Source organism: Nicotiana tabacum, chromosome 18, assembly GCF_000715075.1.
Source record: "Nicotiana tabacum cultivar K326 chromosome 18, ASM71507v2, whole genome shotgun sequence".
Classification (NCBI taxonomy): domain Eukaryota; kingdom Viridiplantae; phylum Streptophyta; class Magnoliopsida; order Solanales; family Solanaceae; genus Nicotiana; species Nicotiana tabacum.
Genome location: NC_134097.1, coordinates 60,696,791 through 60,768,879, shown reverse-complemented (window position 1 = coordinate 60,768,879; position 72,089 = coordinate 60,696,791). Strand labels below are relative to the sequence as shown.

General features: G+C 38.8%; 1 protein-coding gene across 7 annotated transcripts; it reads left to right on the top strand.

Moving 5' to 3' along the window:
- The first annotated feature begins 17,204 nt into the window (after positions 1–17,204).
- Positions 17,205–45,161, top strand: LOC107792614 (kinesin-like protein KIN-4A). 7 transcript variants are annotated; one of them, XM_075236915.1, is made up of 27 exons: positions 17,209–17,632; positions 18,562–18,708; positions 18,816–18,965; positions 19,886–20,139; positions 20,467–20,654; positions 20,739–20,863; positions 22,080–22,116; positions 26,080–26,142; positions 26,426–26,517; positions 26,608–26,718; positions 26,842–26,955; positions 27,053–27,140; positions 27,228–27,340; positions 28,093–28,191; positions 28,279–28,392; positions 28,508–28,624; positions 28,707–28,787; positions 29,011–29,082; positions 35,429–35,522; positions 35,726–35,757; positions 35,848–35,945; positions 36,054–36,152; positions 36,263–36,484; positions 42,258–42,420; positions 43,606–43,752; positions 43,850–44,143; positions 44,626–45,161. In XM_075236915.1, the coding sequence occupies exons 1-26, from the start codon at positions 17,510–17,512 to the stop codon at positions 44,057–44,059; spliced, it is 3,153 nt and encodes a 1,050-aa protein (XP_075093016.1). In that variant the 5' UTR covers positions 17,209–17,509; the 3' UTR covers positions 44,060–44,143; positions 44,626–45,161. The 7 variants fall into 7 exon arrangements, with proteins under 7 accessions (XP_075093019.1, XP_075093018.1, XP_075093017.1 ...); XM_075236914.1 differs by having other exon boundaries at positions 44,610–45,161; XM_075236913.1 differs by having other exon boundaries at positions 43,603–43,752; positions 44,626–45,038.
- Positions 45,162–72,089: the final 26,928 nt, after the last annotated feature.

The following is a 72,089-nucleotide window of genomic DNA, read 5'->3' as shown; positions in this document are numbered from 1 at the left end:
TTAAATGCATAACACTCTCATTTTAACATTGTTCTGCCTTGTTTCTTGTGCCAAAAGATCTCGAAACTCACTTTTGATACCTCCAATGGATTTCTTGTGAAATTCTAGTCAATATAGGCTTTTGAATCACTCTATTTGGCCATATATTGAAGGAGATATGTTGGTTTTAATATTTGGAAATAGTGCAGATTTTTAATACGCGGCAGTGGCAATTTCATAATTAATCTAAAAATCTGGCAACCCAATTCTTAGTAAAATGACCATAAAATCCTCATACGATATCCAAATTTGATGATTTTTTTGCTATGGCTCCGTAATTACGATGCAGATCTAATGCTTTAATAAAAACAGAAATCGGAGCTCATTTGTTCAATGTGGTACCATTTATACTTGAAGAAACGACGTCGAAACATAAGAAAAAATGAGCACAACACACCCCAAGCATATCTGAAACTCACCTGAGCCCCTCGGGACCCCGTCTAAACATACCAAAAAGTTTCATATCATAATACGGACCCACTCGAGGCCTCAAAAAACACATAACAATATCGAAATGAAGAAATGCACCTCAAATCAAACTTAATGAACTTTCGAACTTTCGACTTCCAAAAACTCACGCCAAAACATATCAAATCCACTCTAAATGAACTCAAATTTTGCACACAAGTCCTAATATATTACACAGAGCTACTTGTGCCCCTAAACTATCGAGCGAAGTGCAAATGCTCAAAATGACCGGTCGAGTCGTTACATTGTCTCCCCACTTAAACATATGTTCGTCCCCGAATGTGCCATGAGTTGTTCCAAAAGCCATCAAATCTCCGTGTAACCTCAATGCACATACATGGGGGTGATCCCACGTCACCATATCCCATATAGGTCTAATAACACAACATGACTGAAATTTCTTAATCCAACCTAGCCCATAAGCCTTAGAACCAAAATTTTCACATCCGAAATTTTTCTCAAAATCAGAATCTTGCATCTACACACTGTATAAGTCTGAACAAGCTGTATAAAGCCATATCCGTAACCCAAGTTGAAATCACATGATATGCTATATAACTCAAACACTTATAGCAATAACTTCTAATCACAGTAGCTGCTTGAGCAAAATAACCCAATATCGGTAATAAACCTCTTATCAAATAGAGTCGCGTTCTAACACCTTCATATACTGCCAACGATGAAAGAAACACGCATAAACTCATAACCATTTGTCAGACCAACAGGTTGTGGAACTCCCTCTCCTCTGATAGGAACTATAGCAAATTTCTAAGCCGATCAGCATCAATATCCTTCCAAATATACAGCAATCTGATCCGATAGCACCCATTCTAGGTACGATGACCTCATCCCATCAAACATAATCACTCTAGTGACATGAAACATTAATACAGTCTAAAGCCGCAACTCGTGCAATCCATGCACCAATAAGAAACATTCCAAATGTACTCAATCATGAAAAAATGACTCAGACGAGGGAATTATCTCACAAGCTCAACAGGTACCGCCACAAAGCAATGCTAAGAACCTATCACACACCGTATAACCAAAGCACACGAATCTAACACAAAGGATGATGTCTCAACATAACTCTGCTACAATACGTGACCCATCCAAATGCTGGTCCATATTATGTACCTCGAGCCACCCTACTCAAAATCAATAACCACGCAAAATTCGACATCACACCCAAAGTGAATTACCATAACCACGGAGAGCAATTAACACAATACCATAATCAGGAAAGAACATAGCCAACACGCAATCAATCATGCAATACCCAAATACTCATCTTGCTCAAATTCTGCTATAAAGCTCAAATAGAACCGCACCATATGTGCATATAACCAACGAATCACCACTCCTCGTGTCATAGAAGAGTAACTCATAGATCATTTCAGAACAAGAATAAGCTCAACAACAACCAAATAGCACATCCCTCAGCAATAGCAGTATGGAGCCAACCAATCCGACTCGGTGTGGAATACACATCCTAAAATGGCCTACCAATAGACCTCCAAATCAACTTTGGTCACCCACAAATAGATAAATAATCCTCCAAAAGTCCACAATGATTGAATCATAACCCATACTATCACCTGGCTAGCTTCGACCACACATCACAGTTCACAACCCTGCAACAATCTGCTCTTGAGAGTTCCTAGTCTCCAAATCCATAGAACACATGAATCACCATATCTGATCCCAACTCCACCGCCTAAATGTCTAACACATATCTCATACACGATCATTCCACGAGGAATACTTCTATAATTCTTCTGTGCCACAAAGCAAAATCTGAACACCAACAGACGATCAACTAGGAGAGTGCCATAATACCAATGAAGTATCAATAAATCAAAACACATCTCCCCCCCCCCTGAAATGTATACTCTCGTAAAGCCATTCCAAATAGTAATGTTATTTACCTAGTCATCTGAAACTGTCCATATTGCCTAAGGACTCATGACCTCCCCTTCAAAACTGAATCGTGATCTTACACATGCAAATCTCAATCCTACACAACACACCGCATATACTATGCCATCATATGAAAAATATGCGAACTTCGTAATCCACTCCGAGTCACAAACAACTAATCACTCAATTAGCCAAGAATTTTCCATTTGATTTCATCCAGAGAAAATCACTATACATCACATGCTCCTCTTGCCCGTAGAAAATATACATCTCAAACCGTGGTAGAAACTATCGAGAACTCTCTGAACCCCATTTGCACATAACCAAACCATCAGAACTGAATCTCTCTAACTCAACAAAGCCATGCAGGCCACCAAAACCCAAGAGTACCGCCAGAAAACACCTGTAGAAACTCACTACCTCATAAGGACCAAAAGAGCCAATCGCATCCATTACCATGCCGATCCAACCTACTACCAAGTTGTCTTATTTATCCTTGTTCCTTCTAAATTACCTTCAAATTGCTACTTGTCCTCGCCATAATACCACAATCCTCAACCAAGACTTATCACACGAGACCCTAGCATAAACCACACCACCCTAAGGCTCATAAGCCGTTGAATGCTCTCTTAATCACCCCAAAAGTACCACAACCGAGATACTCACTCTGAAGAGACCTTCTGCGAATATAAAGCCATTACTTTCGCCTTCCTGATACTGATATGTAGAATCCATAATGATATAGAAATGCCACAAGTCCTGACATCCTCTAATATGAATCTCAGTTTCTAGCCAAATACATATCTTGAAGATTCCCAATTGCCATGCTCAAATCTTGAATTCATTTGAACCATTATCGAGAGTCTTTCACTCTGCTCAAATCTCAATTAGACTGACCAAACGGACCGAATGATCGATGCCCCATTAGCATTCCAACACACAAAGAAGTAACTCCACTTTAAGGCAACCACATATAGTCCTGCTCCATACACATTGCATCCTTCACCAATAACAACTCAAATCGTTTTGTGATTCTCATATACTCATAAAGTTTACCCAAAATTTCCTTTATTCAAGTCATCCTCGATCTCACCATCAACAGAACATAACTCATTCACAAGTATACCTCAAACCGAAACCAATACAACATGTAACCGTGAAATCAACTTATCAATAGCGGACTCCCCCCACTTGGCTCAAATCCATAAATCAAAGAACACAAAAACGCACAATGCCCATACTCTATTACTGCCATAATACCATAGTGAGATTCAACTAAATCCTTCATAAGCTCATGCAACACAAACCATCTAGTATTTCAGATCATCTGCAAATCTTGCATTCACCCTTGTAACAGTCAAGCCCACTCTCATAAGCGATCATAACTCAAATTGCGACACATATATTTCATTGGTAAAAGAGAACTCCCAACAAACAACATAAGGGTCACACAAACCTCAGGACACACTGCAGAAGATAAACCCATCTGCTTTGCCTCAAACTAACATCTCCATATACCCTTCCACAGTCATAACCATTACACAATCACTTAATCTTCCTGAGTCTAAACTTATATCACGACATGAAATCTACTTCACTCCTCAACTAAATAACATGTAAAGACCCTTCAACATACCATAACTCGGGACTATATATTAAATCAAGATGGAAATCAAGCACCAAATAGTTATTTCTACACTCCAAGCAGACCCTTCTCATCACATTCAACAATATGAACACATCTCGCAGTCACATCATACTCATCACGTAGCCATCTAGCCATAAATTCTACGAATAGGGACACTGCCGAACATATAAATCCAAAAGCGCATGCTCACCCAATCAACACCTCTGTGCTCAAACCACAGTCAAAACCCGGCCTCAAGTCCTCCAAACTGGTCGATCATCAGCATACCAAATTACATCTCGCACCTCTTCCATAAAATCACAAGCCGTCGATGTACAGCTGATACCGAGCGCTCACATGTGCATACGAATGCGTGGAAGGAATTCAAAGAGTCACGCTTCAAGCTGAATTAATGTTGCACGATAAGGAAAGAAAGATAGGAAGTATATCCTAAATGTCATGTAGCCTCTCGAAGATACATATGGACGTCATTATACCGATCTGCATGACTCTACTAGACACTTGCTCATGACTTGTAGAACTTATGAACCTAGAGCTCTGATATCAACTTGTCACGACCCAAAATACACCAGTCGTGATGGCACCTAACCCAACCCGCTAGGTAAGCCAATTAACAATTATCCAGTTTCATTTAACTTAAAAAAATTTACAAAGCAACAATAGAACAATTACACAGTCTATTTGAAAACTACATAAACATAATTTTATAGTCTAAGGCTACCGTGAACAAGAGGTAGCTACAGCAGGAACGCGAGTACGCCTTCAAATCCAGCAAATCGAACGTAGCAACATCAGCATCCGGGATCTGCACGCACTGTGTAGGAAGTGCAGTATGAGTACAACAGACCTTATGTACTCAAAAAGTAACAAACCTAACCTCAGGTTGAAAGCAGTGACATGCTAACATAGGATCTGGTCCAAAGCCAATATTTCCACAACAGGTCATAACAATATAAATGCGAGTATAAAAGAGATATTTCAAAAGTAAAATACTCAGCTCGTTCACAGTTCCAGAAAATGGTCATGCTTTTCAAATATCTCAGTGAAAGAAAATCCCAGATCTCTTACTGAATGCCAAAAGTATAAGTAAGTTTGAAAACTGTAATTTTTCAAATATCCTTTCCACAATAAATAAAATATTTCATTTTCCTTCCAAATAAAAAGTATAAAGTGCCTCTCCATACCCAGATATCAAAGTATATAATAAGTCATGAATGACATGATACTATATAGCATGAGGAAGAATGCATCTATATGCCTTTATGTCATGTATGCATGTGAATGCCATGTATCTCAAAGATGAAACATGTACTCACATGAGAGTACTCAATCTCATTACCTTGCATCCACTCTTACTAAGCTCAATACTCATCACACTAAATCACTCAGCACTGTATAATAACTGTTGCAGCGTGCAGCCCGATCCATATATATATATATATATATATAGTCGACTGCGCTCATTGGGGGTGTACAGACTTCGGAGGGGCTCCTACAGCCCAAGTGCTTTATTGCTGCGGCGTGCAGCCCGACCCAATATCGTTGTGGCATGCAGCCCGATCCATATATCGCACGGCGTGCAGCCCGATCCATATATCTATTTATATCCTCACAATTAGGCCCTCGACCTCACTTAGTCATCACTCTCTCCAGTCTCGCTCACGGGCTCAAAATGCCATGAAACTAGCCCGCCAACAATGATATGATGCATCAACAACAACAACTGAGACTGAGATACGATATGAATGCATGAATATGACTGAGTACAAAATATCAATGGAAATCAGTTAGATGACAACAAGAAATAACCACTATAGGTACAAACAATATCATAAAGCCTAAACATGATATTTAGCATGATTGGCAGCTCAATTACTTTATCACATAATGAAAACACAACTATCAACAAAATAAGGCCTCCATACAAAGCCATGGGAACAACAGAGTCCCATTTCATAGGGTGCACGCCCACACGCCCGTCACCTAGCATGTGTGTCACATCAATACCAATCCTCAATACCAATCACATAACATATAGTTCGGGGTTTCCTACCCTCAGAATTAAGCTTAGAAGAGTTACTTATCTTAAACAAGCCAATTTCGATACCAAGCAAGCCAAGCGATGCTCCAAGAATCCCATCATGCACGTTCCGACCTCTGAATGGCTCGAAACTAATCAAAAATAACTCAAATACATCAAACAATGCTAAAGGAACCAATCTCAATCGAAAAAGGTCGAATCTTTAATCAAAACCCCAAAATCGGCCAAAAAAACCAACCCGGGCCCTCACCCCGGAACCCGACAAAACTCATAAAATTCGTCAACCCATTCAATTATGAGTTCAACCATATTAGTTTCACTCAAATTCGACTCCAAATCGGTATTCAGAACTCAAAAAAATCATATTATGAAATTTTAGGCCAAAACCCCCAATTTCTTTTTTAAAATTCATCAATCAAAAGCTAAAACCGAAGATAGATTCATAAAATATAACCAAAACCGAGTAGAGAACACTTACCCCAATTCATATGCTGAAAAGCGCCTCGAAAAATTACCCAATCCGAGCTCCCCAACTTAAAATATATTAAATGCATAAAACCCTCGTTTTAACATTGTTCTGCCTCGTTTCTTGTGCCAAAGGATCTCAAAACTTACTTTTGATACCTCTAATGATTTCCTTGTGAAATTATAGTCAAGATAGGCTCTTGAATCACTCCATTTGGCCTTATATTGAAGGAGATATGTTGGTTTCAATATTTGGAAATAGTGCAGATTTTTAAATACGTAGCAGTGGCAATTTCGTAATTAATCTGAAAAATCTGGCAACTCAATTCTTAGTAAAATGACCATAAAATGCTTATACTATGTCCAAATTTGACCATTCTTTTTGCTATGGCTACGTAATTACGATACGGATCTAATGCTTTAATAAAAATAGAAATCGAAGCTCATTTGTTCGATATGGTACCATTTATGCTTGAAGAAACGACGTCGAAACATAAGAAAAACGAGCGCAACACAACCCAAACTTATCCGAAGCTCACCTGAGCCCCTCGGGACCCTGTCTAAACATACCAAAAAGTTTCATATCATAATACGGACCCACTCATCAAAATCGAAACAACGAAATGCACCTCAAATCAAACTTAATGAACTTTCGAACTTTTGACTTCCAAAAACTCACACCGAAACATATCAAATCAACTCGAAATAAACTCAAATTTTATACAAAAGTCCTAATACATTATATGGAGCTACTAGTGCCCCCAAACTACCGAGCGAAGTGCAAATGCTCAAAACGACCGATCGGGGCGTTTCAACGCAATATGACAAAAGAAAATCTGATAATTAGTATTTCATTTCAATTGAAAAATACAGTTAGATGTTTGGCACAATATAAATAGGTTAGTAACTAATACTTATTATGGAAAGAAAACTTTGCGCGCGCGTTAAGGACAAGCTTCCCAAGAAGCCAGTCCTGGCTGAGCCAACACAACATGAAGTGAACGACCATAATTTTGTGTTGGCAAATCTGACTTTTGGCAGGAGTGCGATAATTTTTTGCTTGCATAGTCTAACCGTATATCAGACTTAATGGATAGTATATACATTGTTGGGAGATAGTAGTTATTAAATAGACGAGGTACACATAAATTGACCGAATACAATCAATATATTAGAGAGAAATAAAGGAGAGTGATTAAGTGCAATAAAACCTGTGACACAAAGGGGGGCCTACAGACCATTGAGGAGGAGCTTTTGCTTGCATGATGAGGTACACCGAGCATGCCATGTGAGTTAGGAGACTACCAGCCAGCTATGGCTAATTTTGTGGGTCTTTATTCTCAGCGCCCGCAAACCTTGAAATACAAACAAAATCCAAAACAAGTACTGTCCTTTTCCAAAGGCTGCATCGGCTTAATGTCTTCTTCACGGACTCTTGTACCAACCTCTAATCTTTTGGTAGACTCCAAAAACCTTAGAATTGATATGAAGATTTGACGCGCTTGAAAGACATGTGCCTATGTTGTTTTGATATTTAAGCAGATGCGAAACTAAATTTTAAGTTAATGAGTTATAAACTTAAAACAGATGACGAAAGCTAACTCTACGAAGTACTGCCGAACTACTAAGCATAATTGCGGGGGCGTATCTGAATTGGGGAAGCCAAGAATTTTTCCAACAGTGTTCAAACTTTAAAAAAATGAAAAAATATTCCTTCGACAAAGGATGTTCAATATATGTTATATACTTCTAAAATTTAATATTTTACCTATATATATATATATATAATGTAATGTTTCGACGAAGAGTGGTCAATTGACCACCCTTAAGTAAATGTAGCTTCGCCCCTGCGTATCTGTATTAGAAATTGTGGGATACATGCACCCATCCTTCTCTGGAGTAAAAGTAGGGAAAAAAAGAGAGTTGATTTTTGTATAAATATTTAATGGTTTAGCTATATAGTGTAAATGGCATCCATGCTCAAATTTTTGTATTAGTGCCTGCAGTCGTGACCCCATGGAGTCATGAATATACATTAATATAATACTACGTATTTACTTTGTACTTCGTAGCTCTTTTTTTTTTTATTTCAATTCTATTTCTTTTTTCTTTCGCCCTTCTTATCATTTTTTCTTTTTTATCTCTTCTAAAATTTCATGGTAACCAATAACCTAAGAAGTAAGAGATTGAACTATTGAGATTTATCGTTATTTTGAACCGTCATAAATTAGTTTATTATAAATAATTTATGTGACAATAACATCAAATTCATGATAAGACTTGCTTATTGATTTTATTCCAAATTATTGCTTAAATATATTTGAATTTCAATCAAATTATTAAATTTTTTTTCAAATTTTTAGGATAAAATATAGTTTTAAAAATTTATAAGCAAGTCACATATAAAGAACTAATCATATGCTCTTAAGGCTTTTTATATTTTCATGCTTTTTTTAGCCCCAGAAGTAATACAAATTTCATTTTTTACTACATTAAATTTTCATTAGCATTCTACTTTATCTTTATTTTGAATTTTATGTTAAATCCTAAATAAGTCTAACTGTCTAAGACAAATATTGTGTAATAATTGTTAGATTATAATTGATAATATTAATAACAAACACAAAATTAGATTAGCAAGATTATAGTTTATCTCTTTGGATAATGTAAAAAATTAATACTATGTCATAAAATACTAAAAAAATTCACATCACTTGATAATATAATATGTATCGTGGTATACCCATGATTTTAAAATTTTCGATAAGTCTGTAGCTCTGCCCCAGCTAATCTAAGACAGTTTTAATTCTTCTAAATCCATTTTGTAAAGTTATGTAAAAGTAAGGGGATTACTTTCATGGATGGCCATACAAATTAACTTAGGCAAAGTTAATTGAAGTTTTTGTAACAAAAAATAATTTAGTGATTTTTTGGATAAAAATAAATTATTGCAACAAAATAAAATTTGAGTTACCATCTTTGAAATTATTCCGATATGTATTAGTCCCCAAATAATATTGAAATTCGAGCTCTTAAACTGCAGTTTGATTTGTGATTTCTCAATGATTAATTGCATTATTCCCTTAGAATAAAGCGCTCAGATTTACACATGGCCCAACTTAGCCTCCTTGTTCCAAAATGAAAACAATTCCTCCGCGTAATGGCGTGTGGGATTCCAAATCACATGGTTTGCGCTGTGCTGCACCTTTCTTTTCGATCATTTTCTATGGAATTTCTAAGATACTATTTACTACACTTTAAGACGTGATGCATACTTGTCACACATGCCATAACAAAAACTATTAAATAAATATAATAAATAAAATAACAGCAAAGGAAGACAAAAAGAGGAAATTAAAACAGAAAGTGGGCAAAAGCGTAAATATGATAACAACCGAAAGCGTGATAGGCAACTGTTTTTTACGGGAAATCAAAAGAACCGTTGCGAAGTGGCGAGCCGCAAGGGGCGTTACTGGAAATTTATTAGTATCATATTGCCATATTGGCATTATAACAGAGTTTACCAAGTAATAAAGCTTTATTAATTTAAAACAATATAGTACAGTTATTATATATCTGAATTGAGGAGAGATAGCAAGTAGTCAATTAAATAGTTAAGGCGCACAATAAGTTGATTAAAATAATATATATTGTTATAAAATAAAGAATTATTTCACAATCAAATTACTTAAAACCAAAATTATTGCTGACCTTTCATAAAATAGTAGAGGCCATCTAAAAAACAAATATAATCCGTTAAAATACAATTACATTATATATATATTAAGTTAAACTTTGATAAAAGATCTTGCTTGAAAGTTATATGTGATAACCTTAGGAATTCATTTGCTACATGGAGTTAAACTGCACCATAATGCTGTCAGGGGTCGTTTGGTAGGAGGCAGGGGTGTACAAAGGAAACCGATAAATCGTACCAACCCGATAATCCGAGTTAAACCGGAAAAAAAAACCCCGATAATGGTTTGGTTTGATTTGGTTTGGTGTTGGAAAAAGAATCCGACCATAATTGGTTTGGTTTGGTTTTAATAAAAGAAAATTAAGCCGAAACCAAACCAACCCCACATTACATATATAGAAATTTTAGATATATTTAATATATAAATATACTTATTGTGATGTCATTTATAAATATTTCTTTAAAATTTTCATAATTTTATCTTTTAAGGTATTATTTCAAGGTTGGACTTAGAACTTTTGAATGCTCCAATAAGTTTTATAGCCATTAATATTAGTAAATTAAATAATGTTAACTGTGAGCACGTGATTTTTGCCCTATATGAATTACTCCCATAAATTCAAAACAAAATAATTTCTTTTCATTATTTGCAATTTTTGTGGCGTTTTCTGTTAATTGTTTGCATTTGTCTGTGCATTTCGTTTTCGTTTAACTAATGAAAAATACAAAAATATGTTGCATTTGCATTTAGGATTTAATTCTACATTTTGGGATTAATTAGCAAATTAATTGTTTTATAAAAATGGAAAAATCACAAAAATAACTTAATTTTGCATTTTTTTTTTAATTTTAGTCTCGAATTTTGGAGGTTTTCTTTAATTTGGTATTTAATTAGTTATGGTAATTATTATTTAGAGTTAGTTGACTTAATTTGATAGGATAATTTGATTAGGAATTAATTTAGGTTTTATGTTTAATTTTTAATCTCAGTTTAAAAAGAAATTAGAAGAAAAATGAAAAAATGGAAAATGAAAAGATAAGGGAAATAAGGGCAAATTCAGTTCTGGGCCAAATTTACCCCAGGCCCAAACATTTCCCCCTGAAACCCGTTTGGCATGGCCCATTCCCCCCAACCTGGTTCGTCCCACACCCCAACCAAACGGCGTCGTTTCGTTAAGCTTTGATCTGAGCCGTTGATCGTGCCTAGATCCAACGGACTAGAACTGACCCTTCCCCCCGTATAAAAGTGTCTGAATCCTCAAACCCCCCACCCCACATCTCCTGAGCCCAAAGCCTAATCCCCTCTCTGAAATCACCACCCCTTTCCACCGTGGCTCCGCCGTCCGAAAATCGCCTCACGGCGGCGGAGCACTTCCAAATCCATTCAAATTTCGACCAGACAACTCCCATCGTCCCCTCTTTCATGTCCTGCCATCATTTTTTCCAAAAGACCACTAGATTTTTTCGATTTTCAGATCAAAGATTAAAAATCCAAGTTTTCTTCTTTCGTCTAAAAATTCCGGATTGCATCCTCAGTTTGTGTTATAACCAGCATGAATTCCTCAGTTTTCATCAAAAATGGGCCCATTTCATGTCAAGAGCGCCCTTTCCCTTGTTTCTGACCCGATTTCAAACACTCAGCCTCAAACGACCCAATTTCTTCAAAATTCCGCCTCGTTCCTTTCTTGGCTCGTGATGAGAATTGCGACACGAATTATTAGCTATGAACAAGAGTTCAACTAATATTCGTGTTACAATTCTCGCCATTTGGTCAAGCTTTTGAATTCGCTAGAGTTTCGATGTCGGGTCAGCCTCGTCTTTGAGGATTCTGAAGTTTAAAATGGAGTGCATAGGTATCTTCTGTTCCCTTGGTATTTTTCTGTCTTGTTCTGTTTTTTTAGTTCAATCTTTAGTCATCAGTTGCTTCTCCTTTTCTGTAGGATTAAGTTAGATATGCTAGTTAATAACTTAGTGTTAATTTCAGGCTAAAGCGTTTTTAAAAGAAAAGAAGAAAAGGAATTGGATTAATTGTGTGTGTTGTCGCTGTTCTGAATTGGACTTTAATTTCCCTTAAGTTTGTTTGTTTGGGCTGGGTTTGGGGTCTGTTGTTTACTAGCCCGTTGCTTGAAGGAAACATGCCCGTTAGCCCAAGTTTAAAATTGGCTTTGGGTTGATCTGACCCTGCTTTGTCCTAAGAGTAAATAACAGGGTTTGGGGGGGGGGGGATAATTTGGGTAATCTAGGCTAGGGAATCTTTTATAACTGACTGAGGAAGCTGGGGTGGGGACTAATGTGAAAAATCTGATTTTTGGCTAGGGTTTTTTAAGTTAAAACGAAAATTAGCAAAGGGGCAAAGTGCAAGCCGAGGCTGCCCTGCTTTCTTGCCTATAAAGGCATCATTTCTTGCCTTTCAAGGGGGGAATATTTTTTGGGAAGTAAAACCAATACAGAAACATAGACGGCTAAAAAAAACAATGAAACTTTTACTGTTCCATTAAATTTTCTGAGATTCTAGAGGTTAAAAATGATCTGAATTTGCTGGTTTTCAAGTATTTGGTTCAAACTTGGCTGTATTTTGATTATTGGGTATCCTTGATCCCTCTGTTGGCCTGAATTTGGTTCAAAGTTGGTTGTCTGTAGTTATCTCTGGTTTGATTTTGTTGCTGTGGTTAATCCTGCTGCTGAATTATCCACCTCTGCTTTTGTTTTTGTAATCCAGGTATGCTTTGGATCTATTGTATATGAAGTGTAAATGTGAGCTCATGTAGTCCAAGATGATGAATGTTGATCAATATTAAGTTTCTATTATCTGCTCATCATCATATTTGATTTAGTTCTTGCCTAGTAGAATTTTGTTTTACATGACAGTCTGTTTGGTTAAGCTCGTATTCGAGCTTATGAAGGTACAACTGATTTGGAGGCATTTAGGCCTTTAGTATATGTTCAAAATGGACTGTAGCCTGTAGGTTAATCAGTTGGTACACTTGATGTTTAGCTCATAATCATGGATGTGGATACATGTTGTACACTTGATGTATAAAGTTACAGTGGCTCTTTTAAAATTATCTTTGGATATTACCTTAGTGAATTTAGTCTGAAGTTGTATAAAGTTGTCTGTTAAAACCAGTTCTCGCTCAGGTTTTCATTCTTATTTTCTGCATTTTGATTTCTTCTTTTTCTCCCTGTTTTTATGCGCTTACTGTTTTAGCCACGAAGTTCACGTGATTGATACATACTTCAATCGTTTCCTCTTTTCTTGCTCTAGTGTGTGAAGTATGTTAGGCATAATTTTTGGCTGCTAATTTTGTCACATGTTAGGCTTATTCTCGTGTCTCATGTGGTGTCACTGATAGGCACTTATGTGAGTTGGAGCAATCGTCGATTTGGGAAGTTGAACCAAAGTGCTTGGTTCGGATAGTGAGAGCTTAATGTCGGGTCTGAGAGAATGACACTATGTCTTTGGGTGTCCTCTCTTGTATTATACTCGGGCTCATTTTGGGCCCAAGTCTGAGTGTGTTCACAGCGAAGATTTAGATTTGTTTATCCTCGCCGACCCATTTTTCTGTTATTTATTGCGTTGGCCCAATCCATTTGTTTAAATAATTGATTTTCTTCATGAGCCTTTTGGTTAGTGTGAGCGAAACTCTCAGTTGCATTTAGCGTTCAGTAAATTAGGCTCGTTAATTGGTGGAAGCGAGCCATATTAGATAACATAACTAGCTTATGGCCCTCATCAGTTAGTTTAGAAATCCTTTGATTAGAATAAACCGAGGTAGGCCCTGCTGAACAAAATGACAATTGCATGGCCCTCGTAATAATTTAGATATAAAATTGATAAATGTACGGAGTTTGCTTATGCACGTTTAATATACTATCCTAATTATGGACACGTTCGCGTGACATGATTACGATTTCTAAAAACCAAACCGGAGTATGTGTTTGCGCAACTTTGGCCAAACTTTTCTTCATATTAATAAAGCGTTATTGATTGTGGACACGTTTGCGTGACATGATTTTTGATGCGCCAAACATGGGTACACGTACGCGTGACCCATTTCAAGATAATCTTTTAATTAAAAAGCGGTAAAAGTTAAATGCACATAGGTTCTAAAACGAGTAGTTAAACAATTTTAATAAGCCAAGTATGATCAAAGCGACTGTGCTAGAACCACGGAACTCGGGAATGCCTAACACATTCTCCCGGATTAACAAAATTCCTTACACGGATTTCTGTGTTCGCAGACCATAAATAGGTCAAATTTCCTCGATTCGGAATTTTAAACCGGTGACTTGGGACACTATAAATTATCTCAAGTGGTGACTGAATCTTTAAATAAACAAATCCCGTTTCGATTGTCCTTTAATTGGAAAAACTCCCTTATATTTATACTCTTTACAGGGTGTAGTAAAAAAAGAGGTGTGACACTAACAAAAGCCCAAACCAAAATCAAATCAATACTAATGCTAACAAAAGACATTCAATTCAATATTATGAACGAGAATGTATTGAATATCTATTTTTTATTTTGCATTAATTTAGATAAAAATGCATAACCTATTTTTATTTTTCTTTAGCGTTTAGTCATGTAATTAATACCCCCTTATTAATTTATTTATTTTAGCATGACTAAGTACTTTTAGATTATTTTTATTTTTATTATGGCTTTTTAATTAGCAATATTTATATTACATAATTTTATTGTCTTTATTGTTCAATATTTTAGGATAATGCCATGACACATTTAATATTTTGTATTATTTTCTTGGAAAATACTTTATATAGTTGTATCTTACTAGGATTAAAGAAATATTTTGAGCATACGTTATATGTTTTGTTCTACGAAGATTTGACCAGGAAAAAACCCCAAAAAATTGTGAAAACCCGAGATTGAAAAACCCGAGTTTTATTGATTTGGTTTGGTCTTTAGATTTAATAACCCGACACAGTTGGATTGGTTTGTTAATTGTAAAATCCAAATCAATCCGGCCTATGTACACCCCTAGTAGGAGGTATAAGAAAAAATAATGCAAGTATTAGTTATGTGCATTACTAATACCTTATTTGGTACTTTTTTACATTATACTTGGTATTATCCTATGTATAAGTAATGCATAGAAAATCATGACATTAATAATACTAAGGGGTCGTTTGGTAGGATGTATAAGAATAGTGCGGAATAAGGTGTATTAGTAATGTAATAATTAGTAATGCATGAGTTAGTAATGCAAACATTAGTTATGCAAGTATTATTTCTTATCTGTTGTTTGGTGTGGTGTATTAAAAATTATAATGGATTGCATAATTTTTAAGAAAAAATAGTTGTTTACAAAAATGCCCTCCATATTCTCTAGCTTTAAGGGACTTTAAGAACAATTTTATCTTTAACCATACTAATGCATGCATTAATAGCCTTGGTATTACTAACGCCATAGTTTTCTATGCATTACTTATATATAGGATAATACCAAGTATGATGTATTAGGGGTCGTTTGGTAGGGTGTATGAGAATAGTGCGGAATAATGTGTATTAGTAATGCAAGCATTAGTTATGCAAATATTATTTCTTATCTATTGTTTGGTGTGGTGTATTAAAATTATAATGCATTGCATAATTTTAAAAAAATAGTTACTTACAAAAATGCCCTCCATATTCTCTAGCTTTAAGGGAATTTAAGGACAATTTTGTCTTTAACCATGCTAATGCATGCATTAAAACCTTGGTATTACTAATGCCATGGTTTTCTATGCATTACTTATGCATAAGATAATGCCAAGTATGATGTATAACTAATACAAGTATTAGTTATACACAAGTTGAAAAAAGGTACCAAACAAGGTATTAATAATGCATAGAGCTAATGCTTGCATTATTTTCTCTAATACCTGCCAAACAAGGTATTAGTAATGCATAGAGCTAATGCTTGCATTATTTTTTCTAATACCTCCTACCAAACGACCCCTTTAGTGTATTAGTTATACACAGGTTGAAAAAATGTACCAAACAAGGTATCAGTAATGCATATAGCTAATGCTTGCATTATTTTTTCTAATACCTCCTACCAAACGATCCCTAAGGCTATTAATGCATGCATTAGTATGGTTAAAGACAAAATTGTCCTTAAAGTCCCTTAAAGCTAGAGAATATAGAGGGCATTTTTGTAAACAACTATTTTTCTTAAAAATTGTGCAATGCATTATAATTTTTAATACAACACACCAAACAACAGATAAGAAATAATATCTGCATAACTAATGCTTGTATTACTAACACGTCCAATATTAATCCCTACATTACTAATACATCGTATTCCGCACTATTCTTATACACCCTACCAAAAGACCCCTCAGTATATACCTTAAATCTTGTTACATCCATTGCTCGAGCTTTGCTCTCTCTGAGCCACCGCTTGGGCTGTTGTGCTGTACTACAAGGGGTGGAAATGGGCGGGTCGGGTTAGATATGACTGGGTCAAAAATGAGTAATTAAAAAATGGACAAATTATCCGACCCGACCCGTATTTGAGACCGATAAAAATGGGTTATCCGATGGATAATATGAATATTTATATTATCCATAACTTCTTGAATATGATCACTTATGAGAGAATTCCTAGCATCCCAAATTTGAGAAACCCTCAATTTGAAGCTTTACAAATATAAAAGTTAAACACATTAATTATCCATTTGATTAACCATTTTCTAAATGGATAATATAGTTCTTATCCATATTCGACCCTTTTTTTAAAAAATTATTATCAAATTTATTTTTTAATGAATTATATGGATGAATAATCGTTTTCTTTTAACCATTTTGCGTATCTCTATTGTACTAGTATTACATGGTGGGAAAGCCCAAGAAAAAAGCAAACCCCACAAAAGTAGAAGAGAAAGAACATCTCAGCGGTGGTTGTCATATGCTGTCATTGAAGTTAACAGTAACACATACTGCATGTACGGTCCCATCTTCTTATATACACTTCAGCCTTTCTTTTCTGTTCCTCAACTACCTATTCTACACACACACTCTCTCCCCCCCCCCCCCCCCAACCCCTCTCTCTCTGTATTTGGGAATAACTATTAACTACCTTTCATTCTGTCTTCTTGGCTTTCCTTAAACTTCATCTCCACTTCTGTGAAGATTTCAGCTAACTGTTTTCCAACTCACTAGCCAAGAACACATTTTCTTTCCCCTTTGACTCTGTTTTCTTCTTCTATTGTTAAATATTTTCAATGGAAGCTGCTTGTGTAGAGGATTGTTGTGTCAAAGTGGCAGTTCATATTAGGCCGCTTATTGGAGATGAGAAGCTTCAAGGTTGCAAAGATTGTGTCTTTCTAGTCCCTGGAAAGCCTCAGGTACAGTTGTTTTTTTTATGTGATTATTGGCTCAGCATTGTGGACTCTTTAACATATGTTCCTGCTGTGGTGTTATTGGGCAAGCTTACTTTTTGCCTTTTATTTTCAAATTGATGATGATATTATGCCTTTATCAAGGAAATTATGGATCACATTATGATTTTAAAGCTTTCAAAGACCATGTTTTTCTGGAATCTTCATGTCCTATTTCAAGCAATTATGGTGATGTGATCCGAGTTTTACTCTGATTTTATTAATAGCCTAGTACTACTACAATAAGTAGTTTCTATAATAGGGTATATTCAGTGTACTCTTCTGCTTAATTGCAGATTACTAATCCAATTTCTTGCACAACAATGATTTCTTCAATTTCCTTTAACTAGTTTGGGATTGAGGGACAATTGACTGATTGATTGGTCTGAGTGTGACTCTGATGGGGGCTTAACACATGTTCTGAGCTTAGTTTGCTTCCTTGAAATATCCGGCTTCGTTTAAATTCTTTCTTTCTTAGTTTGTAATTTTCTATTACACGGCAACTCGAGTACAATTCATCTAGTGAAGATTAAGACCAACAACAGGACCAAGCAAGTACACAATTTGTCTTTGTGTCACCATATTTCTTGTACAACAGCTGATTTCTTCCATCTTTCTGCTTATACTGCATTCATATTACACATTTTCCTCAATTTAATTGATAACTGGTACCTTCTCCGAATCCTTCCTCGTTGACGTCTGGGAGACTTAATTGTCAAAAACTAGGAAATAGGGAAATCTTGCACCAGCACTTTGAATGTAGTAATTAAGTTTTAAAGACAGTAACAGAAATTCTCGATGTGCCTACTAGAGTTTGGAGGCACTTCTGCAGTCTATATTTCATGTACATATTTTATTATCTAGCAAGTATAAGGCTCATTATGGCTGCTTTGCAGGTGCAAATTGGCTCACACTCATTTACTTTTGATCATGTTTATGGGAGCAGTGGTTCACCCTCAGTTACAATGTTTGAGGAGTGTGTGGCCCCTCTTGTTGACGGTTTATTCCAAGGATATAATGCCACTGTCCTTGCGTATGGCCAGGTATACCCTTTATCGTATAATATATGTGTGTTTCTGTGATATTAGCTATTTTCAATTTCAGCCATTTGTTTCCATATTCTTTCTATTTACATTTGAATGTAATGCAGACAGGCTCTGGGAAAACATACACCATGGGTACTGGTTTCAAAGATGGTGGCCAAACTGGACTCGTTCTGCAAGTTATGAATACTTTGTTTAACAAGATTGAGACCTTGAAACATCAGTCAGAATTCCAGTTGCACGTATCCTTCATTGAGGTTTGCCAACTCATTCCTTTCTTCTGTTTTCCTCATATCAAAGAATCCTTCTCATGCCCCTGCATGTCTCCTCGCGCCGTTCTTTTCGTAGTCGGTGCCTAAGCATTTCAGTAAATAACAAAAATTTGACCTAATAAGTGGCTCGTTAAAGCAAAACGTTCAATAATTCTAGTAGATAGCTCAATAGGCCATAAGGTACAGATAGTCTTTAGTTTCTGTAAGTTTGAGATTATACTTAAGAATCAATTGATCATATAGGAATACTGGGAGGCTTTGACAGTGAACACATCAACCTTCATTTTTTCCGTAATATGTTATAGTTCACGATGATAAGAAACATGTAGGCCATTCCATGGATCTAAGAAGAGAATAGTGAAATAAAGATGCTGAATTCTATCCAAGAACAACTGTTTTGATGAATTATACATTTTTCGAGCACGTCAAAGTTGCATGAGTTGGAATTTGGTCTTTCATTCTAATGTAAATTTTTTTTAGTCAATGCTGCATCACACATTTTTTTGCTTCCATAATTCCACTTGTTAAATGTATGTCCACCTCATCTAAAAACTTATGCTATTGACGGAGGACACTTTTGTTAATTTATGTTATGTTTTACAGCGACCCTCTCATGAGGCCTGAATTTTTTATTGTGACCAAGTACGTGGAAATACTTTGTTTATGAGTGGCGGTAAGACTTGACTACATGACCTCTATCTGCTCTAGTACCATGTTGAATTATCTGACCACTGCATCTAAAAGCTTAATCTGTTAGGCACAGAACAATTTTATTTTATTTATATCTATATATTTTACAACACTTGGAATTTGTAGAATGACTAACATTCCAAACAGTTATGACTTTCTTTGTTGGCTACACTATGCACGGTCATGCAGTTTGACTTAGTTATTCTCTTATGCAGATACATAAAGAAGAAGTAATAGATTTGCTGGACCCTGATTCTATTAGCAAATCAGAGACAATAAATGGGCACACAGGGAAAGTAGCCAGCCCAAGGAAACCACCAATACAGATCCGTGAAACATCAAATGGTGTTATTACATTGGTAGGATCAACTGAGCGTAGTGTAAAAACACTAAAGGAAATGGCTGATTGCCTGGAGCAAGGATCACTTAATAGGGCCACCGGCAGTACAAACATGAACAACCAGTCAAGGTAGGAAACATGGTCTCATGGTCTTGTGTGTTCTTTTTTTGCCCTTTATTATCTTGGTAAAATAACATGGAAAGACACCATCAATTATTTGCTTTCCTTTTTTATTTGTGGGGGGAAGGCTTGTCAAGTTATACTTAATAAAATCTTAGGCAGAAAAGTACAATACTTGTGCGCTAATAGCATAATACACGAAATCCAGGCTTTCACTTGTATCCTACATATAGTTTCTTTAATGGGTCCAGTGATCTGAAGGACGCATTCTCCCTGTTGCATTATTTATGTACAAAATTTTATGAACTGTTTCATCTTTTTTCTCATTTTTGTCAGTCGGTCTCATGCCATCTTCACCATTACACTGGAGCAGATGCGCCAGCTCAACCCGATGGATTCAAATGATGGCCATAGCAGTGAGTGCATGACTGAAGAATATCTTTGTGCCAAGTTGCATTTGGTGGATCTTGCTGGTTCAGAGCGAGTCAAAAGAACGGGATCAGATGGTCTCCGTTTTAAAGAAGGTACTCATTCTCATTGTTATCTCTTAATGTGTTCGAAAATGCCTCATGTGTGACACAGTTACTTGGTGGACGTTCCAATAACAGGAGTTCACATTAATAAAGGCCTTCTTGCACTTGGAAATGTTATTAGTGCACTAGGCGATGAGAAAAAGCAGAGAGAAGGTGCTCATGTTCCATATCGAGATAGTAAACTCACTCGGCTCCTGCAGGTTTGACATGTTTTCCTTTTAAGGATATTCCAATATTCCTTATTTTCATCAAATCATAGAGGAATAGTTATTGGAGACGAGAAAAACTTGCTTCGTTACCATTCTCAGAAAAACAGATGAGAAAAACTTGTTGTTTTTCTTTAAGAATCCTGTAATAGGTGTATCATACAACCTATCTACTAAAGTCGAAAAAGCATCCAATAATTATTTTCTATGTCAAAAATAGCTGAAACCTCGGTAACAGAAGTATCCTCTTGGTTTACTTTAAGAAAAGTGTCTCCCTTTATGTAGCTTTTCATGATATTGTTCTTAATATTTGGGGAACCTTTTCACCATTTAGCTTTATACTGCTGATAATACAATCTTGATAGTGGATGGTGTCAACTATTTTTTTCAATATCTAAATAGACTCAATTCTTATCCTGCCTGTTACAGTGTTATTAAACTTCCAAATTTTGAAATGTTGTTCTGAAATCCTTTATAGTCTTTCTTGAATACTTCCTTTGTTGCACTCTTTGTGGCATCATAACTATCTAAGGACTCAAACTGTTATTTCTTTGACTATGATTTTTCAATACATTATCTAAATAGTTTTTAACTATCAGAATTTGTTATTTAGAGTACTAATTAGAATTATTTCAAAAAGTTATGCAAGACATTTGAAGTGAAGTTGAAAATTAAACTGAAAGTTAAAGTTTACAAAAAAAATGTAGGTAAAAATTGATGTCCAAATTCACACCGAAATGAGATGGTTGACCCTTGTTTGGCAAACCCCACCATTTTTTCTGGGACGGAAGAAGTGATAAGTAAAGTGACAAAATTCTGTTACGAGTGTACTCAGTAAAGAGTGTCATTGAGGCCATGGTTGGTTTTCTGTGTTCATCACATAATCTGTAATGTCACTATCTTTAAGTATTATAAAGCACTTATTTGTTGCTGCAATGAATTACATTTGCCAATAAAAAAGAGACTTCTCAGTAAAAAGGAAAGATCAGAAAACCAACACTGCCACACTTAATTGAATTATCAGCAGAAAGTTGTGAACAAACTTTGGTATTATTACATGGTCAACAGAACTTAATTATTTGAGGATTTGTTTTGTCTTCATCTTTTAAAAAACACTTAGATTTTGTTTTTTCCTTGTTGAGTCATTTCCACTGTGTCTATTGAAGTTATTTGCACACTTCATCCACTAAGAGTTTTTGGCAAATGACAGGATTCACTTGGCGGTAACAGTCGTACTTTCATGATAGGTAATTCCTGTTTATCTGCCCTTTTTGCGTTAGAATGACACCAATAGCATGCTGATGAACAATGATATATCTAACTATAGTGAATTTTCTAAATTTTGTTCTAGCGAAAGCAAATATAGTTGCAATGACCTATCAATGATAATATGACTGAGTTTTATTACTTACTCTGGATCCACGAAGAATGCAGATAACTACATCCTAATAACTATTACAGGGAGAATCCATAAACTGATTCACCACACACACATGAAAGGAAATGTTAGGTCTAGTCACTGTGGGGTAATTTAATTTACCAACCAGCTGCCTATATCTTGCAGGATCGCTAAGAGGCTCCCACTGTGTCGTTCATGTCTTCTCCAGAATGTCTAAGGCATACTTTCGTTGCGAGATCACAATACCTGAGCTAGACTGAGCGATCTCAATATCCAGAAAATACTTTAATCTGCCCAGATCCTTTGACTGAAAGTGCTGAAAGATATGTTGCTTCAACTTAGTAATATCATCCTGATCAGTGCCAGTAATAACAATATCATTAACATAAATCACCAGATAAATACAGAGATTTGAAACAGAATGCCGATAGAACACAGAGTGATTAGTTTCACTACGAATCATGCCAAACTACTGAATAACTGTGCTGAACTTACCAAACCAGGCTCGAGAAGACTGCTTTAGACCATAGAGGGACCGACGCAACCGACATACAGTGCCACTAGATTCCCCCGAGAAACAAAACTAGGTGGTTGCTCCATATAAACCTCATCCTCAAGATCACCATAAAGAAAAGCATTCTTAATGTCCAACTGATAGAGAGGTCAATGGCGAACAACAGCCATGGATAGAAAAGGCAGACTGATGCTATTTTAGCCATGGGAGAGAAAGTACCGCTGTAATCGAGCCCAAATATCTGAGTATACCCTTTAGCAATAAGACGAACCTTAAGTCGATCAACCTGTCTATTTGGACCAACTTTGACTGCATACACCCAATGATAACCAACAATAAATTTACCCGAAGGAAGAGGAACAAGCTCCCAACTCGTATGTAAAGCATACATCTCGTCAATCATAGCATGTTGCCATCCTGGATAAGGCAGTGTTTCACCTATAGACTTAGGGATGGAGACAAAAGACTAAGATGATACAAACGCATAATGGGGTGATGACACACGATGGTAACTTAAACCAACATATTGGGGATTAAGATTAAGTGTGGACCGTATACCTTTCCGAAGTGCAATCGATTGACTAGAAGGAGACAAGTTCGCAGTAGGAGCAGGGTCAGGTGGAGGACGTGAATTAGCTGGGCCTGATGCTAGGCGCGAACAACAATGATAAGTAAGAAGTGGTGGAGCTGTAGAAGGTTGAACTGGACTCGGTGATGGAACTGGAGCCATACATGGTAGAGCTAGAACTGGAGCTGTAGGTGGTGGAACTGGAGCTATAGGAGGAAGATGAATGGGAGATAGTGACTGAATCTCCAAAAAATGGAACTGGTAGCACCTCAGAAATATCTAAGTGATTACCTGGACCTGTAAAGTATTAGTGGGTTTCAAAGAAGGTAACATCAGTAGACATAAGGTACCATTGGAGGTGAGGTGAATAGCATCGATATTCCTTTTGCGTTCTCGAGTAACCTAGAAATATGCACTTAAGAGCATGAGGAGTTAACTTATTTTTTCCTGGAGTAAGGAACAAAACACGTGCTCTCAGAGACACGGGGTGGAAGAGAGAACAAAAATGAGTGGGAAACAAGACAGAGAATGGAACTTGATTCTAGATAACTGAGGAAGGCATATGATTAATAATATAACAAGATGTAAGAACTGCACCCCCCAAAACGCAACGGAACATGAGATTATATGTGTAGAGCACGAGCAATTTCAATAAGATATTTATTCTTCCTTTCAGCTACCCCATTTTGTTGAGATATGTATGGACAAGATATTTGATGAATAATCCCATGAGAGTTCATAAACTGATGAAATAGGGAAGACAAATACTCTAGGGCATTATCACTACAAAATGTGCGGATATAAACCCCAAATTAATTTTGAATTTCAGCGTGGAAGGTCTTAAAAATAGGAAATAACTCCGATCTATTTTTCATCAAAAATATCCAAGTGCACCTGGAATAATCATCAATGAAACTCACAAAGTAGTGGAATCCCAAGGTAGAACCGACCCGACTAGGACCCCAAATATCTGAATGGACTAAAGTGAAAGGTGACTGCTCGATTATCAAGACGTCGAGGGAAATGAGAGCGAGTATGCTTACTGATCTGACATGACTCACACTCTAGAGTGGACAAGTGAGATAAATCAGGTACCATTTTCTGAAGTTTTGACAAACTGGAATGTCCCAAACGTTTATGTAATAAATCTGATGAATCAGTAACATGATGAGTTGTTGAAGGAAGATAAGATGTGAGTCCATGTGATTCTGTAAGGATAAGGTAATAAAGTCCATTTGGTTCATGCCCGGTTCCAATGATCCGCCCTGTATGTATAAAAACAAGGTCATTAAGAAATAAAACAGAATATTTAAGTGATTTGGCTAAGCGACTAACGACTATGAGATTAAAGGACTACCGGAAACATAAAGAACTGAATCTAAAGGTAAGGAATTGCGAGGAAAACAAACTGACTTGATGAGGTTTTGCCAAAATCTGGCCAGAAACAGCCTCACGTGCCGACGCACTGACGTAGGAACTTAGCCGGAGAAGTTCTCCAGCGGCGCGTGAGTCCTTTTCTGCCGAAGATTTTTTTTAAGGGTTGGTCGCCTAACTCTGATCTACTTCTTGGTAGTGTTGGTTTTTGCACACTGACGGATACTATTGTTCTTGCGGACATACCTGTTTTTGTCGGAAAAGGGGCTTTCGGTTGATGTATTTCTCTTCCCGAAGTTGCTAGAATTTATGCACAATGATAAATTTTCATGGTTGTTCTGATACCATGTGAGAATGCACGGGAGAAAAATATATTATTGATATTCTATTAAGCTAAGTTGCTCGGACACGGGTGCGAGTGCTGACACGGATGCGGATCTAGAGGTCGGATCTTCGAGATGTACCCAAAATTGTTTGACCAAATCCGGTACGAATCCCATATCCACACCCATACTAGTGTCGTGATGACACGGGTACGGCACCTAAGCTGCCGTGTCGGAGCAACTTAGCTATTAAGTATTTTACAATAGCCCTATTTATAACTATACACAATATCTATTCTACTCCTATTCACGTGGGACTAGGGTTATTTCCATAACTATCTAACACTGCTCACTATTGTGCTGCCCTTGACAGTCAAGAATTTGATTTTCCCTATTGAGTTGGCTAGCAAAGTTTGATACTGGGTTATGTTTTATGTGCTGTGAACAATATCTTGCTCGTTAAAAATAGCAAGTATGGATCTTCTCTCTTCATAATTGTAATCTTCAGCCTGCTTTTTGTTTGCTTTTGTTCCTTTAACGTTTTATAATTAAAAGTTAGTCGTTACACTAACACTAGGTCTCGTGTTTGTTAGCAGTCCTTTTTTTCTGTTTGGAAAGTTGTACTTCCAAGTAGGAATAATTGTACGATTTTGAGAACTCATATTTGTGTTAGAAGACATATTATTTAGCATCAGAATGAAATAAACCTGAAGAGAGCAAAATGAAGATAGAGAACTTATACATTCAACCTCAAAAAATTTGTGATTGAGGAAAATTTTGGATTGAGGCATAGTTGATTGATTGAATGATTGTTTGCCCTAACATTGAGCACAATCTTTGAGCTCAATTTAACTTCTAAGCTAAATCATGGTGGTGTTAATATTTTGAATCGTTAGTATGGGCTGATGGGGCACACTGTTAACAAATTTGATTCACTTGAGAGATAAGCCAGTGGGACTTTGCATTATCGAAGCAAATTGGTGGAATTAGCTAACTTTTGCTCCCTTTCCTTTCTCCTTGGCCGGAGGCCAGGTAGGTCTCTATATGGACCCCGATTGAGGAAGTTGAGACCTGTTGTTTGGGAGTCCTCAGTAGGTATATTTATCTGGCCTCACTCAATATCAATTACCTGCTTCCTCTTATTGTTTCAATCTCCAGTGAACATGTCTTTTTACTACCATTTAAAAAAGAGACCAAGAAAAGAACATTGTTTAAGTAAGATGCTGAAGAAATCTATGACAGTGTTATGTATATTCGTCTTGGATTAATCAAAGTTGTGGTTCTTATTTCTCTGTCTTTGAGATGCTTGCATGTCCTGCTGTTCCTACAAGGGGACACTTCACCTACTTTTTCTTATCTTTAATTTACATTTTTCCAGCATGCATTAGTCCTGCTGATATAAATGCTGAAGAAACTCTGAACACTCTTAAATATGCAAATCGTGCTCGGAATATTCAGAACAAGCCAGTAGTAAGTTTTGCAACAAAACTTTTCTTACAATGTCTTTCCATCATTCTGGGAAAAAGAAATCTTAAGTACCTCTCTTTGAACATTTTGTAGATAAATAGAGATCCAATGTCTAATGAGATGCTGAAGATGCGCCACCAACTAGAGTATTTGCAGGCAGAACTCTGTGCCCGTAGTGGAGGTGCTTTTTCTGATGAAATACAGGTGGTTTTGTTGTTCTACGGTTGTCCATGACTTAGATCGTCTTTTTACAATTTAAAATGGATCCCTGGATAGTTTTCATACTTCAATAGCTGACAATCAACTCATTTGTGATTTCAATTGCAGGTGCTTAAGGATAAGATTGCATGGCTTGAAGCTACTAATGAAGAGCTAAATAGAGAACTAAATGAGTACCGCAGAAGAGGCTCTAGCACTGAGCAATATGAAACAGAAGTTAAAGTATACATTAACTTCACTACATTAATGAAGTCCAGTTTATGAAAAGAGGATCCTGATTAGTCGCATAACTAATTCTCTCTCTCTCTCTCTCTCTCAGGTTAGTGGTGCCTTTCCAGTGAAAAGTGAAGGCCTTAAAAGAGGCTTGCAAAGCATTGATTCATCTGGTTATCCTGTGAAAGAAAATGGTACACCTCTCTTGACTTTTGATTCACATGTCAGAACTCAACTCTACAAGTGGTTCAGTGCTTTGATTCGGACTCACTGACTGACAGGTGATCCAGGAGATATGGAAGAAGAAGCAGCAAAAGAGCGGGAACACACTCTCCTGCAAGACTCCTTAGACAAAGAATTGAATGAATTAAATAGGCGTTTAGAGCAGAAAGAGGTAAGCTGGACTCTTAAACTGCATTTAAATTAAACATATCATTGGTTGAGTAATATATTCTTCACACAAGGACACAGTGATGTGATCTAAAGTTGTCTGTTTTTCGCATAACAATCACAGCAAGTGCTAGTCTGTCACTATTTGGAGTTACTTCTAAAATAGAAGGGCTCATTAAAGAAATTCATCAAAAGTCCGAAAAGATTGTCTAGTGCCTAGCACTGGTTTGGAGGTTCTAATTCTTAGTGTTTTGAACTTAGTTTAGCACCACTCCCCCCTCTTGACATGGAAGAGGGAGGCTATAACCACCTCCTGGCTTGATTTTACAACTCCAAATTTATGGATTAGCATTCTCAGACCTAGCTAACCCTATGTTGTGCGGACGCTCCAAAATGATGCCGCACCCGTGTCGGATCCTCCAAAAATACACTATTTTTGGAGTATCCGACACGCACCCGGCAACATTTTCGGAGAGTGCGAGGAACATAGAGCTAACCTGTATAGTTTGCCGTTTGCTGTAGATAGCTGAACTGCCACAATGACACCTCCTATTTGTTTATTTTTGAGGCTTTAGAAGTACTAGTTTTGGTATGTCATGTCATGCAATTAATTGTCTATATGGAGTTGGACACGAGAAATTGTTCTAGATTCGACAATTCTTCTGGATGGTACCTTTTCTTAAAAATGGTTGCTAGCGTTCCTAGTTTTGCTACATCTGATGATCTAATAATAATCATCTGCGTAATACTGTGCAGTCTGAGATGAAACTTTATGGAGGCTTTGACACCATGGCTCTGAAGCAGCACTTTGGTAAGAAGATTATTGAACTTGAAGAGGAGAAAAGAGCTGTGCAGGTAATTGAGAAAACAAATTGAAGAAATGTAATTTCCACATTTTTGTTTGGGTTGGTGATTTCCTCATTTGCTGATCCCCTGATGCAGCAAGAAAGAGATCGATTATTAGCTGAGGTTGAAAACCGTGCTGCTAATTCTGATGGACTGTCCCAGAAATTGCAAGATATGCATTCCCAAAAGCTAAAATCACTTGAAGCACAGGTCTGCATTTGTGCCATGTTCTTTAAAATAATCATTTACTTGGGGTTAGAAAACCAGATAATCTTCTGCTGTGTGCCTATCTCTGTAATTTGTTAAATGTGTATTCACCTACCAGATACAAGATCTTAAGAAGAAACAAGAGAACCAGGTTCAGCTTTCAAAGCAAAAACAGGAGAGTGACGAAGCAGCAAAGCGCTTGCAAGATGAAATGCAATCAATCAAGGCGCAGAAGGTTGCGTTACCCTTTGATTTCTCCTGTAAAAGTAACGTCCTTCATAGCACTTATGTGCAAATTATGTTCTGTGGTTTTATAGGCACAACTGCAGCAAAAAACTAAACAAGAGGCTGAACAATATCGTCTATGGAAGGCATCTCGGGAAAAAGAATTGGTGCAGGTAGTTTGCTGCTACTGCTGCTTTTACTCTCTATTCTTCGCCTTGTGTTATGGTTGTCACAACCATTATGAGAAAGAATGATGTTACTACTGCTTCAGAACTATAAGTGTCTTTCATAATTATCTTCTCCTAAATACATGCTGTTAATGAGGAAATTGCTAGTTATTGTGTTTGAAGTCTTCAGGTTGTTGATAATGCTAGACGTTGTTATCTTTGAATGCAGTTAAGGAAGGAGGGGATGAGGAATGAGTATGAAAGGCATAAATTGGTTGCTCTGAATCAGCGCCAAAAGATGGTGAGCATTTTCCTCTCACTTTATATTGTGTTTCCCTCTTCTGCAGCAGCTTGTTGCAGAGAACTGGAAATTTTGATTGACTACAGAGGGTCTATGCTTGACCCCTGTGCAACAATTCAACTTCTACTTAACGAAATGGCTAAATAGCTTCCCACGTTTTAGCCCACCTTATCACACCGCGTGGTTTTAAGTAGTTCCCCTGCTAGCACCGTGCGTATCAAGCCCACCTTATCTCACCGCATGCGTTTCAACCCCAAACCTTATACCACCGCATGCGTATCAATATCATAACGTATCACAAATCGCACCTCAAGTGCCCAATATCACAACTTGCCATGAAACCAACAACAATAGTATTTTCACAACAAGTAGCCCATGGCTCAACCACAATATGCACAAGAGTATCAATAACAACCGGAAGTGAATAACTCAACGAGAATAGTATTTCACAACTGAACACTTTGCCTCAATGTGAATCACGACCCTTATAACTCAATACCAATTTCAACAACAAGATATTCCAAGAATAACAACTTCAAGTAAAGAATTCAACGATTAAATAATGAATATGGAATAAAGGAAGCAAGAACTTCGACTAAACATGTAGAGCAATTAACAAGTAAGAGATAAGGCAAGTAGAGCAAGTGAAAATAGACAAATGATGATGAATATAACATGACAAGATAACTCAATTAACCCATGAAAGGAATCTACATAGCTAAAACCGATAAATTTCCACATTTAGCCTGTGTACGCACTCGTCACCTTGCGTACACGGCTTTCACATATCACAATTATCACAAACCAACACCAATCCTAAGGGATAATTTTCCCCCACAAAGTTAGGCAAGCCACTTACCTCAAAACACGCTAATTCAACCCACTAGTAGGCCTTTTCCTCGATTATCCGACTCCGAACGGGTTGAATATAGCTAAAACAACTTCATACCATAAATATAAGCTATAGGAAACTATTTCGAACAATAAAATTACGATTTTTGCAAAGAAATAAAAAGTCAACTCAAAAGGTCAACCGGGGCCCACATCTCGTAACCCGACCAAAATTACAAAATACGAACACCATTCGATAACGAGTCCAACCATACAAGAATTACTCAAATATGACCTCAAATCGCTTTTCAAATCCCCAATTTTTAGCTTAAGAAGTTTCACAAATTTTTCCCCAAAATTCCAACTCAAAACACCAATTAAATGATGAAAACAACAATAGATTCATGAAATATAGTCCAATCCAGGTTAGAATCACTAATCTCAATGTTTTCCTTGAAAAACTCTCGAAAAATCGCCACAAACCGAGCTCTCTAGGTCCAAAATATGAAAATGAAATTCAAACCCTCGAAGACCCATTTTCTGCCCAGCGATCCTCGCTTCAGCGAGCCTGGGGTCGCACCTGCGACGCTGCACCTACGGAAAATCCATCACAGGTGCGGTTCAAACTTAATACTTGAGGTTCTGCTTCTGCGGACAATTGCTTGCACCTGCGAGCCCGCTTCTGCAGAGAAACGACCGCATCTGCGATCCTGCCCAAGGCTGCTCCCCAAATTCCGCTTCTGCGAAGGCAAGCCCGATCCTGCGAAGGCGCACCTGCGCCCAAAAGTTCGCACCTGCGAGCCTATACCTGGGCTGCCTCATTTCGCTTCTGCACTTCACCACTTGCATTTGCGAGTCCGAACCTGCGGCCAATCCCTCCGCAGGTGCGATGACACCAGAAAGCTGGAACTTCAGCAATGAGACTAAGTCTAATTTTTTTCCGGATTCGATCCGAATCACACCCGGGGTGCCTAGGACCCCGTCTGAATATACCAACAAGTTCCAAAATACATAACGGACGTACTCGAGGCCAAAAATCACATCAAACAACATCGATTCTACGAATCGCAACCCAATTCAAGCTTATGAAACTATGAACTTCCGAATTCCAAAACTAATGTCGATTCGTACCAAAACAACTCCGATTGACTTCAAACTTTTCATACAAGTCATAAATGACACAACGGACCTATTCCAACTTCTGAAATCGGAATTCGACCCCTAGAACAATAAAGTCAACTCCCGGTCAAACTTTCCAACCTTCCAAACCTTCAACTTCCTAACTTTCGCCAATTCAAGCCGAAACGACCTACAGACCTCCAATTCGACATCCGTACATGCTCCTAAGTCCAAAATCATCACACGGAGCTGTTGGAACCGTCAAAACTCCATTCCGGAGTCGTCTACACAAAAGTCAAACTACGGTAAGCTCCAACTTAGGGACTTTATGTCCCATTTCACTTTGAAACTCATCCGAAACCAAAACCAAACACCCCCGTCAAAGCATATAACCATAATACAACATAGAGGAGGCAATAAATATGGGATCGGGGCTAAAATACTCGAAATGACCGGCCGGGTCGTTACATCCTCCTCCTTTTAAAACAAACATTCATCCTCGAACGAGTATAGAGACATACTTGAAGTGGTGAAAAGATGAGGATACCGGCTACGCATATCATGGTCGGCCTCCCAAGTTGCCTCCTCGATTGTCCGCTGAACCTTCATTGAAGTAATAGTCTTCGACCTCAACTTTCGGACCTGCCTGTCTAAAATGGCCATCGGCTGCTCAACATAAGTCAAATCCTTGTCCAATAAGACTGAGTTGAAATCCAACACATGAGACGAATCACCATGATACTTCCAGAGCATAGAAACATGGAATATTGGATGAACTACAGCTAGACTAGGTGGCAGTTCAAGCTTGTAAGCCACCTCTTCAATCCTCTCAAGAATCTCAAAACATCGAGATACCTAGGGCTCAACTTGCCCTTCTTCCCGAACCTCATAACACCCTTCGTGAGCGAAACCCGGAGCAAGACCCGCTCCCCAACCATGAATGCAACGTCGCTAACCTTCTGATGTGCGTAACCTTTCTGTCTAGATTGGGCTATGCGAAGCCGATGTTGAATCAATTTTACCTTTTCCAAAGCATCCTGAATCAAGTCTGTACCCAATAGCCCAGCCTCACCCGGCTCGAACCAACCCACTGGAGACAAACACTGCCTCCCACACAAGGCCTCATACGGAGCCATCTGAATGCTCGACTGATAGCTGTTGTTGTAGGCAAACTACGCAAGCGGCAAGAACTGATCCCAAGAACCCCCAAACTATATCACACATGCACGAAGCATATCCTCCAATGTCTGAATAGTGCGCTTGGATTGTCCGTCCGTCTGAGGGTGAAATGTTGTACTCAACTCAACCCGAGTGCCCAACTCTCGTTGTACGATTTTTTAGAGTCGCGATGTAAATTGCTTACCTCGGTCAAAGATGATGGATACCGGCACGCCATGAAAGCGGACGATCTGGCGAATATAAACTTGAGCCAGCTGCTATGAAGAATAAGTAGTCACTATTTGAATGAAATGAGCTGACTTGGTCAATCTAGACACAATCACCCATACTGCATCGAACTTCTTCTGAGTCTGTGAGAGCCCAACAACAAAATCCATAGTAACCCGCTCCCATTTCCACTCTGGAATCTCTAGCCTCTAAAGCAATCCACCCGGACGCTGATGCTTATACTTCATCTGCTGACAATTTAGGCACCGAGCTACATACTCCACTATATCTTTCTTCATCCTCCTCCACCAATAGTGTTGCCTCAAGTCCTGATACATCTTAGCGGCATCCGGATGAATGGAGTACCGCGAACTATAAGCCTCCTGGAGAATCAACTCACACAACCCATCTACATTGGGCACACATATCCTGCCCTGCATCCGTAACACACCGTCATCCCCGATAGTGACCTTCTTGGCATCGCCGTGCTGAACCACGTCCTTGAGGACAAGCAAATGGAGGTCGTCATACTGACGCTATCTGATACGATCATATAGGAAGACCGAGAAACCACAAGCCAACACTCGACTCGGCTCCGAAACATCCAATCTGACAAACTTGTTGGCCAAGGCCCGAACATCCAATGCTAATGGCCTCTCCACTGCCGGTTGATATGCTACACTGCCCAAGCTCTCCGCCTTTCGACTCAATACATCGGCTACCACATTAGCCTTCCCGGGATGATATAGAATGGTGATATCATAGTCCTTAAGCAACTCTAACCATCTTCACTGACGCAAGTTAAGATCAGATGTTGTAGACTCTGGTGGTCGGTATAGACCTCAATAGGGACACCGTACAAAATCTGTAGTTTCGATGTTGTGGTTTCAATGGATGAGAATTTAGCATACTCATCCATTGAAACTTGAACTAATTTATCAGAAAACTGACTCGGCGCTGTAGTTTCAGTCATAATTTTCTTCTACTAATAGTACAGTTAATATCAAAACAATTAAAGAAAGCAACAAACCCCACACAAATAAGTGCTTCTTAACAGATTTGAGACCCCAATATGAGTTCCAACAACACTTGAAACAGAGAACCCATTTGACAAAAAAAAAGAAGGAATCACACCCGAATACAACCTGTCAATTACTCAGATACTAATACAACAACAACAACAATAACCCAGTATAATCCCACAAGTGGGGTCTGGGGAGGGTAATATGTACGCAGACCTTACCCCTACCCCGAAGGGTAGAGAGGCTGTTTCCAGGAGACCATCGGCTCAAAAGCAACAGAAGCCGATATATTAGTACCATAAAAATGCATAATAAAATAACAGCAATACAATAGATATGACATACAGAATACGAAATACGAAAAAGATGGCTGGTATAGTAAAACTAGCAGGTAAAGCCCTGCATCAATAGACGACCAATGACATTCTTAGTCCAACTCCTAACTGGCTAGTCTCACTCTATTGTGCTGTAGAAATATTCACAACTCTCCCCTAACCTACAACCTTAATACTCGACCTCCATAATTCCCTGTCAAGGGCCATGTCCTCAGTAATCCTAAGTCGCGCCATGTCCTGTCTGATCACCTCTCCCCAATACTTCTTAGGTCGTCCTCTACCTCTCCGCGTGCCCACTACAGCCAGTCGCTCACACCTCCTCACCGGTGCATCAGTGCTCCTCCTCTGAATGTGCCCGAACCATCTGAGTCTTGCTTCCCGCATCTTGTCCTCCATGGGGGCCACACCCACCTTCTCTCGAATATCTTCATTCCTAATCTTATCCATTCTTGTATGCCCGCACATCCACCTCAACATCCTCATCTCTGCTACTTTCATCTTCTGGATGTGTGAGTTCTTTACCGGCCAACATTCAGTTTCATATAACATGGCAGGCCTAACCACTGCTCTATAAAACTTACCTTTTAGTAACGGTGACACTTTCTTGTCACACAAGACTCCCGACGCTAACCTCCACTTCATCCACCCTACCCCTATACGATGTGTGACATCCTCGTCAATCTCCCCGATCCCCTGGATAACCGATCCAAGGTACTTGAAACTACCCCTCTTGGGAATGACTTGAGAGTCAAGCCTCACTTCAACTCCCGCTTCCGTCGGCTCAACTCCAAATTTGCACTCGAGGTATTCCGTCTTCGTCCTGCTCAACTTGAAACCTTTAGACTCAAGAGTATGTCTCCTGATACTAATCAGACCCAAAAAAATGTTCCAACAAATCAGAGAAGTTGTCTGATCCAAAAGGAAACTCTCCAAACAACTGCACTTACCAAATCAGAGAACTAGTCAAAGAAAGGAAACAGAAAGGAATGGTCTAACCAGGTTTAACCAACGAAATCAGCTGGACAGAAAATTTGACTCCACGTGCTTGCCGACGAAATTCTGCCAGAAAGTTATCAGTAGCGCGTGAACTTCAAGAGCTTAGAATCCGGTGGGTTTCTTCAGATCGGAGGGAGGCGATTCCCCCTAGATAGGCTGTGATTGTTACTTCAAAAGTTGGCAGAAATTTTGGCGTGGCAGTGAACAAATTCCTGCAAGGCGGCAGACAATCTCCGGCTAGGCAGCGGACAAATTCCGGCGAGCTACAAGCTCGGCTCTGATACCATGTTAAATACAAAGGCAGTGGAGCAATCTCCTTATAGTATTATTCCAAGAATGAGAGCTATTTGTAGGTTTACCAGTAATTCTATCTAAGGAAACAAAATCAGAAAATCCCTAAATATCTCTACCTATGATTGTGCTATGTATACTATATCAATTTGTGTCTATGTACATTCTGTAACACTCTGTAAGCAACTTATGCATTCTCCATTACTTATCAAGCTCACTTCCACCATGGAAGCAGCTTCAATCTAGCTCGTAGCAGTAAATTCTGATTCTCTCAACTGTACTGAAATACGCACCCTATCAACAAATGTAAGTTAGACAACGATCAGAGTCAATACATGTGTTAATGAGTTCTTGAATTTACATCAGGTTCTCCAACGAAAGACAGAGGAGGCTGCAACGTCAACCAAGAGATTGAAGGAGTTGCTAGAAGCACGTAAATCTTCAGCTCGTGAAAACTCAGGTCTGCACTTAAGCTTTAATAGGATGTCTTTGTTGTAAGTTACTGGTGTCTGTGTTCCTATGAAGATTATAAAGTATCAAACACTTGGCTCACTGAATAGGTCCCATTTTCTAGAAAGCTTTATTTTACAAGTATAACTTATTCTACTTACTAACGATGAATTTATCGAGAAAAAGAAAACTTAATAATCTATTTAAATGCAGCGACTGGCAAAGAAAATGGAACAAATGGACAGGTAATAATCTCTGTTCTCTTTTCTGCTTTAATGAATTTTTTTCTTGATCTATTTGATCAAATCATTTAGAGAAGTTCTTATTACATTCAGAGTTATGAGAAATCATTGCAACGTTGGCTTGATCACGAGCTTGAGATTATGGTGAATGTTCACGAGGTTCGGCATGAGTATGAAAAGCAAAGTCAAGTGTAAGTAATTATATTTGGTTTTCGTTAATCTACTTGTTTTCTGTTTATAGTTATATTATAATCTTTTCCCCAGTTTTATGTTTATTCATTGCTTTCTCTCTATTCCAGACGAGCTGCATTGGAAGAAGAGCTAGCTGTTTTGAGACAAGTTAATGAATTTGCTTCAAAAGGACTGATCTCTCCTAAGGGAAAAAAGGGTCTTTCTAGGTACGTATACTAAACTCATCCTTCTCTTCAGCTGATAATGGATTCAGCACTACTGGACAAATGTACCTTGCATGTCACCTGGATTATCCTATTCACTGTCATCTGTTCAGGGCATGGTCAATGTCACCTAATGCAAGAATGGCAAGAATTGCTTCTCTTGGGAATATGCTTAGCATTTCATCCAACTCTCTAGTTGCCATGTCTTCACAACTTTCGGAAGCAGAAGAACGAGACCGTGCCTTCAGCAACCGTGGACGTTGGAACCAGCTACGTTCAATGGGGGATGCGAAAAATTTACTCCAATATATGTTCAGTTCTCTTGCGGATGCAAGGTATTTTCCTGATGCATTTTTGAGCTTTCTTCTATTTATCTCTTTATCACTTCTCTCCATTGGATTAACAACCTATCTTATAGTGCGCGTATTCCATTGTCTCAAACATTACGAATTCTATGGGCTGAAGCTTCATAAGAAGTAGAGATAGGAGGAAATGGCAAAACCGAAATTGAAAGATTAGTGAAGTAAAGTTATCTGAAGCACTACCAGGAGATCTAATACTGTGCTTTGAAGTAGATTTGAAGTTGTGAGAAGGCACGGGAGAAAATATGATATATTGATATTGTATGTGATGCAATACAAGAGGTGCTATTTATAACTACTCTATACAAAGGGGATACTACTCCTATTCCAATGTGGGACAATTACATAGCTATCTCTAACACTCCCCCTCAAGCCGGAGCATATAAATCATATGTACCGAGCTTGTTACATATATAATCAATGCGAGGACTAGCGAGGGACTTGGTGAAAATATCTGCAAGTTGATCATTCGATCTCACAAACTTCGTAGTAATATCTCCTGAGAGTATCTTTTCTCTGACGAAGTGACAATCAATCTCAATGTGTTTAGTTCTCTCATGAAACACCGTATTTGATGCAATATGAAGTGCAGCTTGATTATCGCACACAAGTTCCATCCGACTGATTTCACCAAATTTCAACTCCTTGAGCAATTGTTTGGTCCCTACTAGTTCACATGTTGCCATAGCCATTGCTTGGTATTCTGCTTCTGCACTAGACCGAGCAACTACATTCTGTTTCTTACTTTTCCAGGACACCAAATTTCCTCCTACTAAAACACAATATCGAGACGTAGAACGTCTATCAGAAGGTGATCCTGCCCAATCAGCATCCGAGTACCCAACGATCTGCTCATGACCTCGATCCTCAAACAATAATCCTTTACCTGGAGCTGATTTTATATACCGGATAATGCGGACAACTGCATCCCAATGACTATCACAGGGAGAATTCATAAACTGACTTACAACACTCACAGGATAAGAAATGTCGGGTCTAGTCACTGTGAGATAATTTAATTTACCAACCAGCCGCCTATAGCTTGCAAGATCGCTAAGCGGCTCCCCCTGTCCAGGCAGAAGTTTAGAATTCGGATCCATCAGCGTGTCAACAGGTCTGCAAACCGGTCATCCTTGTTTCCTCAAGAATGTCTAACACATATTTCCTTTGAGAAATAACAATACCTGAGCTAGATTGAGCAACCTCAATACCTAGAAAGTACTTCAATCTGCCTAGATCCTTAGTTTGAAAGTGCTGGAAGAGATGCTGCTTCAAATTAGTAATACCATCCTAATCATTGCCCGTAATAACAATATCATCAACATAGACTACCAGATAAATACATAGACTTGAAGCAGAGTGGCAATAAAACACAGAGTGATCAGCTTCACTACGAGTCATGCCAAACTCCTGGATAACCGTGCTGAGCTTACCAAACCAGGCTCGAGGAGACTGCTTTAGACCATAAAGTGACCTACGCAAGCGACATACAAGGCCACGAGATTCCCCCTGAGCAATAAAACCAGGTGGTTGCTCCATATAAACCTCATCCTCAAGATCACCATGAAGAAAGACATTCTTAATGTCCAACTGATAGAGGGGCCAATGACGAACTGCAGCCATGGATAGAAAAAGGCGAACTGATGCCACTTTAGCCACTGGAGAGAAGGTATCACTGTAATCTAGCCCAAATATTTGAGTGTATCCTTTGGCAACAAGACGTGCCTTAAGTCGATCAATCTGGCCATCGGGACCAACTTTGACTGCATAAACCCAACGACAACCAACGGTAGATTTACCTGAAGGAAGAGGAACAAGCTCCCATGTACCACTTGTATGTAAAGCAGACATCTCGTCACTCATAGCCTGTCGCCATCCTGGATGAGACAATGCTTCACTTGTAGACTTAGGGATGGAAACCGAGGACAATGAAGATATAAAAGCATAATGGGGAGATGACAGACGATGATAACTCAAACCAACATAATGAGGATTAGGGTTTAGTGTGGTCCGTATACCTTTTCGAAGTGCAATCGGTGTACTAGGAGCAGGATCCGCAGTAGGAGCCGTGTCAGGTGCAGGACGAGAACCAGATGGGCCTGATGTAGGGCGCGAACGACGATGATAAGTCAAGAGTGGTGTTCCTGTGGCTGGGGAACTAGGAGGGATAATACTGGACTCCTCAAAAGTTGGTATGGGTGAAACCTCTGTGGTTGAAGGTGGAGGAGGATTACTAAACTCCTCAAAAGTCGGTATAGGTAAGACCTCAAATATGTCATGGTGGTCAGCAGAAGTGACATCAGTTGTGAAGAAAGGTTTAGACTCGAAAAATGTGACGTCAGCTGACATAAGGTACCTATGAAGATCAGGTGAATAACAACGATATCCCTTCTGAACACGAGAATAACCAAGGAAGACACACTTGAGAGCACGAGGAGCTAACTTATCTTTCCCCGGGGCTAAGTTATGAACAAAACATGTGCTCCCAAAAACCCGAGGTGGAAGAGGGTATAAGGCTGACTTGGGAAACAATATTGAATGTGGAATCTGACCCTTGATGGGAGATGAAGGCATCCTATTAATCAAATAACAAGCTGTGAGAACTGCATCGCCCAAAAAACGCAGCGGAATACGAGACTCAATTAGAAGTGTGCGAGCAGTCTCAATAAGGTGCCTATTCTTTCTTTCTGCAACCCCATTTTGCTGAGGGGTATAAGGACAAGATGTCTGATGAATAATTCCATGAGAAGACATAAACTGCTGAAACTGAGAAGATACATATTCTAAGGCATTATCAATGCGGATAGAGACACTAAATTGGTTTTTGATTTCAGCACAAAAACTCTGGAATATAGAGAATAACTCAGAACGATCTTTCATTAAGAAAAGCCAAGTACATCTTGAGTAATCATCAATAAAGCTAACAAAATAACGAAATCCCAAGGTTGAACTGACTCTACTAGGACCCCATATATCAGAATGAACCAAGGAGAAAACAGACTCTGCATGACTCTCAACACTACGCGTAAAGGAAGCTCGGGTATGTTTCCCAAGCTGACACGACTCACAATCTAATCTAGACAAACTGGATAAACTAGGCACCATCTTTTGAAGTTTGGATAAACTCGGATGTCCTAAACGTCTGTGGATTAGATCTGGAGGATCTGTAACTAGACATGTTGTGGAAGGACTGAGCGAGTTAAGGTAGTAAAGACCTTCTGATTCACGACCTGTACCAATTGTCCGTCCCGTACTGCGGTCCTGCATAATAAAAGAATCATCAATAAAATATATACCACAATTGAGGGCACGAGTCAAACGACTAACAGATGCAAGACTAAAAGGACAACCAGGAACATAAAGAACGGAATCTAGGGTGATAGAAGACAATGGGTTGGCTTGTCCAACTCCTTGTGCCTTAGTTTGACATCCATTGGCTAAAGTAACAGTAGGAAGAGACTGTGAATATACAATATTCGACAAAAGTGATTTATTACCAGAGATATGATCAGAAGCGCCTGAGTCCATGACCCATGGTCCAAGAGTACTAGACTGGGAAACACAAGCAAAAGAATTACCAGCAATAGGAGTGTCAGTCTGGGCAACTGAGGCTACTTGTGGAGATGTTTGCCTACTTGCTCGATACTGAAGGAGCTCATTATATTCTTCTTTAGATACAGAAAAGCCCTGGTTACCTGTAGTCTCGCTCTGAGCAACGTAGACATTTTTGGGTGGACGGCCATTTAAGGAATAACACATTTCGCGAGTGTGTCCAAGTTTGTGACAATAAGAACACTTGGGTCTAGATCTCCCAAAACGACCGCCTCCTCGTCTATTCTCCATAGCTTGAGATGCCCGAACATCCACTGTCTGAGATGCAAGAACAGAGGAATCAAGTATCTGTGATGAAATCACTGGGTGACTTGGTGCTGCAGCAAGGCGAAGTAATCGAGAGAATAATTCATCAACTGTAGGGACAGTCGGACTCGCCAAAATCTGGTCTCGTACTGAATCAAGATCATGAGGAAGTCCAGCGAGTGTAAGAACTAGAAACATTTTCTGTCGCTGCTCTTGTTGTTTTGACACACTAGCAGAAACTGGCATCAATGTCTCAAATTCCTCCATGACTGCCTGTACCTGACCCAAGTAAGTAGACATATCTAATTCTTGCTTCTTTAAGTTTGTCATCCGTGATATCACATCATAGAAGCGAGATATATCATTAGTGTATAACGTACGTGTCTTTGCCCAAACCAAATAACATGTCTGGAATGAGGCCAATGCATCAACTTAGAATCAATAGAACGCCACAAGATGCTACATAATTGAGCATCAATTTTTGCCCAAAGCGCTATCGCCTTTTCATCTCCTTCGCTAGACTGTTTAATCAGATGATCTTGCACACCTTGACCTTTACACCACAACTCGACAGATGAAGCCCAAGCTAAGTAGTTTGAACCTCCCATTAAAGGTTCCGAGGTAATCATAACATTAGAGTTTCCAGAACTCATGCTTTTAGACCCAAAAACATCAATTCCCAAAGACATCTTGTAAATTATTACCAAATAAGAGAAATAATCAACTGTAATCCACTGAAAATAGAGTAAGGAACACTGAACCAGAATAGTAACCTACTGTAGCAGTTGGAAAGTTACTGTTGCAGCCGGAAAATATTCAAAGTGGTCGGAATGAAATAAAAACAGTAGGGGTAGGATCGGAATTACCAGAAGACCAAACTGTTCTGAAGGAACTTTTTAAAAAAATGGCCGGAAGTCCACCTTTTTTTTGAAATCACTATTCACGCCGGAAAAATAAAAAAGTGGTCGGAATTTGGTGTAACCTGGATGGGTAGGCTCGGAATTGCAAGGGAAACAATCTGTCCTGAAGAGTCGTCGCCAAAAAATGGCCGGAAGGTGGCCCACACAATGTTGGAACTTCGTCGAAAAATTTTCTTTGGACAGCTACAGTACCGCCGGAGATTTTCACTGAGATTTGGTCGCCGGATAGTGACTACTCTTGTGGTAGTGTTGGATTTTGTGCACAACACTGACCGAGACAAAGCAGGCGCAAAACAACTTTGATAGTCGCCGGAAAAAAAAGGGTTCCGGTGACTGATTTTACTTCCCGGAATCGCTGGAATTTATGCACAGCGATAAATCTCTCACGATAGCTCTGATACCATGTGAGAAGGCACGGGAGAAAATATGATATATTGATATTGTATGTGATGCAATACAAGAGGTGCTATTTATAGCTACTCTATACAAAGGGGATACTACTCCTATTCCAATGTGGGACAATTACATAGCTATCTCTAACAAAGTTTACTACTAAGGACAAATACTAAGAGTTGTCAGTCCAAAAGGATTTGCATGTAGGTGAGCAAGGGAGGACAATGGTCATGAGACTGGATTTCTGTGAGGTTAAAAGCCATTTCTTTACATTGAACACCACATCCAATCTTTTCTGTTGTGATGGTTTGAAATCCCTGTTTTGCATGTCATGATAGTCAAGAACGCTCGTGAAATAGAGAAAAAAGTTACACACTGAGAAGGTCTCCTTAGGAAATTAATGCATAATATACACCAGCTGACCATATCAATATTATATTTGTGATGATTGTTTAAGGTATAGAAGGCTTCGGAGACTTGACCTCCTCTGTAGAAAAGAATATGTCATTTACTTTTGCTTTTGTCACAGCCTGTGTGAATTTATTTGTTTTAACTCTCACTTTTGCTTTATGCAGGTGCCAACATTGGGAAAAGGAGCTTGAGATCAAGGAAATGAAAGAACAAATGAGAGAACTAATAGGTGTACTGCGACAGAGTGAAATTAGGAGAAAGGAAGTCGAAAAGGATCTGAAAGTGAGAGAGAAACCCGTTACAATATCATTAGCTTCATCAGCTTCGGTAGGATTTACTTTCTTGCATTTCCATTTTTTTCCCTGCCTCATGCTTTTAGTTTTCGACCTCTTTTAGAGAAAACATGCAAGGATCTTAATCAAATATATTACTATTTTCAATTATTTGTCCAAATGAAACCAGAGGCGTATCCAGAATTTTAAGAGCATGGGTGCACCACTATCTTTAGATAGATATATGATTTGACAATATAATTTTTTACGATAACCCAAGTTGACGGGCAAACTCTAATTAATATTATTAGTATTATTTATGTCCTCGACGAGTTTTCATTCAACAACTATCAATTATAGTATCATTACTTACAGTTTTAAATATCTTAAGTTATATATAGCAAGCTAAAAATTATCAAAAAATTCTTCGTCCATCCTATTACGTGGATCTTTTTATGTACTTCTATATCCATATAGATTTATGAATTGCATTATAAGTTTTGATTATAGTGGGAGATTAAGATTAATTTTATTTCTTTTTCTAGTACTTTATTTCTTGACAAAATGTAAACACATTTCATGAAACATTTTAGTGAAAGATTTCTTTTTAAAGAATAACTTAAGGCCATAACCAAGAAAGAAGAGGAAACAATAAGAAAACAGAAATATTTTTAAATAAAAAGTCTAAGGGAGCAAGTAGGGATCGAACCATTGACCTTGGGGGCGAGGTCGCACTCATTTTACCACTGAGCCAAAGTGCTCACTTGAGCATGGGTTCACACATGCTTATTTAAGAAGAAAATCAGAAAAATACAAGTGCTATACATAATCTAGGGAGGGGAGCATGGGTTCATATGAACCCACCCCCTCCCATATAGATCCGCCCCTAAATGAAACCTTTCCGAATTTTTTTTTGTGCCTCACACGACCGACACTAGTGATGTGAGGCCTCTTTTTTGTCTCACAATTTTGTGACCCAAAAGTGTAAAATATGGGTCCACAAATTTGTGAGAAAAAAAGAGGCCTCACACAGCTAACATTAGTTGTGTGAGGCACACCATAAAACTTCTCAACCTTTCCTATGTATTATCTGGTTACTGAAACTGCCATTTGAGTAAATAAAGCTGTTAGAAAAAATCCAAATGCATTTATTCTGGTTTTGCTTTTTATTTCTTTTTCTTCTGGTGAACACTTGAAGTATTGTTCTTTCCTTTAACTGAAATGTTGAAATACGAAGCAGGCTTATCCTGACAAACACTTTGTGGATGACACAAGAGGTCTCTTGTCTCCAGTCCCTGTTCGGGCACAAAAGCAGCTCAAATATTCGGCTGGAATTGCTAGTGCTTCGTTCAGAGAGGCAGCAACCTTTATCGATCAAACACGAAAGGTTTCTCCCGCGATCTCCTTTTCTTCTTTGGCAGTTCCTTTAATCACTTAGCACTAGCATCACGCATGGCTGATAGTGCACTCTTTGATGACTGCAGATGGTGCCACTCGGCCAGTTGTCAATGAAAAAACCGAAAGCTGCAGGACAAGGTGGGAAGCTATGGAGATGCAAGAGAAGTCATCATCAATGGATATTACAGTTCAAATGGAAGTGGCAAAAACCCTGGAGACTTTCGGAATGGATTAGGCACGACAATGAAACAATGATGAGGGCACGTCATCGTAAGCGGGCTCTGCCAAGTCACTAACTTCCGTGTGCAAACTATATATTCCGCTCTTATCTCTCTCGATCCCCAACACATCGTACAGAAAGGGAATGGAAATAAGTGCAGGTAATGTTAATCTATTTTGAGTTAAAATTATAGGGTAAATTTCATTCTGCATATCCTCTGGGCTCTTAAGATAGTGATACTGTCTTTGCTAAGATAATTTTAACATATGAATACATGTTCGAGTGACTTAGCGAAATTGATACCATGATATTAATAGCAATTGATTAAGAAATATCTTAACTTAAAGTGTCTGACCTTCCAGCCACCCTTTTGCATGATAAGAACCAGATAGTATTAAATGAATACTAACAAATAATGAATTTTTTTTTAAAAGTTCAAAAGTAGCAATAAAATTCTGGAAATTCTTGACCAAGTGAAAATTTAAGAGGCAACAAAGTCCTTGAATCTGCTATAGAAGGGTCAAATTGCCTGCTCATAGATATCAATATACTTCAATAGATTCTTATCATTTTACTGTATTATCTTGAATCCCTTTCTTTGTCATAATTATTGGCATCTACAATAGGGGATTCTATTTGCAGGGTGCAGTTCAAGTGGCAGTAGGGAGCATTTTGTTTTAGGTGTTACATGATGTGGATTTTCCGAGGACTTATATCTGATCTTGAATTTTAAAGATCGGTCATTATTCATCAGCGGTATCTTGTGAATACATGTTGAGGCTACATAAACGCGCGTGAGTGATCCCAAAACAATATTTAGAAGGTGGATATGAGTAAGTTGCTGGCAGAATTTCAGTTACACAACATATCGCCAGTCTGTGTATACTTTTTGGCAAATGCATTCATCTTGAAAGATATTCTTGAGGAGCATGTGCAGACTTCCTTTGAGTTTTTGTATTATTTTTGACAAATTTATGTAAATGTAGTATATCTTATGTAGTACAATGTTGAATTTGTTTACAGTTTTGAACAAGAGAATTCTTTAAAGCAGAAAACTTAGTTTCTTATGGTCCACTTTTTCATTTTATCCTTAGGTGTTTTAGGTAATAGCATTTGGTATGATGTACAGCTGGTTCAAGAATACTTGCCGTTTTAGGAGAGCGAATTTGTTCTACTCTCTCTCTCTCTCTCTCTGTACGCTACTGGTTCATATAGTCTAGAGTTTTGGACAGCTTACCATCAACAAGTGATTAATTTCTTGGAAATTTGGTTTGAGTTTAAAGTTTAAACAATATTACAGTGTAAAGGTTAAGACTGTTACAAGTGATTATATTTGCACATAATATTTGTTGAACTATTACTCATTCATTATGTATCTTTCAGAAACAAAAACATACAAATTCACAAGCTAACATTGGTTACGCATCAATTATATTAGATGACATCTCAAACAGCAAATGGGGGCACAACATTCGGCGGAGAATTGAATGCATTTTTGTTTACTGTGTAAAACGGTACAGGTAAATTTGTTACGTGGTTTATAGACAAACGAACTGATTTAATTCAAAAATGATAAATGCACTAGATTAGAAATAAGACTTAGCGATTAAAATCAAAGGAAACAACAAGCTTGGCTCCGAGAGTAGTGCCTCTAGGGACATAAATGAGAATAATATAAAAGGTAAGTAAAGTTACTTGATTTAGCTTTGAGAATAGAATGTATCATAAGTTTTGCCAAGAATTTTGTGTCTTACAATGACTGTTGAGTCTATTATAGGGAAACAAGATCCTAGGAACAAGCCCCTCTTAAATGACAATAAAGAGGGCCATTGATGAATATTGAACGGCACGCCATGAATGTAAATATTCTCTACAACTGCTGCCCATTTAATGCCAGAGAATATTCTTCATTGAATGCTATCTGATGGCAAGCATTTGATTCTACTCACGTTGATCATATTCCCTTCGGGGCTAGCCCGATGTCAATTGCACACGTTTTTTCCGGTGCTGGTTACTATGCAATTTACTTTCTACCTGTCATCGGGTCCACATGTTATGTTGCCATTTGATCATTTTATGTAAACCAATTTTACCCTACACAAATACTCCTCCTGCTTTCTGGTGGCATATCTTTGTGTCATCGAAAAGTTGGTAAAGATCCCTTTCTTGGTAGGAAATCTTCTGAAAACCCTTTGAATAGTTTCTGATGCTTGAAAGGACGCACGTCTTCTCGCATTTAATACCCCGAACACGTGTTGCCACACGGTTTAGCAATATTTTCGCCGGTTCTCGAGGTACTCATGACCATGATCTTTGCAGTATATATATATACTTATACTCATCATCTTACCTCTTTTACTTCCAAAATTTTCATAAGTTTCTTACCTTCTTTGCATTTAACCTTCTTCTGCTTTCGTCTCTTTCCGATTTTCTTCAAAAAAACTCCATCATCTTCTTACTATTATGACTTCTTTTACTAAGTCCCTTGAGAACTCTGGTTTTCTCTTCGGCGGAGGCCCGAAGAGAAGAAAGATAACGAGGTTGATGTCGATGCCGATCCTCCAACGGTAAGTACCATCATACCCAAATACTTGAGCACCGTTAATGACTTCCAAGAGAAGTTACCCTCTGTGCATCCACGGACTTGGGATGTTAGCAGGCATCCTTCCTCTATTTGCCCTTTTAGTATTCCTACTATAAAGGAGGACTGTAATTGCGCAAATCTTAACATCATTTCTCCTGACCTGATAGAGCGGGTCACCTTTACCAAATGAGGTTTTACGTATTTTTATACGTACCCCTTCACCTTGGGCCGTTTTCTTTGAGCGGGGGTCATGACCCCATGATCTTGGAGTTATACCGTCGGTACCAGGTCTACTTGGCACAAATTAGCCCTTCTGTGTGGCGAATGGTTGCTTTCCTACACCGGTTTTTTGCTGAGACTATGAAAAACCCTAACCCTTGCACACATGATGAATCGCTATTCCCCTAAAATCTTTCATGGGCGAGTAATAAATTTCAGTAAATGTGGTCACCACGTCCTACTTACTAGCGTTGATGATGACAATGATCGTGGGTGGATGGAGCGGTTTGTCATCGTTGTTACTAGGGATATCATCCCGGCCACAACTCTGCCCTTTCCTGAATCATGGAGTCGTTCACTTAAGTTTTCTTAATCTCTTTCCTTCGCAGAAAGGCCACTTCTCATCATTGTTAACCCTTTTGTCTTCGTTATTTCAGCTACTCGGTGGACACAACCAAGGGTTGAAGGCCTAGACCAATGATATATTACAATGACAGAAACCCATCAATGGAAGGAGATAGCCCCCAAATATGGGTGGAAGACCAAGAACCACGGTAAACTGAGTCATTCTACTTTCTGCCTCTATATATACATAAGTAAACTTTCTAACCGTATCTTTTTGTTTGACTCGGGGCTCTTGCTGGGCTCTATCACCTACCTTGAGGTCGAGGTTTTAGCCCATCTCATAGAGGCTGCAAGATTGTTACAAAGTACCCTCGCTCGAAGTGGTGCCCTCAGGTCTGCTTCCGGTAGGAGCACTTCCTCTCGGAGTCCCCAGCCAGAGAACAAGAGACCAAAAATGCGAATTTCTTCCTCGCCTGGGGATAAAAAGAAGAAAATAAAGAAGGCCACAACTGAGCCAGCCGTGGTCGCAGTGGTCATTGAAGATGATAGGAAAGGTAGTGATGAAGAGGCTTCCCTTCAACAGAGACAACGATCTCTATCAGCTCAACAGAATGCTCAACCGGGAGAGCATTTAGAACCGGCCAATAAACATGCCCAAACACTGTGGGGTGAGATGGATCTGGTAGATAATGCCAACTCCCGCTATATCCTATAATACCAACAACTTCACGTCCCTCTACACTAGCTGCACCTTCGCCATCAACATCTGTTGCATTTCTTCTGCCGGCCACAGACGCCCTAGAGGAGGGTGCTTCTCCTTCCCAGTCCCCAGACCACGAGAATTTGGGGCATAATTACTCACCCCCTTCCAGATCCTCGAGGGAGGAGGAGTGTCACTCTCTTGGTTTTAAAGGGGTGCCATATGCTGTCCAAGAAGGTGGAGCTCGCAAACGACCTGAAGCCGCTGGATTCAGAGAAAGATAAGAAGAAGATGCACTCCCTTTCAGGGGAGTGTATGTTGAATAACACCGTGCACATTGAGGCAGCGGTACCGTACTTGTTCTCTTAATGCTTATTCTTTAGTTATCTATTATAACAGGGTTTCTAACTTTGATATATGTTTTGCAGGCCAACTTCTTTGCTTATAAGGGCCTTCAGAGATTGATCCTTGATAAAGAGAGACTTATGTCCGAACGAGATCAACTGTTGGCCGAAAGGAATCAACTTGCTGCACGCCTCCCAGTGCTGGAGGCAAAGGCTGCTGAAATGGCCGAGCCTGAGGCGTGGTTGCAGCAGAGTGAACAGGAAGTGAAAGCCCACAACCAAGAAGCCAGTTAGCTACATGCACAACTTCATGATGCTAAGGCTAGGTGGGTTGAGCTTCAGGATGTTGTTCTTGCTGCTGCCGAGCGCGAGTCTTCCTCTATTGAACGAGTGAATAATTTGGAGGCAGCCTTGAGCTCCAAAAATGAGGAGGCTAATGCTACCGAAGAGAGGCGGGCCCAAATGGAGGAAATATTCAAGAAAATCATGTATCAAAATCGGCTTTACTTTTCCATAATCTGTGATCTTGATTCTAGCCTCATTGCCACGAGATCCGAGAGGGACAATTTTTTGGCCGAGGTTGAAAGACTTAAGAAAAACTCCATCACCAAGGGGACTCCTTCATCTTTGAAACAACGTACGCTATGTATTATATGAGGAGGAAAACCTTGAAGGAAGCCAAAGCGGGCATCGTTGATATTTATGATGAAATCGCCAAGGCCCAATCATTGGAGTTAACCGCTCGAGAACGTCTCCTGGCTAAGACTAACGCAACTGACTTTCCGAGTACCGGTTCTGAGTATTCGGGAACCAATAAGGAACTTGAAGAGAATGATGATGAAGGCCTAGGTCCTTAACCAGCGGCTGATCCACCCACTTCTCCCGAGGGGGGGGGGCATAGATGCCTCTCTCCCTCCGAGTTTTATTGGCTACAATGTTTAGATTTTTCCTTTTTTCTTTTTCTGTTTTCCCTTTGTACTTTTGTACTTATGCCGTTTGGCATGTTGATAAATAAAGAAGACTTTTGCTCAAATATTGCGGAAAGTTTATTCTTTTTGCATCAAATTAGATAAGGCTTCGGGTGTATTTTCCTCCGGTAACTTTATTTTTCGGGCATAAACTCTTCCGGAACCAGTCATTTACTATGAGGATTTCATAAGAGAGGGCCTCTTTAGGTTTACAATGCTCTTGAAGAGGACGTCTCATGTTTATTTCGGCACAAGTTTTGAAGTTTTCTGTTAACTTTCAAATGATAAAATTAACTCATCGCTTGGACAAGAAACAAGATATACAAGATTTTATTTTGTTCCTTCCATCTTTAAAAGTACATAAGCATTTGATTGCTATAGAAAAGAAATTGCCAATACATGTGACTAACTCGTACAACTTATTTCTACGTGGCTGGCCATGTAGTCCTCGGTCCCGATGAAGACATTGTTGTTCCCGGGTCTCGTAGTCCCGATTTTTGTGGCATCGTTAATGCCGTATCCTATATTATCCCCCTAGTGTTTGAATGCGAAGTATGCGAATTGGAACACTAGATATCTTGCCATGCTGTTAACACTTGTGGATGGTTAGATAGCCTTTGATTCGATGGCTAGTTTTGTTTCCCATTATGAATTTCCCATCGATCCAAAGACTATCTAACCATCCCATAGTGGTTTATGATCTCAATTGCTTTTTATTTAAAGGTCTTATCTTTGTCGATGACGCTCTCTTCGTAGTATGCATTCCATTGCTGTCTCGTTAAAAACCTTGCCAGAAAAACCCTATTGGGACAAAAACTGCTCGAAGGGAAAAAGAGTGCAGTACATACTTCAGTATAGGCAGGATCCATCAGCACTAATACCTTTTGAGATGAGTCACATTCTAGTTGCAAGGCAATTTGAATCCATCGTGATTCTCCATCTCGTATGATCCCTTACCGGTGACAGCTGAAACCTGGTAGGGGCCTTTCCATGTCAGACCCAGTTTCCCAACATTGATTTCCCGAGTGTTCTGAGTCACTTTCCTCAAAACAAAGTCTCTTACTTTAAAGTAGCGGAGATTGGCCCTCCGGTTATAGTATCTTTCCATCCTTTTCTTCTGAGCCACCATCCTCATGTGTGCCAAATCCATGCGTTCATCGAGCAGTTCCAGCTTTACCAGCAATGTCACATTATTTGCTTCTTTATATGTTCAGGAGAACCATAAGGTTGGTTCTCCTACTTCTACCAGGATTAGAGCTTCTACACCGTATACAAGAGAGAAATGTGTCTCTCCCGTGCTTGATTTTGTAATTGTCTGGTACGCCCATACCGCGCCTGATAACTCTTCATGCTACTTGCCTTTATCTGCTTCTAACGTCTTTTTGAGATTTAAAATAATCACTTTATTGGTCGATATTGCCTGCCCATTAGCGCTCGGATGGTATGGTGAAGATGTAATTCTTTTGATTGCTAGGTCTTCAAGAAATTTGTGACTTTGGAGCCTATGAATTATGGTCTGTTATCCCAGGCAATCTCCTTCGGTATTCTGAACTGAAAATTATGTGTTCCCATAGGAAGTCGATCACTTTGCGCTCACTGATCTTTTGGTAAGGACCTGCTTCAATCCATTTAGTGAAGTAATCGGTTAAAATTAAAAAGACTATTACCTTTTCAGGAACCGGTGGCAGTGAACCAACTATATCTATCCCTCATGAATGACCATGGGGACAATATCAAATGGAAGAGTTTCACCGGTTGGTGCACCAATTGTGCATGGCACTGACACTTGTCGCATTTCTGAAAAAAGCCTTTGCATCATGCCCCATCTGTGGACATCGGATATGTGATTTATTTTGAAATATGACCTTAATTTGAGGTCTAAATCTATATTTTATAAAATCCCTGAATTCTACCTAAAACCCCCAATTTCTACTTTGAAATTCATAGATTTGATGATAAAATTCATGGAAAAGGTAGTTAAAATTGATTGAAAACAAGCTAAAGCTGCATACCAATGAATTTGGGAAGATATTGCTCTTAAAATATTGCCACTATGGAGTTTAGGGTTCAAAAATGCTATAAAATGAGCTAAGTCCCAAAATTCCTAGCCTTTACTCAGCTACAGATGTCTTAATTACAAACTCTTGTTCACAATTACAACCATCGCAAAAGTGAACCATTGATCGCAAATGCAATTAGTGTCTCAACCACATAGTTATCACAAATGCAATTAGTGTCTCAACCACATAGTTATCACAAATGCAATTAGTGTCTCAACCACATAGTTATCACAAATGCGACATTTCCTTCGCATTTGAGATGGCCCTCCAGATCGCAAAAGTGAATCCAAGCTTCGCAAAAGCGAAGCAACGCACAACCTTCCTATGTTGCAAATGCGACTATCACGACCTAAATTCCCACCTGAGCCATGATGCTGCTAACACTGCTTGCTAGGCAAGCCAACCATTTCACAATAACAATAAACTCAATTAATAGAAGTTTGATAATTTCAACAATGGATTAATAAAAATAGCAAAAAAATAGCAATAACATCGCAACTACAACCATCCCAATGATCTGGTGTCAACAAGTACATGAGCACTATAGAATCTCAAAATACATGGCAAAATCCTCAATACAAACTGTCAGAATGATAGGAACAGTGATCACAGAAATAAATAAAAGTCAAAGTTTGCGATATCAGCTACTTCGTAGTCTCCACAAGCTATACCGATGTGAACTCTAGCAATCACCACGCCTAGAAATACCTGGGTCTGCACATAAAGTGTAGAGTGTAGTGTGAGTACAATTAAAATCATATACTCAATAAGTAATAAACCTAACCTAAGACTGAAAGTAGTGGCGAGCTCGGAAGAAAGGCTTGTCCAACACCAATAATCAATAATAATTCATAATATAATGAAGGCCATAAATGTAAATAACTCAAAAGATATAATGTTCATATTAAAAGAAATGTCTTATCTGTTGTTCAAAGTTTGGAAAATCATAGTTTCCTTGATAAACTCACATTTTAGAAATTTCGGTGAAAGATTGGGCTTGACTGTTGTACTTGGAAAACATGTCTAATTTTCCGTAGTTGTGAACCAGCCAGCATGAGAAAAATACATCTCTATACATACATGTCAAATATACATGCCAAGTTAATTACATCACTATAAAACCATAAAGTACACTCGCTCTGAGCACTCTCATGGTGCTTGGAACAAGTGTCCCTCACCATCACACACATAACTAGACTCAACATTATACGGGTGCCTGGAACAGATGACCCTCACCAAAGCACGTATATAACTTTGTGTCTGGCTCACTGTATTACCAGACACTGTAGGGGCTGATCCTAGCCCAAACACAATCAATAATCAATATAACCATTGCGGTTTGTAACCCGATCCAAATATCAATCAATTGCGGCATGCAACCTGATCTACTATAAATCATAATACGACTCTATGGCCTATCACAACCATCAACCACTCAAGTATCAATGGAACACATCTCATAGAACTCATCCAAAACAGTACCACATGTAGAAGGCATCAACAACATGTGATATGACATATAAATAATGTAAAGAGACTGACATATAACATACAACTGAAGAATTATGACTGAGAATACGACTGCAATCAAGGCAAACAACTCAAAACAACAAGAATAATTCTATCATGTCTCAAACAATTAAGCATAATTTCTAACATAAATCATAGCTCAAATTATCATTCAAGTAGAGAAAACATGGATATAACGAGGCATGAAAGCAAAATAGTCTCATAGTAGCCTAAAGTCTACCGGGATCATGAATATCCCCGTGTATGCACACATGCCCATCACCTAGCATGTGCGTCACCCCTAAAACCTCTCAAGTATCATAGTTCGCGGGGATAATTACCCTCAAACAAATTTAGTTATGTTACGTACCTCAAAACACATGAATCAATACTTCTAAAAGCCCTTCCCATATGAATCGACCTCCAAACTTCTCGAATCTAGGCAAAAGAACTTAATATCATCAATTAAAACCACGGGAAATAAGCCCAAACAATAAATCTATGATCTTAAATCAAATATGAAAAGTCAACCTCCAGGCCCACACCTCAAAACCTGTCAAAACATACAAATACCGAACACCCATTCCGATACGATTCCAAATATATGTGTGTTACCCAAACTCAACGCCAAATCATCAATTTTCACTCCCCAAAACCATACTTAAAAATCCCCAAATTTCACCTTTAATTCACATAAACTAGGTGTAATAATCAATGGATAATTAATATCTAATACCAAAACCAAGTAAAGATTATTTACCCTTTAATTGTGGTAAAATCCTCTCCAAAAATTGGCTCTAGTCGAGCTCCACGATTCCAAATAATGAAAATGACCAAACTCTTCAAAATATAGAGTCCGCCCAGCGTTTCCGCAATTGTGGTCCAAAATGTCGTGTCTGCGGCTCTGCATCTGCGAAATATCCATCACAGATGTGGAATTCACTAATCGTCCGACCATATGCTTCTGCGAACCCTCCCTTAGCAAATATGAGTTTGCTTTTGTGAAAACTTATCGCTCATGCGTAAGCGCATCTGCGCTACAATGCCGCATATGCGGACTTCCTTTACCAGGACAAAATCTTGCATTAGGGCATCCCATGCCGCATCTACGGCCAAACGTTCGCATATGCAAACACACCAGAACTCAGAATCTCAGCAATGTCAACATAGTTTGTTTACCCTACAATTTGAGTAACAATTAAACTTATATTGTGGTTTTAAGGATATGTGATTCAATTCAATACCAATTGATAAAAAAAGAATTAAATAGATAAATTAGGATATTGGATAGATCAAACCAGTATGCAAGTGGAATCTCGACCTCGATTCCAGATGATCTCGAGATGGAGCAATAGTAATAACAGTAAAGAAATGAAACAACAATGACGAACAGTAATGAAGGCTAAGCAAGAAAAAAGAGCGGTGGATGTGTGTATTATTATTGGTGAACAATGATCCTTACAAATGAATGGGATCTCTCTTTATATAATAAGGGAGTCCTAAATAAGGTACACTTCTAATTGTAGTAGGAAATCGTATCAACATCTAATTAACTGCTGCAGATCGATCCGTTCCAGATTCATACCACAATTCTCGACCAATCGCGGATATCTCGCTTTTTCTGTTATCAAGCCATGTCGATGTCATACAAAGTCTGTCTCTTTCTATATGTCATCGAGGCTGACCTCAGGATGACTCAATGTCGTAGCTCTTTGATGTGAAGTTCCTATCTCGACCAAAGAATGAAATTGAGTAGCCCCGATTTCCGTCGTATATAGATAGTCCCATCATTTCTTAGAGTAAAATGATAAGAAACGACTTGAGCCTCGATTTTCTAGAGACCATGATAATGACATCATCCCCATGACGTAAGCGATCGAGGTGACCAAAACGTCCCGTCGGTATAGTTTCCCAAACCATTAATGCTTGCCAGTGAAGATCGACCACTAGCACTACCAAACCGTCACTGTGAATCTATAAATTCAGGTCTTTTGGTTGAATCAAATTTTACTTTTTCCTCTCATCAAATTTTCTAAGTCCCTTACTCTCTCTATCTCTTCTCTTTCACCACCCACTGAGTCAACTTAATTAGTACCAAAAATACTAATTTTAATCTCTTTCCGCAAAAGGAGAAAACTTCCTCCTCTTCTTCCCGGCCGGCCGGTGGAACCACTCCCTCATGAGTACGTTCCTGGCCCTTGTGTTCTAAAATCCAACTTCAAAGTCGAGAATCCTCCATTGGTCCCTGGCCGATGTGAACATGTGTCGAGATACATCTACTCGATAAAGGTGGGCAATATCAAGGCTGTGAAGATAGATTGTAACTGGGGGGCCGAGGTCGTGGTACATATCCCCACTCCCGAAGAGAGTATTACCACTCACATGGAGGGGTTTCTAAGTGTCTAAACTTACCCCTTCACATTAGATCCTCTTGACCCCGTTATCGTTGACTTTTGCAAGATGTACCAGGTTACCTTCGACCAGGTTCATCCCTCATTCTGGCCTATAATGATCATGCTCTACTTCTTTTCTAGCAAGGCCAAGGTGATGGAATTCACTCTCAGCCACCTCATACAGTTGTATCGACCTTGACTTTTTTGAGGATTAATCAAGCTCCAACACCGATCAATGAATTCTTTTTTGCTAGCATCGATGAGGACACGGACTGGGGTTGGATGAGTCGGTTCATGCGGGTAAGGACCTGCGACCTCATCCCAGAAGAAGAAACTGCCGTTCCCTGAGAAGTGGAACCCCGATCGTGAGTAACGTATTACCCATTAGTCTTTGAAATTCATTTGTTTGCTTTATGTAATGCTTTCATCTGTTATGCAGTGGTTGCCTAGATGCCTCACGCGGTCCCTGACCTCGAAGATTGGGTTCAGAAGTTGGCCTTGACTTCCTCCCATGCTGAACGCTGCTAGTGTGACTTGGATAGGGGAAAATGGGAGGCCAAGAATCACGGTAAGCTTATCATGTATGCTTTCAATGCCTTTTTGTGAAACATTTCTTTTTACTTATATTTGACTCCTTTTAATGCAGGTAACGAGGGTGTTGCTGAAATAAGGCTGGCCCCGCCTGAGGAAGAGGTGGCTCCCAAACCGTTTAAGGATAAGAAAAGGGAAGGACCTTACCTTCTGATACCCTGAAGCCTAAGAAGAGTAAGGCTCGTAAGTCAAAGGACGACTCTGCCGCTCTATCTGCCGACGTAGCCCAAAAGCTATGAGATGAAGAAGAGGAGGGAGAGGATGCCGATTGTGAGCTGGTACCTCGAAAGAGGGGGAGCTTCGAAGCTTCAAAAGCAACTAGGCCGATGATGGTCGAGAAGACTCACTCTCAAACAGATGAGATTTCGGAAGGTTCTCCGAGCAAAGTCCTTGAGTCATCGGGGGCCGAAGATATTTCCTATCATGATGAAACCGGTGAGTGTGCCCGAAGGGTCCAGTTCTAGGGCTCTTCAGAAGGGAGAGAGTGCCCAAATGACTTGCTTAGGGCAAACAATACTGATGATTCACCGCCCGGCCCTAAATTTTCTGAATAGCAATTTCAGGAGGCTCGATCTATAGAGACCCCCGATGTGGGAATGCCCCATGATAGGGAAGACATATTCCATGGCTGCCTTGCTGGGGTCGATGATGTTTTCGACCTAGATGCAATTGTCATTTTTGATGAGGCCCAGCGTCTCCTAAACCAGGTAAACTTCAACCCCCATTATTACGTTTGCTTTTATTTCTTTCTGCCTGATTTCTTTCCTTTATCCATAGGCTTTAATGCTTCATCGGGAAACATTGACCAAATCCCAATCCAAGTTGAACCGGTGTGAGGCCGATCTCAAAACGCTTATGGAGGAGAGAGACGCCCTCAAACGCCTCTATGTGCAGAAAGAAGAGGAGATTATGGACCTCCGAGCAGACTTGGACCAGGCTCGTAAGGAAGAGGTCGAGCTAGATGAGCAGGTAACTATCCTTTTGAAAGAATACGGTCTCAATCCAACTGTGGAGGCTAATACTTCAATATCTCAGTTGCATCAAAATTTGGAAAGGATCGAGCTGCTCCGAGTGGAATTCGATCAAATCAAAGTTGATTGTGATCAGTGGAAGGAGAATATGGACTACCTTGATGTGGATAAATAGGCTACCTTTGCCAAACTGTCATCGGTCGAGGTCCAACTTTGGGGCATTAAAGAGAAAAGCTCAGCCTAGGCCAAAAGGATCGAGGAGCTTGAAGCCGAGCTTGCTGAGGCCAAGGTGAAGGTCGAGAAGACGAAGATCATAACTGACAAGTCCATAGACGTGTACCTGGCCGATGCCAAGGCTGCTCAATGTAACTAAGGGAGGCTTCTGATCTAGAGAGATAGAGCTATGACTTGGCGAAGTGTCAATCCCAAAGGGAGACCTTCGAGGTAATCCATGCTCGAAGTTTTGACCTCTCCAAAGAGATAGCTCAAGCTAAGGCGCTTGAAGCTGATGCCAGGTTGCTTATCTCCTTCGATGATGATGAAGGCAGCTAAGGTGGGTCTGATAACAATGAGGGGCCCGAAGGAGAGGCTGCCCCGGAGGGAGAAACCAGCCCCGGGCATAGTTAGGATTTTATTTTTCCTTTTTTTCTTTCGTAAGACCCCTGTCGATCCCTTGTACATATTTTTGCCCATATATATAAAGAAATTTTTACCTTTTTAATGCCTTCTCAATTTTTATCTACAAACACGTTTTTTGCCTTGTAAAACTTTAGCACAATCTTATGCTTTGAACGGTGCGTTCGAGATTTTAGTTTTGGGTGGCTTCCTCAAAGTCACCACAGTCGAGTTCGAACAAGGTTTGAACTTGAAGAATAGGCCCTTTAGGGTTTGTGTCGAATAATGATGAGTCCCCGAGCCACATTAATTTGGTCGTAGCCTTTGGGTATGCCTCTTGGTCTTATTCCCCAATAACAAGTGTTAGTCCCCGAGAATGATGGCCTTGGCCTATAGATCGAGGGGTGCCTCTTTGAGGTCTTATGAATTCGAGTTTAGATAACTCGAATATGTCAATTGTCGATGATAGTCCTCAAGTGTTCGAGGCATATTTGCGCTTGGCCCTTGAGCCATTTCTCACAAAATCATAAGTATGGAGCTCGTATAGTAGAAAATTTTTTTTGAGATAAAAGATGTTTGATATAGAAAGAATTCTTCTTGGAATAATGTATACATGCATACATGTTTTGCCATCAGGCGAGCCTAATCTATATGGACACGGTTCATTCGACCGTTTGGCCCATTACAAAGTTTCCCTATCGAGACCCTTTGACATGATGTACTTTCCTCGAAGATATAACATCCGAGGGTAATGCCCCCAGTATTCCAGGTTGATTGTAGAGAAGCCTTGGATACTGTTGAATTTTCCTCAGGTAGTACATAATTGTTGCCTCGTTAAAAACCTCGCCAGAAAAACCCATTTGGGATAAAACCTGATCTAAGGGAAAAAGAGTGCAACACGTGCTTTAAAACCTAAGGTCCTCGTGTTGAAGAGTTTTTTGACATCTTCGATCGAACACATGCAATAAGTTAGTATCAAATACAAATGTAAAGGGAGAAAGTCATACCTTAGTAATAATATTGTTTGAGGAGTGACATATTCCAGTTGTTTGACAATTGTTCGCCCTCCATTGTGCCAAGTTTGTAAGATTCCTTTCAGATGACACCGAGGACTCGATATGGTCCCTGCTAATTCGGGCCTAGTTTCCCTTCGTTTGGGTCTCAAGTATTTAGGGTGACTTTCCTCAGAACTAAGTCCCCAATTCTTAAGTGGCAAATGTTGGTTCTTCTATTATAATATCTCTCGATTCTTTGGTTTTTCGTAGCCATCCGAACGAGTGCAACTTCTCGTTTTTCATCCAATAGTTTGAGGTTAGTATTCATAGTCTCGTGATTTGATTCTTCCATTGTATGTCAAAATCTGGCGTTGTGTTCCCCGACTTTGACTGGAATCAAGGCCTCAGAGCCATATACTAGGGAGAACGGGGTTGCCCCTGTACTAGACTTTGATGTTGTTCGATATGCCCAAAGGACTTTGGGTAGAATTTCTCTCCACTTTCCCTTAGTGTCGTTCAACATTTTCTTTAAGTTTTGAATGATAGTCTCGTTGATTCGGCCTGTCTGTTCCCACTAGGGTGATACAACGTTGATAATATCCTTTTTATTTTGTGGTCTTCGAGGAATTTTGTTACTTTGCTGCCGATACATTATTTCCATTGTCACACTATTTCGGTGGGTATCCCAAATCGACATACGATGTGATCCCAGATGAAGTCTATAACCTCTTTCTCTCTCACTTTCTCGAACGCTTGTGCTTCAACCCATTTAGAAAAATAGTCAATCATAAATAAAATGAACTTAGCTTTACTTGGGGCCGATATTAGAGGGCCGACGATATCCAACCCCCATTTCATGAATGGCTATGAGGATAGGCCTCAATGAAGTTTTTCTCCGAGCTGATTGATCATTGGTGCAAATCTTTGACATTTATCGCATTTTCGAACAAACTCCTTAGTGTCTATTTCCATGCTATCCCAGTAGTATCCTGCTCTAACTATTTTGTGAATCAATGATTCGGCGCCAGAGTGGTTACCACAAGTGCCTTCATGGACCTCTCGTAAAACATAATTGGTTTCTCCTAGTCCTAAACATACTGCCAATGGTCCATCGAATATCCTTCTATATAATGTTCCATCTTCAGCCAATGTGAACTGAGAAACTTTGGTTCGTAGGGCCCTCGGCTCTTTAGGGTTCGATGGGAGCTTTCCGTTCTTCAAGTATTCAATATATTTATTCCTCCAATCCTAGGTTAAGCTTGTAGAGTTTATCTTGGCATGGCCTTCGTCGATCACAGATCTCGAGAGTTGGATGACAGTCCCCGAGCTGATCTCGTCTTCCTCGACCGATGACACCTAATTTGCAAGAATTAGCCTTACTGTTTTGTTATTGAGGTACAGCTGTAAATTCCATTCCTTGAAACGGTGCAAAATTACCTGTAGCTTATCCAAATACCTTTTGCATTTTATCTTCTCGGATTTCGAAGGTTTTGTTTACTTGGTTCACCACCAGTAAAGAGTCATACTTGGATTCAATGACTTCTGCTCCCAAGATTTTAGCTAGCTCGAGACCTGCAATCATGTCCTCGTACTCAACCTCATTGTTAGTCAACCTAGAATTTTTGATAGATTGCCTAATAGTGCTACCCGTGGGCGGCTTCAAAATGATGCCTAGCCCGGACCCCTTCACATTCGAAGCACCGTCTGTGAAAAGGGTCCATACCCCCGATGATGTGCCCGATTTTAACAAGAGTTCCTTTTCAACTTCGGGTACGAGGGTTGGCGTGAAATCGACCACGAAGTCCGCTAGAATTTGAGACTTGATGGCCGTTCGGGGTAGATACTCAATATCATAACCACTGAGTTCGATGGACCATTTGGCCAACCGGCCCGACAGTTTGGGCTTGTGCAAAATATTACGAAATGGGTAAGTGGTTAACACGCATATGGGGTGACATTGAAAGTATGGTTTTAACTTTCTAGAAGCGCTTATCTGTGCAAGTGCAAATTTCTCTAAGTGTGGATATCTAGTTTTTTCTTCACCTAAGGTTCGACATACATAATAAATGGGAAATTCCGTACCTTGCTCTTCTTGAACCAAGATACCACTTGCCGCGATTTTCGATACTACCAAGTACAAGTAAAGTTTCTCATCTGCCTTTGGAGTGTAAAGCGATGGCGGGCTCGATAGGTAAAGCTTTAATGCCTCTAATGCCTGTTGGCATTCTGGGGTCTAGGCGAAATCGTTCTTCTTTTTGAGTAGAGAGAAAAATCTATGGTTTCGATCCGACGACCTCGAGATGAAACAGCCTAAAGCATCTATCCGTCCAGTTAGCCTCTGCACAACTTTTACACTGTCCACAATGGTGATGCCTTCGATAGCCTTGATTTTATCGGGGTTGATCCCGATTCCCCGATTCGACACCATGAAGCCCAGGAATTTGCCCGAACCAACCCCGAAAGCACATTTCTCGGGGTCGCAGGGACTTAACTAGCATGTCATCGATAAACTTCCATTGATTTACCTATTTGTTCTTCAAGCATTTTATTTACTAGCGTTGGTACGTAGCTCCTACATTTTTTAGCCTGAAGGGCATTACATTATAACAATATGTTTTATACTTGGTGATAAATGAAGTTTTTTCCTGGTCTTCCTCCTCAAATGCTAAGCCCTGCCTCCGCAATTGCATAAGGCTAAGCACTGCCTTTCCCTACATGAGACTAAGAATTGTCTCCCTTTCTTGCATAAGGCTAAGCACTGCCTTCCCCTGCATGAGACTAAGCACTGTCTCCCTTTCTTGCATGAGACTAAGCACTGTCTCCCATTTTGCATGAGGCTAAGCCCTGCCTCCTTAATTGCATAAGGCTAAGCATTGCCTTTCCCTGCATGAGACTAAGCCCTGTCTCCTACTTTGCATGAGGCTAAGCATTGCCTCCCTAACTGAATAAGGCTAAGCTCTGCATTTCCTTGCCTAATACCGAATGCTATGCTACTTGAAATCTAGCATTATTTCGCCTTCCTGGAGCTAAGATCTACCCCAATGCAAGACTAAGCTCTGTCTTGTTTAGCTTCTCATATATCCCATATCATGTCTTTGCATCTCATGGGCTGAAACATCGCCATTCTGCCCAAAGGCGTCATAGTCCGAAGGCATCATCCTCATAGCTGGAAGACACCATGCCATGGCCTGAGGATATCTCAATATTGCACATCATTATTCAAATGCGTCATAGTTCAGAGGCACCATTTTCATGGCCCGAGAACATCATTTCATGTCTTGCGAATCCCTTATCACGCAATTCTAAGGACATTATCCCCATCGTCCAAAGATAGCTTTCATGGTCCAAAGGGAATTTGCATCATGTTTAAATTATCGCAATCATGTTTAAATTCTTGCAATAACCCATATATATTTGTATGCATCGTGTTTTAAGTTTTACAGGTAACCCAGGAAGTAACCGTTCTTCAAACAGGAGCAATCTTCGCTCAGGTTTTTATTCATAGTGTTCACATTCTGCAAATGTTTTAAACGTAACTGACCATCATCAATTCCCACTTCTTACTCTATAGCTATTCAGATACTTGCATTATAACACATCCGCTACGTTTCAGATTCACAATCATAACTTCGCATAAATCCATCCGATACTATACTTCCCAAAAGAACCTTTTCCGAAACGTACAACCATTTCTATAACAACTCCATTGGTTTCGTTCACGGTTGGATCAAGAACTACACATGACCTGATTCCTGTAAAATCAGGGATATGTAGGCAACTCAGAAACCGGAGTTCAGCCTCTATTTTTTAAAATCATCCCATTCGGTCAAAATCGGTCATCATTTCTTTGCCCAATAATTCTTTCATCATTCTCGGGTAAAGAGGGGCAGCTGTTGATACCCAATTTTTTTCTCATATTTTTAATTGTATATATATACTTGCAAAATAGTATATTTTCATCATCATTTAGTTTATAAACATATACAAGCATTTTACATAATTTTTCATAATTTCTAAAGGTTTTAAATCAATTTCTTTCTGCATTTTATTGTATAAATAACTAATAATTATCCTTCAAATTATTTTTATGATGATTTAATCTTCCAAACTCATCATTTATATTTTTAAATATTTTATTTCATTTATTATAATTACATTTGCATTTTTAGGCTAATTACCTAATTTTGCAATAATAGCCTATATTCCTATATAATTGCTTTTTATCTATATTATTTGTGTCAAAATAGACTTCTATATTTTTATAATTCTAATTTATTGTTGTTAATTATTTTATTGCACAAACAACATTTTTATCTATTTATTAAAGCATTTTTATAAATTATTTTATTAAATTTCGTGTATTTAAATAATAGCCCATTTTTTAAAACCAAATTCGAAACCTAAAACTACCCAACACTTAATACCCTAGCCCAAATAACTCCCAGCCCAAATAAATTAATCCAATCCTACAACCTGATTAGTAACCGTTTTATTTTAACTCGCCCCGTTCATTTTTTAAATCCAGTCGTTGATCTTTCAAGATAAACGAACCACATTCTTTCTCCCCTTTTTAACTAACCAAACCCCCCAAACCCTAGCCATTTCATCCAACCCGCCGCCCTCATATGCTCTCATCCCTCTTCTTCTTCAATTAAACCCTAGCCGTCTTCCACTCAAATCCTTCTCCTAATCCCAACAGATATGGGATTTAACTGCTACTAATTGCCATACAAGGCCTCCTCTTGGTACTGGTTACACCTCTACATTGCTTGCCTAAAAATGACAAGCAGATCTCTTAAAGATCGAACCAAAATCGGTTCAAATCGTTGACCTTTCTGCTATTCTATTTATGTTCATCCTTTGTTCTATTATGGGTGCGAATCTGTATGTATTTCTGTTGATTCTTACTTACCCTAAAACTAAGATTTTTAGATCTCTTTAGATTGAAACAAAATTGGTTCAAATCTTTGATTTTAAGTGTTATCATGTCTATATTCGTCCTATGTTGCTATTTTCGTGAATATTATGTTGATATTCACTTTTCCTAAAAAATTAGGGTTTGAGAATTTTTCTCTTTTCCTTACTGATTTCCGATTGCATGTGATGTTCTTTCCTTTCTTGTGTTTGATTGATGATTTTCCTTTTTTGAGTGTTTAATTTCTACTAATATATAAACCCCTCCCCCATTCCCTTTTGGAACAGACCAGAATCGAGATAATCCTACTAAAAACTTGAGGTTTTGCTCCGTGAATTCCTTATTATCTTGCTCTTTATTTTGTGGTGGCCGGCTTAAAGCCAAGGCCACATAGAATCTACTGTTCTAACTCTTCTGGACTTTTGTGGATCTTTTGCTTTTGTTTGTTGTTCGTTTAACTGGTAAGTTACTTGACTCTTGCAGTTTCATCCTTATGTGTTCTTGATTTGCTTGTTCTCACCTGTGAAATTCCTATCTTAATTTGTTTTTCTGGATTACTTTTATGAATGAGTTTGTTAATTCTACTTTGTTCTAAGTCCGTTAGCATCTGACATTCTTCCTAATTCTACTAGTTTTGTGTTTGTCTAAGCCTAACTTGGGTAATCTGAGTACATGGTCTAGATGTTTCCCTGATTCATGCCTATTTATTTTGTCTTTAACCCCTATAGTGAATGCTAGAATGTCTGTGTTAATTATGACATGTTCACTTGCTATTTTGTCACTCAACATGCTCACTTGAACCCCATACCCCATTAGTAACTGATTGAGATCTTTACAGTTACCTCAACCTATTTTTTCATGCCCTGCTTGAACCATTTTGTGACATGATCTAGATCTTCTCTAGTTGTTTAGTCTATTATGACAATCCCAGAATACACATATATGATATTTGGTATGAGTTTGCTATCTTACACAGTTCTAAGTCCTTGCAATGTTTGTTCTGCATATACAATGTGTTTCAATTTGTATTAAAACTATTTGCTATCGACTATGATCCTGCATCTATGCTAATATGCTTTCGAGTCTGCCCTTTGTTCATTTGATACCCTGTTTCTTCCAGTGTTTATCACAAAATATGTTCCCCATCATGCCCAAATATTGATTAGCATGACCCTAGGATACATGTTTAGCTTAATATGAACCTCTTAAGCCTCAATTGGTTTAGTGTCATGACTGCTAATCCTGCAAATTTGTTTCTTTCCTCAACTCTTTCAATATGTGGCTATCTATGTGGTGTTTTCCCATGTGTTGAGATCCTGCTAAACCTACTGGTTTGTTTGATTAGTTGCTCTCAATGGCTATGTCTGCTTTAGGTTATAAGTGTGTTCACCACTTCTCTTCCTTAGCTATTGTCCATTCTTCCTCATTTTCACTTATGCTATTCTGAACTCCTTATTCTTAGCCAGCTGAAAGCCAAGGCTATCAAGGCTATCAAGGCTCTTGCTACTGACCTCCCTAGTGTTAGCACTGCTCGAGGTCCATTTGAGGCACTTGTGAACTCTGACACACTAGGATTTGGGTCTTTGATCATCCCCCCCAGTACTGAAACCTACACTATCCCTGAATCTCCTCTATTAACCTCCCTAGTGTGAGCACTGCCCTGGGTTCTTAAAGCCCTTGGGAACTTTGTCGCAGTAGGGTCCAAGGTTCTTTGCCATTTTTATTCATTGCTCAACTTTGACCCTTTCTACTTGCTGAATGAGACAATGAGCTTTTGTACATGGTTGTTTCCTGAATCTTTGATGGCTATTGGGTTTTGGCTCTGAAGATTATTTCCTAGGCTGTTGTGAAACTATGTGGACATGAAATTAAAGGCATGGCCTGGCCGGGTATACTTTGGGCCTATCTAATCCCTACTATAGTTATTTTATAACTTTGTAATTTATTTCATTGATTGGGCCTGTAATAATTCTGTTATAACAATTGGGGTATTAGTAAAATTGGGAAAATGGTTCTATTCTAATGTTTGCATGAAAGGGTAGAAATACTGCCTATAGGATCCACGTATTTAACGTGTTCAACATGATCTTCTTTGATGTGTTTCAATAACATGACTATAAGACATAAATAATCTTGTCTGCTCTCATGTCTATTTTCACATGCTTTTGACTGCCTATTATAGTCACGACCTAAACCGATGGGCCGCGACGGGTGCACGAGTCTTACCCGTCTGACACCCCTAAGCATATGTCTAAGATATAAACCTGAATAACATCTGCTGAATTACGAGAATAATATACATGAAGGAAACCTGCCCAAAAGGCATATGTACATATACGTACAATATACATAGGGCGAGCCGATAAAGTTGCTATAGACAACTATACACCTCAAAATTGGAAACCAGCAAGGCCACATACTATCCAACTAGAAATATTGTCTACAGACCTCTAATCGAAATATAACTGTACAAAGACAGGACTGAGCCACGTCATACCCTTATATATACACAAACATATCGTACCAAAATCAAAAGTAGCTCGGAATCAAGTGGAGCATGCCAACTCTCGCTGATCAAGGATCCTAAGAAAGGACACCGTTAGCTTGCCTACCTGCACCTGCGGGCCTGAAACGCAGGCCCTCGTGAAATAGGGTGTCAGTACGAAAAATATACTGAGTATGTATGACATGAAAATCTGTATGTAAAAGGCATAGATGAAACATGGAATAAAGAAATCCATCTATAAATCTGAATAACTTTGTAAATTCTAAAATATTTATAATGTCATGCACGTGCATATAAATGTCGTGTCATGCATGGGTATAGGTGTACACAACATCATCAAGCCACTAAGGCATCCCATCATATCATCTCAGCCATTATGGGCAACTTCATCAATATATACCAACTGATCAGGTGGAGGTGAGTATATAACACCGTAAACTTTTTTTCATACCCAATATACATACATATATACATATAAATATGTGCATATAATGCCGTCCGGTCATGAGTCAATGTACATGCATATGAATGCAATGCATGAAAATATGTGAATAAAATCTTTCCAAGAACTTTTTGGTATAATGAAGGAATTATTACTTGTTCTGTTTGAAAATCTACATCTCAGTTAAGTTACCGTACAATGTTATACTTTATTTAAGAAACAAAAATCAAACAATTGCAAGTGTTTGAGATTAAAAAAAACCACTGTTCAAATGATATTAACAAATATTTTAGTGGTATAGATAAAAACAAAGAAGGTTTAAGTAGTAATCTCAATATTTCTCCCGGATAAACTTTTTCAACTGCGTATTATTCTGAGATTCATGAACAAAAAATATAATAATATATCACATGGGGAATCAAGAACACAGAGACCCCTAGTATTTCTATGAATAGAGTCGTTTATGAAAATTGTGCGTTTGCTCGTTTCTTCTGTATAATTTGGATCATGCCAAAAAAAGAAGGGATGACCTTAACATACTTGGAGTAGGAAAAACTTTATATAATATTCTTGGCGAAGATTGCACCATACTCTTTTAGAACCGCAAAATTTTACGTTGTACGATTCTAATAATTCTCGTTGGAAACCTTCGTGGATTGAATTTTGAACCGCAAGATGTGATGGAACTTAGCTTCTGTTCTTGTAGTATTTGAATTAGGAAATAATAAATGTTTCTTGCTTTTTTTTGGATTTAGGGACGTTAGGCTCTTTGTCCAAATGAATGGAACAAAACACTTAATAGATCTTTACTTATTAAATTTTAATTAACCCTTAGGTAGCCACCTACTCCAATATGACCATGATCATTGTTTGGAAAGTGGTTGGCTGCCACGTTTCTTTTGGGGTAATTATTAATCTTTATCCATTTGTTAGTTAATTAAGTAATGTCTCGTTACCCGGTAATTAACCAATTATTCGCATATTTAAAAAATATATCAAATTACTTAAAATTCTATTTATTTGTAATAAACTTTATACATCATACTACCGTGGTCATATGGTGCCTTGCATGATACTAGTCCATAATTATCGGGTATTATCACTTGACCAGTATTTTATCCCAAATCAGCAACCTTCAACGAAACTCGTTTTCTTTAATTCGTGTACCCTTTATCATTCTTGACACTTACTTATTGCTTGTTATAAATAGCGTAAATACGTTAACTTCAAGATAATCTCATCCCCGAGTGTACGTCGGTTAAACATGAGTTATTTGCAAATAGGTGCCCTAACGCACCTCAAACCCGTTAGGTGGCGACTCTCTCTTTTAACACCTTTCCTTTAAAAGAGTTGTCACGTGTCAAAATCCGATTTCGCTAGAAAAAGGGGCGTGATAGCCATGCTTGCTGAAGTTTATTACTCCCCCACGAAAGATTTTGGGGAAGTAGAGGTTCATCATATATGCCAGGGTGAGGGGCTCCATCATTTCCAACGCTGCAAATTAGCCATCGTTTGCCATAAAAAGGGACCTACTTGTGCTAAGTAGCCTTGATAATGGTGGCAGAATCCCAATATCACGGGGTCAAATCCCCCGCTCAATAAGAATGGGCCCAAAGTGAAGGAGTATGTATAAACGTATGTGAAACCCTTCTTAGTGAAGGTTACCCGCTCCACAAAATCGGGAGCAATAACATTTAGAGAATGACAGTTACAGTCCTCTTTCACAGCAGGAATACTGGAAGAGCGAATAGAAGAAGGATATTTACTAACAACCCAAGTTCGAGAGTTTGAAGTGGGAAATTCTCTTCGAAATATTTGGCAGTGTTCAGATTTTTGGGTATGATGGTGCTCACCGTGGGAGGATCAACATCGATATCAACCTCTTTATCTTTGCTTCTCTTTGAGCCCCCACCAAACAGAAGACTAGAGTTCTTAAATTTTTTTGAAGAAGCCATAATAGTAAGGAGATGATAAAGTTTTTGAAGAAGAATAAAGAGAGATGATAGCAAAAGGGAGTTAAGTGCAAAGAAGTTAAGAAAGCTTATGAACTTGTTAGGAGTGAAAGAGGAAGAATGAGACATATAAGTAAAGAAATAGGCGATTAAAATCGTAGCCATGATTACCTCGAGAACTGACGAAAATATTGCTAAATCATGGGGTAACAAGTGTTCGGGTTATTAAATGCGAGGAGACGTGCATCTTATCAAGCATCAGAAACTTTTCAGAAGGGTTCAGAAAATTTTTTACCAAGAAAAGAATCTTCACCTACTTCTAGATGACACAAGGATGTGCCACCGGAAAGTAGGGGGAAACAGTCAAAGGAAGTAAATGAATGTTTTGTCATCGGATGACATTTATTGAAGAATATTCCTCCGTATTAAATATGTAGCCGTTGTAGAGAATTTTGGTATTCTTGGCTTGCCGTTACATATTCATCAATAGCCCCCATTACTGTCATTTAAAAGGAGCTTGATCCTAGGATCTTGTTCCCTAGGTATAGCTATAAATAGGAACTCAACAACCATTGTAACACATGAAATCTCTGAACGAACTTATGTTATACATTATTCTCAAGCTAAATAATACAGTACTTTATTTTCTGTCTTATATTGTTCTTATCACTGTCCTCGGAAGCCTTGCTCCCGTAACCAGCTTGCCTTCTATTTGTTTCGTTTCCAATGCTAAGTCTTATATTTTTATTTAATTTATTTATTATTTTGGATCAAATCAGTTTGCTTGTCTATAAACCACACAACAAATTCAACTGTACCGTTGAACACTTTCTTTGAAGCATGTAGATGAGTAGATCACATTTTCTCAAAAAATTGATTATAATGGACAATTATATTTGGATATGCAACAAGCCCATCATCAAAGTTTCCAGAAGTAATTACTGTGTTCATTGCCTATTCTTATTCTATTTTTCGGGAAATACTAACGATGTTCTTTGTCACGATCCGGATTTTCCATCCTCGGGTGTTGTGATGACGCCTACTAGTGAAACCTAGGCAAGCCAATCATTCCAGATATTTTACCTTTTTTATTTTTAATCCTTTAACAATTGTGAATTAACATTATATAAATAGCTGAAATAATAAAACATAGAATGGAATGTAACAATTTGAAATAAAACCAATCCATAAACAAAAACTACCCAGAACTGGTGTCACAATTTCACAGACTGTCTAAGAATACTACAAATAGAGGTTCGAAAGATAAATACAAAACTGTTTCTGAAATACATAAAAAACAGTATGGAAAGATAGAAGGAGACGCCAAGGCTTGCGGGTGCCTGTAGGACTACCTCTGGTCTCCCGATGGACTGAAGGCAGCAACCTCACTGCGGTCAAAAGCTGCAGCACCAGGATCTGCACACATTGCAGAGTGTAGTATCAGCACAACCGACTCCATGTGCTGGTAAGTGCCTAGCCTAACCTCGGCGAAGTAGTGACGAGGCTAGGACAAGACTACCAAATAATCCTGTGCAGTTAAATCATATACAACGGGAAAATAAAGGCAGATATTTACAATTAAAGATAAGAGGGGGAAACATGCTGCGGGGGAATATCAAGTAACAATAGAAAGCCAATAGATAAATGTGAACACCATAACTCAATTTTCAACAAGAATCAGGAAATCAAAGACAAGCGCACGACATCACCCTTCGTGCTTTTACTCTCGTCCTCACCATACGAATCAATAAAATCGGCGCATTATCACTCATATCATGGCACGTCATTGTACATTGTGCGGCACGACATCGCCCTTCGTGCCTTTACACTCTCAAAATCATGCACGACATCACCTTTCGTGCTTTACACTCTTCCTTACCCAGGCAACAATCACAAAACAATTTGGGCAAGTGAATCAATAATATCACAATAAAATCCCGGCAAGGGAACAATAACATAACAACAATGTCATGGCAAATGAAACAATATCATGAGTAATAATATCCCGGCAAGGGAGATAATATCAAAAGCAATAACATCCCGGCAAGGGAGACAATATCATAAACCTCTTCTCTTTTCCACATTTACTTCACAACTCAATTCTCAACTTGACCCAATGCTCAACAGTGTTCAATTACCAATAATACTTCCACAAGCCTTAGAAACCGTCATATAAAGCATGAAAAATACGAAACAGAGTCACATTAATCATAGTATAAGACTCGCGAGCATGATTTACACCGACATATAGATACTCGTCGCCATGCCTATACGTCGTACTCAATAATTAACACATAACAAATAAGACTCAACTCCTAATCCCTCAAGCTAAGGCTAGACCAAACACTTACCTCAATGCCACGAACACAATTCAAGCCTCAACTACTGGTTACCTCTTGTTTCCACGACTAATTCACTTGTATCTAGACACAATTTACTTAACGATATCAGTAAATGCTAAATGAATCAATTCTAATGCATGGAAATAGTTTTTCTAAAGATTTCCCCAAAAAGTTAAAAATTGACCCTGGGCCTACATGGTCAATACCCAAGGTTCAAACCAAAACCCGACTACCCATTCACCCACGAACTCAAATATATAATATATTTTGAAATCGAACCCCAAATCGAGGTCCAAATCCCCAAAATTTGAAAATCCTAAGTTCTACCCAAAACACCTATTTTCCCGATGAAAACCTTGATTTTGAGTTGAAATCATGTGAAAAGATGTTATAGATTAAAGAAAATGAGTTAGAAATGACTTACAATCGATTTGGAGAAGAACATTTCTTTAAAAATTCGCCCAAGAGAGCTTAGGGTTTGAGGGAGTTTGAAAAATAAAGAAAAATGCGTCTAAGTCCCAATTAACTGGTCGCAGATGTCGCAATTGTGAAGCTCGCAAATGCGAACAAGGCCTCGCATTTGCGAACTTGGGCATTTTCTGCTAATCTCGCAATTGCGATACTGGGCATTTTTTGATGACTTCGCATTTGCGAAGGGTGGTTCGCAATTGCGAACACTGGCAGACAAGACTTTCTTCGCAAATGCAGTTAAGCCCTCACAATTGCGAAGCCTGACCTCGCAATTGCTAGATCAGAGCCTGCAACACAGTTGAACCTGCAACAACCATTTCCCTAAGTCCAACTTCACTCTGTGGCCTATCCAAAACTCACCCGAGCTCTCGGGGCTCCAAACCAAACATGCACGCAAGTCCAAAAACATCATACGAACTTGCTCGTGCGATCAAATCATCAAAATAACATCAACAAATATGAATTACACCTCAAATTCATGAAATCACTCAAGAATATCAAAATTACTATTTTCTCAACTATAGGTCCGTTTTATACCAAACCAATTCCGATCTTTACCAAATTTTACAGATTCAACTTAATTATTATTTCAAACATGTACCGGGCTCTGGAACCAAGATACAAGCTCGATAACATCAAGAAAATGCATCAATTCACATCTAACAACCTTTATATTTTCCAGAAAATAATTTCTTTCAAAAATTCATTTCTCCGGCTTGGGACCTCGGAATTCGATTCCGTGGATATGCCCAAGTCCCAAATTTTACTACGAACCCTACGAGACCATCGGATCACGGGTCCGGGTCTGTTTACTAAGAATGTTGACCAAAGTCAACTTTATTCAATTTTAAAAGCCAATTTTCATATTTTACTTAGTTTCCACATAAAAACCTTTTGGAAACGTGTCCGGACTGCGCACGCAAATCGAGGTGAGACAAAAAGAAGTTTTTAAGGCCTCGGAATACTGAATTTACTTTTAAAACAAGTGATGACCTTTTGGGTCATCAAATTCTCCATCTCTAAAACAGCCGTTTGTCCTCGAACGGACATAAGAAAAGTACCTAAGTCAGAGAAAATATGGGGATATCGGCTCCGCATGTCGAACTCGGACTCCCAGGTCGCTGCCTCAACAGGCTGACCTCTCCACTGAACACGAACAGAAGGAAAACTTTTCGATCTCAACT

Coding starts and splice junctions, on each gene's coding strand:
- LOC107792614 (XM_075236913.1), top strand. CDS start 17,510: ATGGAAGCTGCTTGTGTAGAGGATTGTTGTGTCAAAGTGGCAGTTCAT. Junction 20,655..20,738: donor TGGTCTCCGTTTTAAAGAAG/GTACTCATTCTC, acceptor TTCCAATAACAG/GAGTTCACATTAATAAAGGC. Junction 28,625..28,706: donor AATCAATCAAGGCGCAGAAG/GTTGCGTTACCC, acceptor GTGGTTTTATAG/GCACAACTGCAGCAAAAAAC.